This window comes from Seriola lalandi, unplaced genomic scaffold (assembly GCF_002814215.2).
Source record: "Seriola lalandi dorsalis isolate HSWRI2012SDOR001 ecotype SW California unplaced genomic scaffold, Sedor1 jcf7180002054581, whole genome shotgun sequence".
Lineage (NCBI taxonomy): Eukaryota > Metazoa > Chordata > Actinopteri > Carangiformes > Carangidae > Seriola > Seriola lalandi.
This window is the reverse complement of record NW_019525134.1, coordinates 508,751-563,817: the sequence shown is the minus strand read 5'-3', so window position 1 is coordinate 563,817 and position 55,067 is coordinate 508,751. Positions and strand designations below refer to the sequence as shown.

Genomic DNA, 55,067 nt, shown 5'->3' with positions numbered 1-55,067 from the left:
TTTTGGGGGGGGGGGGGTCAGGACTTAGAATACATGCAGATATATTCCCATTCTCCCTTAATATGATTATCGTTGCAATATACGACTCTTTTCACGTGTTAGGTTCATAACTGCAGAGTAAACGCCATCTTTACTGTTGGGGAGTTATCTCATGGTATTAACAACCTTTGGCAACACATGGGGTGATTTTCAGAAGCTGAGCTGAAGCAGATTTTCTGTTTCACCCTGAAAGCGATGAACCCCCCCCCCAGCTGCTGCTTCACTGTCGTCATAACTGCACGTTAACGAGGTCTTGTAGTTAAATATCGTGAGAGCTAATGAATGTGTTCAATTGCCTTCGGGCACGCGATACTAGCCAATCAGGACAACAACACACCTGACGCTCTGAAACGTTTTTTTTCTTCCAAAACAAGTGAAGCATCGAGCCGCTCCAGTCATCAGCTTCGTTCCGCTGCACAGAGAAACATGCAACACGTGTGAAGAAGGACCACCTCTTCCGGGACCCGCCCCTCCGATAACCCTTCTAAACCCGCCCACAGAAATCTCACAGGAATCTGATTGGTCCGCTGAGAGTGAGCCCGTCCCAGAGCTAGGTAAAATAGATCGAGAGCATTTACTGTACACTGAATATTTACAGGCAGTAACAAAGATTTAACCTTTTCGTTTTCTGCTGCCATTAAAGCATTAACATTATTGGAAGTTAGATTAGGTTAAACGTTTTCTGTGCCATTGAGATTACTACATATTAACTGGAAATTCTCACTGCAACCGAGTCACTAAAACAAACATAAATAAATGAATAAATAAAATAAGTAAAAATAAAACATAGAAACAAAAAGCTTGAACACACTCACGGAGGTTAAACGGAATATTTATTTATGATGTTTACAACGAATTTAATTTAAAACCACAACAAGAATGCTAGAGATATGTGAACACTTGGAATTGTAATTTTGTATAATATAATGTAATATAATATAATATAATATACACTAATATCTATCTTTGGTGTAGCATCTTGAGCGTATGTACGTTGTACTCGTATATGAAGTCTTTTCTATCTAGACTGTTTCTATAGCGGAAGCTGAGGTCAGAGTTCAATGTCCAAGAGTAACCTGCCTGCGCATCGTCACATCACCCCACTCTCTGCTGTTGAAGCGTCCAACGGATCACTGTGACCTCATCATGATGTGATTTTTTCATCATCAGTGAGATGTCTGATAGACTCAATTAACTTATCGATCTTTTGGACTGTATTTCGTCAGGATTACTTGTCGGTTCATCTCCACCGGTGAGTCGCTCGCCTAGATGTCTGTCTCAGATTACGTTAACGGCTGTTTACCGGTAGTTGCGCTCAGAAGATTTGAGGCACGCTGCAGTACAGTACACCGGCGGCAGTACAGTCAGCAAGACTGTATTAGTGCCGCTACTCTGGCTTTGTAATAGTCTTAGCCGCTGCCAGTAAGCTAGCTAACTTCTACGTTATTAGCATCTGCGCCTCGGTTTATCGGCTGCTGTTTAGCGAGCTAGCTTTGAATTGACAGGTAACGTTAGGTGCCTTGACGCTTGCTAGCAGTCAGTCCTCCAGCGCTGTCATTCACCAACATGGTTTGCGTTGTTTCGGGTTGTTAACGAGTTAAATGTAGCCGTCGGTATTAGTGTGTGATGCTCCCCTGGCTCACGTTTGCAGTGTGTCTGGCGGCGGTGCTCAGCTTGTTTTTCTGGTCCCGCGAGCAGCTATCGATAGGTAAGGTGTGCCTCACCTGAGAGTCTGCCCTGCACCTACACGGACAGGCTGAAACAAATGTAGTTGTAGCAACGTGAAGGAACAGAGGCGGGCAGTTAGATAATATCATTTTGATTACACAGACTGATGTTAATGAACTAATTTGGTAATATTGCTATTGAACCAGAAAGGGAGAGAGGTCCATGCAGCTTACAGTTGTAGTGATAGTCTTGACTCTAAAATCAAGTGTTTTGTTTACATTGTTTTTAATTGACTGACACACTCAAAGTGTATGTCACGTGGCAGCAGGACTTCTCATTGTGTACAGATGTTTATATATTTGTTTTATGGAGTGTAATTCATTGAATATATGTTTTTCTAATCGGCTGTGTTGTTATTTCTGGTTGAAACAATGCTCCAGATCTTTCTGGCTGTGTGGGACCTGCTAACAGTATGACCAAGGATTACAGGCATATTTCATTATTTCATCCTTCTTTAATTCTGATTATGAATCTGCTTTGATATGTTCAATAATGGTGATTGTGTTCAGAATCTGCCCGTCAATGTACTGATGCTCCCAGACAGTGTTGGTGTTAGTGATGCAATATCAGTTGCATGATCAAGATACTTAGTTTATGTAAACCACTTTTGCAATATGACAAACAGCATAACTTGCCAGCCGGGTGGATCTTGTGTCACTGTACCCTGCAATTTGGACCCTGTCTCTCCTTTATAACCGTCACTGTTCCGTGTCTTGTCAGTATTCGCAGCCTGTTCGTGTCGCCCAGCCATGGCACAACAGGACGGTGCTGCCAAGAAGAACCCTGCTATAGCGGCGTTGCACTCTCACTTCATTGTGGGATCAGTATCGGAGGAGAACTCAGAGGATGAAATCCAAGGGAAGCTAGACATGCAGCTGGAGGAGAAGGAGACGCGCTCTTTGTCACCATCCTCCGGTAGCTCAGACAGCACCTATGAGATGGGCTTCGACCATATTGACGGCCCCATGCACAATCTAAGGTTAGAATCCAGACCCAGTTGGTCTGCATCACCTTTAGTCTGTCAGGGTTGGTTTACAATTCTTCCACACACTACTGGCTAAAATATATCTTGCTGATTTGTGATTTTTTTAATATGTGGTTTTTCTGTAATAATTTGTTCAGGGATCCTAAAGGGAAAACCTGCTCAGACAAGCAGATCAGTTTGTATCAAGACTGTACCATGTTTAGCAAGCTGCTTCAAACAAACATCAATCTGGGAAATATTACAGGTTCTTTAGGGTTTTTGTCTCTGCTGTAGTTACTTTTACATATAAGCAAGACATTACCTTTAACACCCTACAATTGCATAATGATGAATGGAAATGTAAGATAGACTAGATACATTAGATACAGATTGGCAACCTGCATCTTCAAATGCTTTCTTATTAGACCTGGAGTACACTCCTCCTTCACTGGGGAACCCCTTTTTTTTTTGTTTTACAGTGCATGTGAAAAATGTGGCTTCACCAGCAGCACACTGCTTAAGGGTTTCTTTGTGTCCTCAGCCTGCAGATTGGGCAGAGACCTCAGTACGTTGGTTTGGGAAAGTTGGAAAATGTTCACACACAGAAATGTGCCAGTCTAAAGGAGCCATTCAGTGCTGACAGAGCAGCAGAGTCACTGCCAGCCACAGGTCTTTCACTGGGCTCGGCAGACCTCTCACTTCACCTTCACTTTCACAGCTTTGGCCTGTAAATCACATTTTCCTCAAAAGCCTCGTACAAGATTCGTGTTTGAAGATTTGAGATTCAGTGAGGAAGTCATGCTGATGTAGGAAACTGCCTACAGAAAATCTTTCCAATAACTACACATTTTTCCGTCTCCTGTCGGCTGGTGTTCTCCTGTGTGTTCTGATATGCAGCCAGCCTTGTGTACAGTGGTGTGCTTTTGCCCCCTGACTCTGTATGTGTGATTGTCAGGAAAGCTTCATTTTCTTTGCAATTTCAGAATCACATCATCTGTAAAGGACATCAGGATCTCATAGAGCTCAGCAATTTCTCCGTCCAGTCAGGTGTTGTGTGATTAGTTTCACAAGGACAAAGAGGGTCAGAGAAGTGGGGTTTAACAGAAAAAAGCTGGGATGCCAGTTTAAAAACCGGAAATACTGGATGGGGGTGTCTGTCTCCTCCACCCCCATGATTTCCTCTCTGACAGGACAGAACAAAGTCTCGCAGTTTCACAGCTGGACTGAAATCAGAGCCTCCATTCAGTAGAAAGATCATTTGTGCCTCGTGCCGGTAACCCCTTCAGTGATGCAATAATGCAGTATCAGGCCACAGACAGCCAGCCAGCCAAACGAGCCCAGTGGCGCTGCCACACCCTCCTGCCAATAGTAATATTCCTCCCCCTGCACTACCCACTCCCCTCCTATGGCTCCCTTTGGGGTGGAGCTTGATTTATAGTGCTGTGCAGATCCTGCTTGAGGCACTTTGCCAAGTATGTAAACATGTTCAGCAGAGTGACTCGTACTTATACTACTCATCAGACCTTTCTGCTTAGATATATCATACTTCTGCTGTTCTAAAACTTCATCTCAAATGATTACATCATTCATAACATAAATAAGTCTTCAGCCTTTTTTTAAAAAAGATTCATTGCTACTGTTACAGACTGTAACTCGCCCACAAGCTAGGAAGTGTAAGATAAGAGACAGTGGTCAAATCACCTGCTCCTGAGACAAGTTGGTCTCTTATCAATATGATGTGATATCAGTGTGTTTTTATCTCTGGTCTGTAAACTGATTTTAAAGCACAGTAGCTACTGAAAGTTGTGATAGTTTCCTTCTGGCACTTCAGTTTCTAAGTCCATTGTATGGCTTCTTTGTATTTCCTAAAACAGGCCGAGCATGTCAGGGCTGCACCTGGTGAAGCAAGGCAGAGATCGGCGGCGTATTGATCTGCAGAGGGACTTCACTGTGGCTTCTCCTGCTGAGTTTGTCACCCGCTTCGGTGGCAACAAGGTCATCGAGAAGGTGATTATTTATATGCAGCACTGTCTTGAAGGACTGTCGTGTGCTAATCATGAACCAATCATGCCACATTCAGAGATTAATCTGAGATAATATGTGGAAACTCAAAACAAATAGTGTGACTTGTTTAAACTGCAAAGCTAAATGTGTGCAGCAGAATATAGTTTAAAGTCACTGTACATATAGACACAACAATATCTTGCAGTTGTCTTGAAGGCATGAAGGGAATAATTTACTAATCCAGTTCAATGGCTCTCCATGTCTCACAGCTGTAGTGAACATTATTAGTAATGTAGCCACAGCTTGTGCTGGCAATCAAAAGAAAAATGATCAGTTTCATGAAACAAGGAGAGAATTCTTTAAATATGTTTATGTTCAGGACTTTGATTAACAAAGTTTTTAGCATGTGAGCAACATAACATTGATAAGCACTGCTGACGCAGCTATCTTGCTTCTCCAGGTGCTCATCGCCAACAATGGTATTGCAGCCGTCAAATGTATGCGCTCTATCCGCCGCTGGGCCTACGAGATGTTTCGTAATGAAAGGGCAATCCGTTTTGTTGTCATGGTGACCCCAGAGGACCTGAAGGCCAATGCAGGTGAGATTCAGCACCATTTATCTAAACACGTAACACACCTGAATACAATACGCTGATTCTGCTGTAGATGAATATTAAACCCTAACCACCTGGTAGAAAACTGGCTGCACCATTGATCATGTATTTTAATATAATTTTACAAATGAGTTTTCTGTGTTTGTGTGTCTCACAGAGTACATCAAAATGGCAGATCATTACGTGCCTGTGCCAGGAGGGACTAACAACAACAACTATGCCAACGTCGAGCTCATTCTGGACATCGCTAAACGCATACCTGTTCAGGTACCACTGCAGTCTTAGTGTATCTATAATTTTGGCACAGTAATCAATAACTGTATCAAAGGTTGAGTGAATGTTGCCGTTGTGTTGTTCCTTACAGGCAGTGTGGGCCGGGTGGGGTCACGCCTCAGAGAACCCCAAACTCCCGGAGCTGCTTCACAAGCATGGCATTGCTTTCATGGGTCAGAGAACCTTTTTTATCACTTTGTTGACCCGTTAGTTTACATACGCATAATCAGTCCAATTAACTAAATGCTTTTTTGTTTTTACTTCCTCAGGGCCCCCGAGTCAGGCCATGTGGGCTTTGGGAGACAAGATCGCCTCCTCCATCGTCGCTCAGACGGCTGGTATTCCGACTCTGCCATGGAGCGGAGCAGGTGGGTCAAAGTGGTTGTGGGGTCTCCTGATCAAGCTGTTTAGGATTAGATTTGATAAAGTAAATCTAAATGTTTTGTTTCTGTGTTCGAAATCAAAAAATCAGTCAATGTTTTCTGCATTCCCCAACTTTCATCAGTGTACAGTCTTAGCAATATTGCAAATTCAGAAAAGGAAAATAATAAATGTCACACGGTGTCATGGTGATGTCTGTACGTATGTTGAATACGCCGCTGTCTGCCATTCTCAGGCCTGACAGTGGAATGGGCAGAGAACAAGAGGATCATCAGCGTTCCTCATGACGTGTACGAGCTTGGCTGCATCCAGGATGTAGAGGACGGCCTGAAAGTGAGCATGTCATCTACCTGACAGTTCATAATGCATGAACGTTACATATACATATGTATGCTGAACAGCTGTGTTCTTCCATTGCCAGGCTGCGGAGAAGGTCGGTTACCCTCTAATGGTGAAGGCCTCAGAGGGAGGTGGAGGGAAAGGAATCCGTAAAGTCAACTCTGCTGATGATTTGCCCAACCTCTTCAGACAGGTAGGTGGAAACCCAAGTGTGTAATTTGAAACATCATGCAGGATAGTAACACGTTGTAGAATATGCTTTGAACTTGTAGTTAGAGGATTTCGTGTGAAAGATTTAGAAAAGGTTTTTGTGCATTTCTTGACTACATGATTTACTTTCTCTTCGGCTCTCCAGGTCCAGGCAGAAGTTCCAGGATCGCCCATTTTCGTCATGCAGCTAGCCAAGCATGCCCGCCACTTGGAGGTCCAGATTTTAGCCGATCAGTATGGCAATGCCATTTCCCTGTTTGGTAGAGACTGTTCTGTGCAGCGACGACACCAGAAAATTATAGAAGAGGCTCCTGCTACCATCGCCACTTCTGATGTGTTTGAGGATATGGAGAAGGTATAACCCATCCGACATAACAAATATAGAAATAGATAGGTGATAATGGAGATCTAACCCTAAGACCAACAAATTTCAACCAAGATATGAACAGAGCTTCTTAACTCCCTCAGTGTGCAGTGAAGCTGGCTAAGATGGTGGGGTACGTCAGTGCGGGTACAGTAGAGTACCTCTACAGCCAGGACGGCAGCTTCTACTTCCTGGAGCTCAACCCTCGTCTGCAGGTGGAACACCCCTGCACTGAGATGGTGGCCGATGTCAACCTGCCTGCTGCTCAGCTGCAGGTCAGTCTCACACACACACACACACACACACACACACACACACACACACACACACACACACACTCCCGTGCTGCTAGAAAAAGCACACTCTGTCTTATGTCACATACAACGCTGTCCAGGAGCGGGCAGAGTTAGCACGCTTCACTGCTCCACACTGGACGGGCCCCCTGTCTCCATGGAAACCGACTGCAAAAGAAGGAGACAGTGCACAGACACAGTGTAGTAGGATCCAGTGGTTGTAGCGACAGCGGATCACGTGGTCCGTTCTGCAGTGTTTAGGATTGTGTGTAAATAGGTCACTGGCAGTCTAGCTGAAGGGCAGAGCTGCTGGGAAAGCTGTGCAGTCAAGCTGATTGGGTGTTGCTGTGGGAGTGTCACATTCTGGCACAGAGGGCTGTGCTGTCTTTTTCCAGGCAACAATAGGACGACTCACTATCTGTCAGCAAGATGTTGTTTATGGGTTGTCTAGAAAACACAGTATTGACAACAGGTCATATGAGGATGCCAGAGAAAATCTATGCCGTTCATTCAAAGCAAATACATGTATCATCCATATATGAGCCTGTACTGAGTTTTTCCTCTCAGTGACCGGCTCCTTAATGTTCTATATAAAAACTCATGTTGTGCTAATGCTGCTGTCTTCTGTCAGATCGCTATGGGTATTCCTCTTCACCGCATCAAAGACATCAGGATGCTTTATGGGGTCCAGCCCTGGGGAGACTCTCCCATTGACTTTGAGGGTCTGTCAACTGCCCCCTCCCCGCGGGGTCACGTCATTGCAGCACGTATCACCAGTGAAAATCCTGATGAGGTACGCTTCACTCCCTCCTGGTATACAAAATACTCGGAGCTAAAGGTCACATGAAGACTGTGATTTCTGTTGTGCCTCCGTTATTTTGTCAATTTTACTCTTCTTGATTCAGTGGTACCATAAATAAAAGCCATTGTTTTTACTTTGAAATGTTCCCCTTGTGTAAATTTCACACCAACAGTTTTTGGTTCAGCTCATCAGAAGATGAAATGCGGTGTTCGTGTCTGATTGCAGGGTTTCAAGCCGAGCTCAGGAACGGTGCAAGAGCTGAACTTCCGCAGCAATAAGAACGTGTGGGGCTACTTCAGTGTTGCAGCAGCTGGAGGTCTGCACGAGTTTGCCGACTCCCAGTTTGGACACTGTTTCTCTTGGGGAGAGAATCGTGAAGAAGCCATCTCGTGAGTGCATTCAGAATTTTGAAAGCAGCTCACACATGTTAATACATATTTACTGTAGGAGATATCTTCTACTCGTTTGTCTAATCAGAGGTTTTTTATATTTGTCTCATATGGTTGTGTCTTTTTCTAGCAACATGGTGGTGGCTCTGAAGGAGTTGTCCATCAGAGGAGACTTCAGGACCACAGTGGAATACCTCATTAAGCTGCTGGAGACTGAAAGCTTTCAGCACAACAGCATTGACACAGGCTGGCTGGACAGGCTCATCTCAGAGAAGATGCAGGTGTGCAGAGATGCATCAGATGTGGCCACTGGATGCTCTTTGAGAAAACTATAATGATCTAATCCATATGATGATATCAGTGCTGAAACCACACAACACTCAATGTTGAGATAATTATAAAAGCCTTGAGGTTTATGTTCCTGGCACCGTGCAGTTTGAATCTTAGATGATTTGTGTTTGCTGTGTGCAGGCGGAGCGTCCCGACACCATGCTGGGGATTGTGAGTGGGGCTCTTCATGTGGCAGATGTAAATCTAAGGAACAGTGTGTCCAATTTCCTGCACTCTCTGGAAAGGTAATAAATATGGCATCTTGTAGTGATCAGTGTGAAGCAGGAAAAAAACAAATTCAGTTTTTGAATAGAAAACATGAGACACTCTTCTCTCCACCCAGGGGCCAGGTGCTGCCAGCACACACACTACTCAATACTGTGGATGTGGAGCTGATCTATGAAGGTACCAAGTACGTCCTGACAGTGACACGCCAGTCTCCCAACTCCTACGTGGTCATCATGAACAACTCCTCAGCTGAGGTGGACGTCCATCGGCTCAGTGACGGAGGTCTTCTGCTGTCCTATGATGGCAGCAGCTACACCACCTACATGAAGGAGGAAGTGGACAGGTAAGAGAGAACTGAAATCATAATGACTAATTTAGGTCTAACTCCTCCTCAGGATAGAATGAAAATAAATTAAAAGACAAACAAATTTCACATCTGGATTTCTGCAAGGTTATAAATCGAATTTGTAAAATAAAGTCTCTTTTTTTACCTTTCAGGTATCGCATCACAATTGGGAACAAGACGTGCGTCTTTGAAAAGGAGAATGATCCTTCTCTGCTGCGTTCTCCATCAGCAGGAAAAATCATTCAGTACACAGTGGAGGACGGCGGACATGTGTTTTCTGGCCAGTGCTACGCTGAGATAGAGGTACAGTATGTCCACAGGAAAGATGGAGTCAGTTTAAACTCACTTTGTTTTTGTTGGGGGGGTTGTATAGATAAACTGATGCTTTTAAATTGCAGGTGATGAAGATGGTGATGACCCTTACAGCTGCAGAGTCTGGTTGTATCCACTACGTGAAGAGGTCCGGAGCAGCGTTGGAGCCTGGCTGCGTCATTGCCAAGCTGCAGCTGGATGATCCAAGCAGAGTGCAACAGGTGCGTCATGATGTCACTTCATGTAGTGACTTTACTTTGATAGATATATCTGTTGCTTGTGTGAGTTCATTTACATTCAAGACAAGTGAATTCATGAAGTCAAAACTTCAAGAGGCAGGCTCAATAATCTGTGTCACAGCTGATGTCAGGAGGCAGACTTATAGAAGGAGTCACTGCTGGTGAATGTGTCACTACTCATTAGGTAACTGCCCTCAGAGGATCAAACAGTTTGGACTTCTTCCTTGTATGATGAATCAGTAACTGCAGGTTTCTTCAGCTTACATTGAGAGGTGCTAGTTCGTGTGTTTCACAGTATGGCCACTACTTCCTACTGTACCACATCATTTACAGCGTCTGTGAAACAATGGCATATGTGCAACATGATGGACTGTATTATAAGTATTTGCATTGGTCTTGTAGGCAGAGCTGCACACAGGGGCCCTGCCTTCTATCCAGGCAGTAGCTCTGAGAGGAGAGAAGCTACACAGAGTCTTCCACAACACACTCGACCACCTCGTTCACATCATGAACGGCTACTGTCTTCCTGAGCCTTTCTTCAGTGCTAAGGTGAGAATTCATACACTCTGGGTGCATGCTGACACCAACACCAACACCCCCCCCAACTTGAAGCTGTGTCTTTAAACAAACCGTGTGCCTCTTGTGTCTTGGCTAGTTGAAGGAATGGGTGGAACGGCTGATGAAAACCATGCGCGACCCCTCTTTACCACTGTTGGAGCTACAAGACATCATGACTAGCGTGTCGGGCCGCATCCCCCCCGCTGTGGAGAAGGCAATCAAGAAGGAGATGGCTCAGTATGCCAGCAACATCACGTCTGTGCTCTGCCAGTTCCCCAGCCAGCAGGTGACCCATAACTCATGCACACACCAGGCTAACACACTCACACAGAATACCTCGTCAGCTACACTCAAAGTAACTCTCTGTTCTTTTCTGTGCCAGCAATAACAACATTTGGTTTTCATTATAACCCTGGTGACTGGTCATGTGTAAATATATAGTACATTTCTGATGATGCCACTTTTCTACAGTAAAGTAGAAATATTTTCCATCGGTTTCTTTCTTTTAAAAGAAGTTAGCTGTTACTTTGACAGTATGATCCCCACAGTGTTGCCCAGTTACACTGTGAGTTTCAGTCAGCAGAAAAATACTGTGTCGACCTGCTTGACTTTTGTTTCTTGTGCAAACAAATGATTTCAAAATACTTGTCTTAGTAAAAGGGTGAAAGGCAAGTCTCACTGTGTGTGTGTGTGTGTGTGTGATGAATTGTGTAATATTTATTCAGTATAAATCTGTAATGAGAAAAGATGTCTGGATTTGATTTGCTATTACTTGTGAAACATTTTGGACTCTGATATTTGTGCATATTTTATGAAGGTGATTTTCCTGCATAACTCATAAAAAGCAAAAACAGTTCAGCACAATAATGTGAGTCGTAGTGAAAAGGTGCCGTCACACACCTCTAATGATATTTTACTAATTTTTATGACGAATCTCACGCCCAGTTAGTATCTGACGTTCTCTGTTGGATCCTGTGCACAGTTTGGACGTATCGAGAACCAGCTAACACAGAGGTCCGCGGTGCTACAGGGATTATAATGTATTTATGAGTCTGCACTGTTGCTGGGATTAAATGCTTATATGGTTTATCTCCTGTGTTTCCAGATTGCAAACATCCTGGACAGCCATGCTGCTACTCTTAACAAGAAGTCAGAGAGAGAAGTCTTCTTCATGAACACACAGAGCATTGTTCAGCTGGTGCAGAAGTGAGTTTCATACTCTACATCTCAACATGATGAGAAGTTTGACACAGTGATCACTGAGTGTGACCGAAAGTGACAGATTGCACCGACACTGTAACAGAGATGTACTGTGTTTGCTGTATACTGGTTGTTTTCCTTGTCACTGGATCTCCTGATCCACAGACACTTTGTAGTTCGTTCAGTTCTTCATTCTTCTTCTGTTCTTCCTCTCCAACAGGTATCGCAGTGGCATCCGAGGTCACATGAAGGCAGTGGTGATGGACCTGCTCAGACAGTACCTGAAAGTAGAGATCCAGTTTCAGAACGGTGAGGAACGGGGGCAACACTCTGCCTTACTGGTTTCGAGGTTTCATAATGGTGACATGTTTCAACATGCAGGAGTAACTAGCCTTGGTTTGAACTTTTGCGGAGATTTTTAGAACAGTTGCATTTACTCACTCTCTCCCTTTGGTGGCGCTCTTTCACAATAAACTCCTCAGCATGTGTGACTGCACTTCACAGCTCATACTGTATGTGTTGGCTTGTCAACAGGACACTACGACAAATGTGTGTTTGCACTGCGTGAGGAAAACAAAGGCGACATGGCCAACGTGCTCAACTACATCTTCTCCCACGCTCAAGTCACCAAGAAGAACCTGCTGGTTACAATGCTGATCGTAAGTGTCCTCTCTGACTGACTGATGGAGACAGACTTCCCTGTCAAGACTTTTCCTTCTGTAACATTTTAATGATGGTTATGATGATTGTCTTTTTTATGTATAATATGTTTAAGCATTAGCAATGTGTGATACGAAGTGTTGGATAAAACAAAAAATTAAATTATTAAATTCTTATGATGCTGTTATGATGACATTCCTTTGTTACTCAGTAAATATAATGTCACTTTTGCATATATATATATATATATATATATAGAGAGAGAGAGAACATTCATGTGTGTATATATTATTAAAGTGTCAAACCAAACATGTAATCTCTTGTGTCTAGGACCAGCTGTGTGGCCGTGACCCAACACTGACAGATGAGCTGATGGCCATCTTGACTGAACTGACTCAGCTCAGCAAGACGACCAACGCCAAGGTGGCCCTGCGTGCTCGGCAGGTCAGATGTTCACTCATCGTTGTGGTTGATGAATGTATTTGAAATTCCACTGAAAAGGCTCAATATCCAACATTTAGTAACAGCTAAAAAGTACATATATGATAATGTATTGTCAGCAGGAAGAATATTAATGTGTGCCTGCTTAAATTAGAAAGCAGATAATATTTGTATATATATAAATTATAGATTCTTTTGGTTAAAGCGTCTTTTGTTCAGGTAGTAAAAATGTTGATAGGCTTAACTCACTGAGTATGCAGAGGTGGATCAGATAGGGAAGTTACTGAACATCTACTCTTCTCCATGATCCATGGTGAGATTTTTACCACCAGATGTCACTGTCCACCCTCCACTGTGGCAGGGAGGTGACACTGATATTCACTGTTATTGGCAAAATGAGATCTAAAGGTCTGTCATGTTCGTAAAGATTTTAAAGGTGGAACTGAAACTGCACAGAGAGTATGTCACAAAATGTAACTGGATGTGTAAAGAAGAACTGTTTGCATCACCCAGGTGTTGATAGCTTCCCACCTTCCCTCCTATGAGCTACGACACAACCAGGTGGAGTCCATCTTCCTCTCTGCCATTGACATGTATGGACACCAGTTCTGCATCGAGAACCTGCAGGTAGATACTAAAGGACATGACCAGAAGTCGTCAGCTTTATCTAATGTTCTGAAAAGTGGCTAATTCTCCTTTTTGTTTTTCTAGAAATTGATCCTTTCAGAGACATCCATCTTTGATGTTCTGCCCAACTTCTTCTACCACAGCAATCAGGTGGTCAGGATGGCGGCTCTAGAGGTGAGACCAACAATGACGTCAGTCGACAAATCAATCTGCCCTTAATTCATTTTAATGAAAACTGCAGTCGCCTCACGTCTAACTGATATTTTCTGTGGTTTCTGCTCCAACACCTGCAGGTTTACGTGCGCAGGGCGTACATCGCCTATGAGCTCAACAGCGTTCAACATCGACAGCTGAAGGACAACACGTGCATAGTAGAGTTCCAGTTCATGCTCCCCACCTCGCATCCCAACAGGTATCACACACACACAAAATGGCCACAATGCTCACGTGCTGTGCATCACCTGTCATGCTCCACCCACCCCTCCCACCCCCAAAATGGCACTGTGGACAGGAATCAATATTTACAATATGTAGAATTTTCCCTTGGTGGAAGTGATGCTGGCCTCACAGTATATTTTGGTCACAGCTTTATGTTAATTGATCTTAGCAGCTGTCTTCACTGCCGTGTTCCTCAGAATTAGCAGCATCGATTGGTGGCTCCCTCTATTCTTGTATCTGTCTATTTCCATAGACAACTGCATTATTCCATTGTGTAGGTGTTTGTAGCATTGGTGGCTACACAAAACATATCACTCCAACTCCTAGAAACCTCCATGGTGCCACGGTTCCTCTCCCACCCTCACGGCTCTGTCGTTGTTCATCGTTGCTCTCCATGTAAAATGCTCCTCATGTGCAAAAGAAGGTATTTTGCAAGACTGAAAATACTTCTTCTTGGTTTGTGAAAAGTGTGAGTGCCATGAGCAGCAACGCTCCCAGCCTCAAGAGTCTCATGTCAGTTACTCTTCCTCGTAAGTCCAGGAAAAGAAAAATTCATCTTTTTTTCATATTAAACTTGAGAATCAGAGAGAAACCAGAGACAGACTCTGGATTTGTGTTGTACATGCTTAGCATTTGAAAAAAAGCCTGTGACTGACACAGTGCTGTGGCATTTCTGTTGCACCCATATTCTGCATCCGACCTGTGTGATTGTGTTTGGTTTTTCTGTGAGTGAATGTTTGTATGTTTCTGTGTAATGTGCCTGATGTTGCTTCGCAGTGCTTGTATTATCATCTTTTCTGCTCCGTTGGGTTCGGCTTGTTCATGCAGTTAGTGGTAGAAGTCCTGTGGATGCCATTACACACTCATTTCATTGCATGCTTGTGATTTAATGTGTCTGATTTAACCTTCATGTTGGGAGTGATGATCCTGGGTCTTTGTTCAGAGTGTAACTCCGGACAAGAGGCCGCAGGATCTCATGACGCATGTTGTAAAGGGAGCAGATAGGAAGTGAAATGTGTGTTTGTCGCTAGAAAGATATTCTCAATATCCTCACACGCACACACACACACACACACACACATTGCTACACCTTGACTGTCTTCTTCTCTGATGCCTGCCACTAACCACTTAGTAATCAATGTTGTTTGATTGCAGAGGGAACATCCCCACTCTAAACAGGTATTGTAAACATTCTTTTTATTGCATAGACTACTAGTGACTGTAGACTAGCTAGCCGCATGGTCAAAGCAGTAATTCATTAAAAATATTAATTCATCTGATGATTTAAGTCAACAAGTTGTTTGGTTATCTAACTGTTCGGTGCTTTTTAAATTTCCCGAAATGAAGCTGGACAGTCGTCTGGTTGATGAGCACAATGTTTCTTAATGTCACTGACAACAGCATGGCCTTTGGCATTCAGCCTCTGTGTCAAACATTTCAGTCTGTGTGTGTGTTTCTGTGTGTTTGTGTGTGTTTGTGCCTCATAGATTTTGAATAATTTGGGATGTAATGTGGGGGTAAGGTAATTTAATGTACGTGAGTCCAAATCTCCTGAACTGAAACCTGTGACCGTCCTGCCAGGAAAATGTCTGCTCCAATCCTGGACCTTGTAAAAGTCGTGGACACTAGATTTCAGGAAACTAAACCCCAGGACCTTAAAGCTCAAGAGAGTAAATCTAAGGATGATAATGCAGAGAAGAAAAATGTCTCAGAGTCGGAAACTGTGGACAGGTTTGACACAAAACCTCTCGAGTGTTTTTGGTGGGTGTGTCTTCTGGGACGACTTCCTACAATCCAAAGGACTAACAACCAACAAAATGAAACCTGTGAATCTTTTAAAGGGTCTTCCTGGTGGATTTAAGTTTCCTTGTTCCTGTGACAGGAATATTTTCTTTGTTTTAATTCAACTAACGTGGTCTATCAAAAACTGCACTGCTTCACTGTGTTCACTTGTCATGGTGGAACTTTGTTACTATTTGCTTTTATAATTCGAACCTCACTCAGTTTTTATACTTAAATGTTTTCATACACATTATTATCCATCTGCAAAAAAGCAGAGGGATTAAAACTGCAGTGAGGTTCTCAAAGGTGGATGGGGGACATCTTTACATTGTCAGTCTAGTGTTATGGCAGATTCCCATAATCACACTCTCTCTGTCAACACCTCAGGATGTCATTCTCATCCAACCTGAACCACTACGGCATGGTGCATGTAGCCAGCGTGAGTGATGTTCTGCTTGACACATCTTTTACACCTCCTTGTCAGCGCATGGGAGCCATGGTCTCCTTCCGCTCCTTCCAGGAGTTCACCAGGTCAGTCTCTAACCCTCAACTTACATTCATCTTGTTTGTAGGTGAAGAAAATATCACAAGTGTGATTAATGGGATTTGTGATTTTCCTCATTTACAGGAACATTACAGACGTGTTGAGCTGCTTCTCCGACTCTCCACCCCCGAGTCCGACCTTCCCAGAGGGAGGTAATCCCGTCCTGTACGGTGAAGAGGACAACAAGGTGATGAGAGCAGACCTGTGATGGTCACAGTCTGGTCAGGACCTGTGTGACTGTTTATGTTGGAATGAAACGTCTATTTGCTTTGTCACCCAGAGTATTCTGGAGGAGCCCATCCACATCCTGAACGTGGCTATAAAGACGGACAGCGACATCGATGACGACGGCCTGGCGGCCATGTTCCGGGAGTTCACTCAGTCAAAGGTGGGAGCCGTCCACAGCAACAGCAGAGAAATTTAAATGTTTGAGACGATTCAGAAAGATTTTCACATTCTGACATTTGACTTTCTTATCAATCCCAGAAATCCCTGCTGTTTGAACACGGCATCCGAAGGCTAACTTTCCTCGTGGCTCAGAAGGTGAGCATCCTTTACCTCCGTCACTAAATCAGCTACCTGTCTTCACAATTTGCTGCCGTGCATGTCACCTATTCAGTAGTTCTGAATAGCACATGTCAAAGTGTTACAAATGAACCAATGTCCATCTTTCTTATTGTAATTACTAATACTTCATGAGCATGTTTACATGGAATGACATTACTGTGGTAATTGTAATAATTTGCATTTGAAATTTAGCTTATTCTCCTGTTTGTCTCTGTATCTCTTCCTGCATGCCTTGCTTTTGCTGCATTTATGATGACAGGATTTCAGGAAGCAAGTCAACTGTGAGGTGGACCAAAGGTTTCATGTAAGTAAAGGAAGACAAAGGAAATGAGGACAGGTGCCTCTTTGATTTGATTTACTGGAGAAGTGTCGATAGATTTGCTTTTTGTAAAAACAGTTGAAACAGGCCCACCAGTGTAGAGCTGGGCAGCTCCTCGATTTAAACGAAGCTTATTGTCCCCAATCAATAAATGTTTGGTTAAGCGACAGATTAATTTATTTATGAGCCGCAGTTTAAATATGTCATTAAAGCCATGTAGGAACTGAACCCCCGGCCATGGCAGCTGATTGTGTTTTACCAAACCAGAAAGTATTTATCCAGGTTTACCCAGGTTTGACCCAGTATAAACAGAACACACACTAAAATGTGGGTGAAAGCCGTAATGATAGGGATTTAGGACAGGATTTGGTTTTGATAAGTTCTCTGCTGTCATTTTAACAATAGGCTTTGATTTCTCTTTGGATGGTAACAGCCTGTGATGAGAGCAAATCATGCTAACTGGTGTCACTGTCATTATGTGGCCCTTGTTACATGCAGGTTTTTTTGTAGTAGCTTGTGCACCCACCCTAAAATGTTTTTTTTTTTTCTCAGTTCACATATTGTGGAGAGTGAATATGATGTGTAATCACAGTGTCAAATCACAGCTGTGGAGGTGTCCAGTGTGTGTGTGCTGTTGCAGTTCTCTCATCATCACGTAGGCTGTGAGTTGATGAGAGCATCTCCAATCGGTCTGCCATTGTTTTGGCAAGTGGGACACTTCACCTGATAACGTCAAACAGGGCTGCCGGCCGTTATTCAGAGGATCACACGTCTCTGCAAAAAAAGGAAATGTTTTATTCATTAGCAAAGTGAGGGGTGCTTTATATATGTAGCCTATTAGCATTATTATGTGAGTGAATACACAGTGATTCCAGCAGTCAAGGCGATTAGGGCCCACTGAACGTAGAGCAAGGTCCTGATCATCACTGCTTAATACTCCAGACTTAGTCATGTAGCAATTTAAGCAAAGCCCAGAAGAGCTTATTTCCACCTGCTGTGTGTTCTAACTGATTTGGTTTTGTTAACATATTTACAGTCGAGGTTTCTGTTACAGAAACGTTGTTGATTTCTTTCTGTTTTCTGTCTCACTCTTTTCCACACAGAGAGAATTCCCCAAATTTTTCACATTCCGTGCCAGAGACAAGGTGAGTGTCGGACTGGGTGTCACATCACCTTTACTCAAAAGATTTGTTTTGACGGCCACAGTGGCGTTGGGTCGCGCAGAAGTTAACACTTTGTATTAAAGAGATGAAGGGATATATATACAGACCTTTATGTCGACAGATGTTCAACAGATTGATGGATTTTTCTGGGAAACAGCTTGAAAACGTGCCGCGGTTATCACAAACAACTTTCCATCCCCTTTGGCAGTGTTGAATTTGACTCTGTCGCAATCAGTGGTGTCTCTTCCTCTCTGTTACCCCGATAGTTTCACTACAATGACACCACCAAAACTCATTAAAGTAATGAACTCTAATTATTTCTCCCATTTAAGAGAAATGACAGCCATTAGCAGCTTTCACAGACCGAGATTGCCCGTGATTTCATTTACTTAATACAGTGTGTGGCTCACAGGCATCTTCATGCTTGTGTATCAACCCAGTGCTCCTGAAATTGCCAATTTGAGCTACTTCTGTTAATGGAAAAGATGATGGCAGGGAAATCTAACTTCAAAAAAACAATCAGCAGGAAAGTCTGTGAACAAACTCATTTCAAAATGTTGTGGTGTTGCTGTTTGAGATTGTGTCCTGCCTTCGTCTCTGTAGTTTGAGGAGGACAGGATCTATCGTCATTTGGAGCCGGCACTAGCTTTCCAGTTGGAGCTCAACCGCATGCGCAACTTCGCCCTGACCGCCATCCCGTGTGCCAACCACAAGATGCACCTGTACCTGGGTGCAGCCCGTGTGGAGGTGGGCACAGAGGTCACGGACTACCGCTTCTTTGTGAGAGCCATTATCCGCCACTCTGATCTGGTGACAAAGGTGAGAATTCAAAAGACCAACTAACAGACATTTTGTTTTATATGGATGATTTTTCAGTATATTGTTCGAGCTTTGGGATTCACCCCTGACCCCTGTCTTTACTCTGTTCCCTCTCCAGGAAGCTTCTTTTGAGTACCTTCACAATGAGGCAGAGCGTCTGCTGCTGGAAGCCATGGATGAACTGGAGGTGGCTTTCAACAACACAACTGTACGAACTGACTGTAACCATATCTTCCTGAACTTTGTCCCGACAGTCATCATGGACCCGTCAAAGGTTTGTGAGATAATCATACACATACACGTGTCTAACACTGACCACAGCTCACATCTTACTCATGACTTGATTCCTCTACAAACCTCAGATTGAGGAGTCGGTGCGCTCCATGGTGATGCGTTACGGCAGCCGTCTGTGGAAGCTGCGCGTCCTGCAGGCTGAACTGAAAATTAACATCCGCCTGACTCCGACAGGAAAGCAAATCCCCATCCGCCTCTTTCTTACCAATGAATCAGGCTACTACCTGGACATCAGCCTGTACAAGGAGGTCACTGATTCCCGAACGGGACAGGTGGGGCCCAAAGACCGACAGGTGGGGCACTCATACATCTTCCATCTCATCTACGTATTGTCCAGTCGCAGGCAAAGGGCTTCAGCTCCATCGTGGAACCCTCAGCTTACAGAGTTCACCTCTCTTAAAGTTAAAGATGGAGTTTTTTTACTCAGTAGAATATTAAAGTGTCTTTAAGGTTTACTGATGTGAAGTAGAGATCCAGTATGGAGTCTTGCCCTTTGCCTGGTGGACAATTCCTCCAGTAATATGTTTCTTCTCACAGCTGATCAGGTAAGTTCACTTTATCCGTCATCCCTCCATCATCACTATCATCCATTCACTAGTAAGTGAATGTTGAACAGGAAGTACCAACATGGAGCATTAAAGGCTCATTATTCTGGTCCACATTTCACATATTATTTTTCACTTTGCTGGTGGTGACTTTATCAGATCCACAACAGTGAATGTGAAGATTGAAGAACGAGCTGCATCTCCTGCAGTAATAACAGTGTGGAGTGTTTCTGCTGTTGAGCTTTATTAAGATGTTCAACTTCAACATGTGATTGGAAATGCTTTCTAGAAACATACTGACAGTTAAATCACTGCAGCTCTCAGAATCTGATGGTCATGTCTGTCTGATGTTCACCACTTCCTGTTATTCTTTAACACCTGACTATGTCTGTGTGATTGTGTATGGAACAAGGGATTGTTACATCATATGCTTTGTATGACTTAATGTCGTATCAGTGGAAATGAGAAATGCTCATCACGATCATTCTCATCATCACCATCATCATCATAATCACCATCATCCCCATCCTGCTCTAAATCCTGATTTTTGTTTACGTTAATCCCGAGGTTGTTACAGAATCAGATTATGTAGAAAGTGACTCTCTCTCTTCTTTGTTCAGATCATGTTCCAGGCATATGGAGACAAACAGGGACCACTGCATGGGATGCTCATCAACACACCATATGTCACCAAGGACCTGCTGCAGTCGAAGCGCTTCCAGGCGCAGTCTCTGGGCACCACCTACGTCTATGACTTTCCAGAGATGTTCAGACAGGTGCAGTCTTCACCATTGTGCTTAGCTTCTGCTTACAAATACTGAATCATTTATAACTTTATTCTGACTCATTCATTTCTTTTCCCAGGCTCTGAAAAAGCTGTGGCACTCAAGCCAGGCCTTTGCCCACCTGCCCAAATGCCCTCTTCCCTCTGAGCTGCTCACCTTCACAGAGCTGGTTCTGGATGCCCAGGGTCAGCTGGTGCAGATGAACCGACTGCCAGGGGGCAACGAGGTCAGTTTTCTTAGTCGGACACATGAATATAGATAAAAAAAATAGATAGTTTAAATAATATCCATTTACTTTGACATGACCCGTTTCTTTATGTCCACCTCCTTTTCCAACGTGTAGTTTCCTTTTCACTCTGTAGGTGTCTCTGTGTCTCTTTGTCTGTGTTGTTGAGTGCTTGTTCAAGACTTTATTGTTGAGTGGGAAAACTTGATGCATCATTGAAAGTGCACTGATACCTGTGTCTAGTGATCTTATTAAAATCAGTGCTGAGAGCATGACATATGGAACATTTCATTCTCAGCTGCTCATTCATCCTCAAAACTATAAAATCTAAATAGAGTTATTACAGTATATTCATGATACAACAGATATAGATCATCAGCATTTCTCATGTAAACGTGCCGCTGCTCTGTCTGTCAAGATTGGTATGGTGGCTTGGCGGATGACCCTGCGAACTCCAGAGTATCCAGCGGGACGCGAGATCATCGTCATAAGTAACGACATCACACACAAGATCGGTTCATTCGGGCCCCAGGAGGACGTGTTGTTCCTGCGAGCCTCAGAGATGGCACGAGAGAGCGGCATCCCGCGAATCTACATCGCAGCCAACAGTGGCGCCCGCATTGGGCTGGCAGAGGAAATCAGACACATGTTCCATGTGGCCTGGCAAGATCCAGCAGACCCTTACAAGGTCAGCCAGCAGAACTCAATCACATAACACAGTCATTAAGGGCTCCCCTACAAAATGTTATAAATAGTTTTAAATGTTGTGACCTAAAATTCACTAACTCAATATTTCAAAAACACAATACTTTTATTTTACTTATAATCAATGGTGGATGTCACTACTTCAGACATCCACCTGGTGGCTTTGGTTCATGTGTCTGTGTATTTCTTTATTATGGTATTTGATTTCTTTTCTTTTTTCTGTTGATTTTTTCCTGCAGGGTTTCAAGTATCTTTACCTCACACCTCAGGATTACAAAAAGGTTTCAGCCCTGAACTCTGTGCATTGTGAACATGTGGAGGATGAGGGAGAATCCAGGTAGATCATTTCTTTTATTGCATATTAAGATACTTAACTTTGTAGGTGAGGAAATGAATCTTGCAGCTGCTCCAGTACCAGTGAGTGTGCGTGACTCTGCAGATTAAAGAGTGCAGTAGAGGTCACCGCAGACACGAAAGCTGCTGGAGGGTCATGTCTGGCTCTGAGTGAACGTATGTGTTGTCATGCAGGTACAAGATCACTGACATCATTGGGAAGGATGAAGGGCTGGGTGTGGAGAATCTGAAGGGGTCTGGGATGATCGCTGGAGAATCCTCTCTGGCTTATGAGGAAATCATCACCATGAACCTGGTGAGACTGAAGTGGGCCGACGTGTGGACAAAAACACACATGTAGTCCCATCCTCAGCTTTGAGCTGTTCACACGTCTGATCTTTAGAGACCAAAGACTGACATCTGGTTACGTAGAATCAAATGTGATTGTCTCATAGGTCACATGTCGAGCCATAGGAATTGGGGCCTATCTGGTGCGGCTTGGACAGCGAACCATCCAGGTGGACAACTCTCACATTATTCTTACTGGAGCTGGAGCACTCAACAAGGTAAAATCATCTGTAAATTTCTAGTGTTTTAAATTGCTGTTGTGTTTGTGTGCACCGTGCAGCTGCTGTAACACTGACTGAGCACCAAATGAATCGTCCCGAAATTCACACAATTGATGCGTCTGCATTTTAATGAGGAATCCACGATAAATATTCATTAGCTGGCTATTAAAATATTGCAGCTAATATGAGACGAAGGGCAAACAGATCTGGAAAGGAGCTGTGTGTGTGTGTGTGTGTGTGTGTGTGTGTGTGTGTGTGTGTGTGTGTGTAAAACTTTTTGTAGCTGGTACTGTACAGTCTTGTTTTTTTATAGATTAACACAAACTCCAGTTTGACAGGGAAGAAATGTGTGTTTATGTATCAAAGAGAAGAAATTAGAAAAGTGTAGTATGATTTCGCTGCTTGTTCCAACTCGGCGATCAGGCCTCCTCCTGCCCCCTCCTGCCTCGCTCCCTCCTCTGCTAGGATTGCCTCTCCGATCCCAGCGACAGACCCGCCTGCCACTCATAGCAGAATAATTGAAAGCAAACCATGAAGTTGTATTTGCATAGAAATAGAGTGACACGCCGGAGGCTGCAATGCAGGACACCCATATCATTTGTTTTTAATCAAAATGAAGTTTTGCTGAGGTAAATTGTTTTCTGAATGCAGTTGGTGTGTGTGTGTGTGTGTGTGTGTGTGTGTGTGTCTCTGTCTCTACATGCTTCACTACCTCCTGTTGTCCTGCTTTCCATTCTCTGTCCTTGTCAGTGAATTAAGATGACTCCATTTCAAATTACATGATGGATTGCAACATGACAAATCATGTCAATGGCCCAATAATGACTTACCTATTCAGCGGAGGCTCAATTGTTTTTAGATGCCCCGTTGTTCAGCTGTATTTGTGCGATTCGACTCGTGGTAACGGTCTGTGACAAGTGTCTACATTGTGTAGGCCATGTATTGCAGTCGACTGTTTCCTGTGTGTATATGAAATTCGTAGTGATTTCAGCAGCACAGGGAAGAAGTGGGCTGTTTTTTTTTCTCTGCTCGTTTATCATGTGGTTTCCTGGCTATTAACTGAAACTTAATGGAGAGCAGGAGGCTGCCACCCAGAGATCGTCATTTCATTAGCTGCCAGAAAGCTCTTATATTTTCATGGGGACTGGGTAGTAACTACTAGCACAAATACCCCAGTGAGCTGTTACATCCAGTTAGCCCTTCGTTTTCATCCTCCCAGTCATCTCCCTCTGTTCCTCCTCCTACGTCCCATCCTCTTCTCTCTGCTGTGGAATCTTAATGAAGCCGGCAACGGCCGCGGGCGCCGGGGTTTTGTGTATGTCAAGGTGATTGCAATGTTTCTTGGGGCCGCAGGCTTTCCTGACAGCTTTAGGAGAGTGCCCTAGATTTGTAGCCAGATACATAACCAGTAATGGTAATAAAGAAAGTAAATGATGGCTGAAAAGGTGAGAGTGGAGGGTAGGATTGAGCTCCTCTCTGATTTTTATGGAATAATGTCAGGGCCCTGCCACCTGTTCTAAGCTGCTTATGAAAATAGGGTGGGCTGGGTGTGAGCTTTTATGGCTTCAGGTTGGTGCAGAGTCAGTTTTGAGGGCAGACATTGTTCTGCACCTTCCATGTCAGAGTATTCAGAATAAAGCACGCGACGGGGAGTGTGAGCCAGTACAGAGGCGGCCGCTGCATGAGCATGAAGTGAGGATTTAAGTGTTAATTCACAGCCAGGAAGAGCGGCAGGTACTGCCACCCACCTGTGACCGCTGCGATAGAGAGATGTGTGGCTGCTGATCACCTGTATTGACAGCGCAGTGGGGGAATGTAAAGCAGGGTCTGTGCTGTTGCCTGACATGTCTGCGTCTGTGTGCGAGCTCATTGATCCACGGCTCCACACAGCAGAAACCTGGTGCCGACACCTTCTGTTTGCACAACACAAACAGTAGATTAACTCTGTTGGCGCCGTTGGAGGCCAGAGAGAGGAAGCTTGTACAGGGAAAATCTTCCCACGATTCAACTGGGCAGAAAACTGCTGCTCTCATTTTGAAGAAAGTTTCAAGACCAACACGGCAACAGTTTACTGCTGTTTGTGACTCTGTGTGTTTGAAACATGGAGGCCTTTTTTTTTTATAATGAGCTGAATGTTGAAACTATTCATCAAAGTACTATTAATATTATGATGTTCTTTTTTATGTAAAATCCACACCTTTGTCTTTGTCCATCTCCAGGTGCTGGGCAGAGAAGTGTACACATCGAACAACCAGCTTGGTGGAATTCAGATCATGCACAACAACGGCGTGACCCACTGCACTGTGTGTGATGACTTTGAGGGAGTCTTCACTCTTCTGCAGTGGCTGTCCTTCATGCCCAAGGTAATCCAGCAGTTGTTTTGTACTAAGAAGCTGCATCCTGAATTCATTCAAGTGAACTCACCTTCATGTTTTTTTTTTTATGAAAAAATGTTCTTTCCTCAGTGTAAATTTAGTCCAGTGCCCATCCTCAGTGCCAAGGATCCCATAGATCGATCAGTGGAGTTTGTTCCAACCAAGGCTCCGTATGACCCTCGCTGGATGTTAGCAGGACGTCCCAGCCAGAGTCAGTGGCTACTCTTTCATCTTTATATCACTTTTCAAACACTTTTCTCTCTTTTTATGCTATTATGAATTAAATATCTTTGTGTTTTGGACTTTTGCTTCGAGAACGATGGTTCTCACTTTTTAGACAGTTTGACTTGTTTAATATTAATCAATATTAATATTAAAATTAATGTTAATTGATAATGAAAACAGCTGTTATTTGCATCCTTAAGTCTTTCTTTATTCCAAAAATGAACAATAGGGAAGCAGCATCATATCATGAGTTGTGCTAAAATACATTGTTTGGCCTTATGTAATATCATGTATGTAACTATGATGATGATTTATACACAGACTATATTTGCTCTGCTGATCATTTACATACAGAATGCTTCATCAGCAGTTGTACAGTCCATTTTTTTCTCCTTGTGTGATATTGTAGAGTGAAATGTGAAATGCAGAGATTTTCTGTTTCGGCCTGATATCCGCTGGGTTAAATGTTGAAACAGCTCATTACTAGAGAGAGGCTGTTAAGAAACCAGGAGAGAAACAGTGAAGCCTAACATCACAGAGCTGAAGGTAACATGACGATTAGCACCACAATGGATGCGGCGTGTTTTACAGTGCAGGTTAGGACGGAGCAGGTTCCACATCAGTGTAATTACAGCAGCCTGGGACAGCACGGAGATTGGTGGACCGTGTGGGAAGCCAGTCAACGTCTCTGGTAGTGATGAGTGGCAAGGCTTAATTGAATGGTAACCTCATAGACTGGGCTTGTTTCTCAGGGTGTGCAGGCAGTAAAAGAGCTGAGCAAGCCTCCTCATACAGTCATCCATCATGGTTGCTGCCAAGATTACAGATTCAAAGTTAAAAAAAAAAAAAACACACAACCTCGGGCTGCATGCAGCTTTAAAAAGTAGAAAGCTTGTTTTCTGTTGCAGTTCCATTTGGCAGTAATTAACTCCACCTTCTCTCCTGATTCACCTCTCTACTCTCTGTCTCACTGCTCTCACTCCTCTCTGAATATAAAGCTCCAAAAGGTTCCTGGCAGAACGGATTCTTCGACCACGGCTCCTTCATGGAGATCATGCAGCCGTGGGCTCAGAGTGTGGTGGTGGGCAGAGCCAGGTAAGAGACCCGCCTGTGACCCTGTTTACAACATAGATCATTATCCTGCCATTATAAGATGGAGAGGATGTCAGTGCTGATGAAAGGCCTCTCTCCACAGACTGGGTGGGATACCAACTGGAGTGGTTGCTGTGGAAACCAGGTCAGTGGAGCTGTCAATCCCAGCTGATCCGGCCAATTTGGACTCGGAGGCGAAGGTAAGGGCTCGGCCGGTGGTTGAACTCTCAGGTATTCAGACGTTTACAGACACTGATGCAGATTGTCTGATGTGTATGTCCAGATTATCCAGCAGGCGGGACAGGTGTGGTTCCCAGATTCTGCTTTCAAAACCGCTCAGGCCATTAAGGACCTGAACCGAGAAGGCCTCCCTCTCATCGTGTTTGCCAACTGGAGGGGCTTCTCTGGAGGAATGAAAGGTACTTCTGCTTCCACAGCAATGAGTCAATCTGGGTTATTTTCAGCATCTCATTTGAGAATGTTTCCTTCTTAGACATGTACGACCAGGTGTTGAAGTTCGGGGCCTACATTGTGGATGGACTGAGGGAATACAAGCAGCCGGTGCTGGTTTATATTCCCCCGCAGGCTGAGCTGAGGGGAGGCTCCTGGGTGGTTATCGATCCCACCATCAACCCTCGTCACATGGAGATGTACGCAGACAAGGACAGCCGGTGAGTGGGACAGAAAAAAAAAGGACAGATTAAGAATTGTCTTTATCAAAGCAGCTCAGTTCAGTGGAATGATTGTGGTCTCCAGAGGTGGAGTGTTGGAGCCTGAAGGAACTGTGGAGATCAAGTTTAGGAGGAAGGACCTGGTGAAGACTATGAGGAGAGTCGATCCGGTCTACACGGGCTTGGCTGAACGACTGGGTGAGTCTTCCAGTTCAATTCAAATTAAAGGTGTTTCTGGGTGATTGTCCCCCTCAGCTTTGTTCTCACTTGTAGGTTTGATGTAGTAAGGAGCAATATATCAGGCGGGAGCATGTGTGTGCTTTCACTGTTGTTCTTTATTCGGTGCTGATTGTATCATCTTCGCTGCAGCCCCCAGGGAGATGTGTCAATCACAGGCTGCTCAGATCAATCACCAGCGCTCTGTCACTCCTGAGCAGGCTATTGATTTCACTCAGGGCTCAGAGGAACTATGGTCCGATGCCATGTGGGGCTCGCTGCTTTGGGCGAACTGGTGGAATGGAGGTTTACTGGGGGGGGGGGCTTACAGATTGGAATTGACAGAAATCAGTCTTTAGTGACAGCAGCCAGGGGTTTGGGGGGGTGCTCTAGAACAAAAAGCTAAATGAGTTAACTCACAGCTGCATGTGGAACGTGGAACTATAAGGGAACGCCAAAAAAATATTCTTTCCCTGTAGTTAAACATGCAGATATATGACCGATGATGTTTTATTGTATTATTTTGAAACTCCCAACAGGAACTCCAGAGCTGAGCCCCCCTGATCGTAAAGAGCTGGAGACCAAGCTGAAGGAGCGGGAGGAGTTTCTCCTGCCCATCTACCACCAGGTGGCTGTGCAGTTTGCAGACCTCCATGACACCCCAGGTCGCATGCAAGAGAAGGGCGTTATCACGGTGAGAACTATTTTTCTTTCTCTCTCTTCTTTTAATCTTTTTTAAAGCTGTCTTGTGCATGTATTTCTGCAGTGTGAACGTAATGTGTAAGTGAATCACCTGAAAAGCCAAGAGGGGAGTATCAGTCTCGCTGCTGCTGCACCTGCCCGGTGAATAATGTTTGGTCTCACCAGGCTGTGAGATTCGTCCTCATAATTATCTTCTGATGACCCTGGTCAATCACCTTAGCAACCACAGAGCAGCCTCGGGCGGGCCCCATCTCATTCTGTGCCTCCCCAGCCCCATCTTTCTCTCTCTCACACACACACACACACACACACACACTTTCCTCACATGACCAGAAGGGTGTTTCACGGATGGATGGCAGTCAGGGAGTTTTTACACACAGTAAGGACTGGAGAGACTTACAGATCAGCACTAACTGATGTGTACGTTCATCTCCGGTTCATCAGCAGAGAAACCCACTGAGAAATACACAACAAAATGAACAGATTCATCTTCATCATTAGTCCTTTACATTGAGTGTATTTGTTTTAAAGCAGAGTCTCTCATCTTGTGTGAGTTGCTTTTGAACCTGAGAGTGTGTGAGAAAATAAACAGCTACATGTAAAGCAGATCTTCCAGCTAGTACAGTTCATTTCCTCAGTGAGCTCTGCCTCAGTGTGACATCCCAGGTATGGGTTGGCACAGGAAGGAAATGATCCATATTCCACCTTAAATTAACAATATGAAATACATGTACATATATATGTACATGTATCTAATAGCATTTCAAACATGGGCGAAGGCAGTTCTTCATTCTCGTCTTTTGTCTTCCTCAGGATGTCCTGGAATGGCAAACATCCCGTCAGTTCTTCTACTGGCGTCTGCGGCGTCTGCTGCTGGAGGACACGGTGAAGAGGAAGATCCAAGCGGCCAACAGCGAGCTGACGGACGGCCAGATCCAGGCCATGCTGCGCCGCTGGTTCGTGGAGGCCGAGGGAGCTGTCAAGGTAAAAGTCATGTATCTGATCGAATTTACCAGCCTGTGAATTTGAGGTTTGAGGACTTCAGAGTTTAAAGCAACACACAGAATTAGAATTAGAAATATCATTGCTCTTATAGTTTATTCATCTTGCATCTATTTTAAATCTACAGTACACTTACTCTGCTGTTTCACCTCCCGTCAGTCGACAAACAGAAGTCAGTTAGTGCAGCTTCTCCAGCACAGCTGAAGTGGCCGTTTGCACTGAAGAGTTTCACAAAGTCAAACGACCATAAAATGACTCCAGACATCTTGCGTTATAAAATGTTGATAAGCCGAGAGATTGAATGTGAACCTTTCATCATTATACCCAGTCGTTTGTGGTGAGTACTTGAGTGAGGCTTAATAACTGTGTTCTCTCAGGCCAGTATTAAATGTCTCATTGTGAACTCAAATCTGACGTGTGCTCGTTCTCAGTTTACACTTTCTCAGCCCCAGGAATGATCAGAGGCTGTTTCTTTATCCTCACACTCCGTCTCTTATCCACCAGTTAAAGAAGAAGAAGAAGAAATCTTCTCCGTTAAATCATCGTGATTAAACAAAGATGAACTGATGACCGGCAGTTAATGAAAACAAACGCCGCTCAGAGATACATAAAAACGGTTCGTCGCGGCCCGGTTCAGCCTCAGGGGACCAGCAGCAGGGGTGACATGAAGCGGCCCTGCGCTGGAGATCTCCTAAGATGTGGCCCTCTTGTTAGCTAATATATTATCCCAATCAGGACTGGCTGTCTTAAGCCACAATTAATCACAGCCCTGGCACGTGCAGATAGGAGAGCAACACACTGTTTCTTAATTAAAAGCAAACAGATTAAAAATGATTAATAAGGGCATTAAATGTTCTTGCGGACCTCAAGCAGGACTGTTCATAAAAAAGGCAAGAGCCCATTAAACCCCTCCACCCCCAAATCTTAGCTAAGCCCTCCAGCCTGGCTTTGTTTGGGATCAGAGATGCCAGCCCTCATGAATACTAATTTTCCTATCAGGTCCAGTCAACAGATCAGCTCCACTTTACGCCTGTCCATCTCCTCTGTTGACATATATTTATTATCTGTTTTATGAAATACTTAAAATGCAACTTTTCATTGTTTCCTAGTTTTTTATTATTACATTTTTTCACACACACCATAAGAAGTACTAGAGTCTGGCTCACAGAGACTCTTCCTCCCCCTCCCTGCATTTTTCAGGCCTATCTGTGGGACAACAACGAAGAGGTGGTGGGATGGCTGGAGAGGCAGTTAGCTGAAGAGGAGGGCGCGCGGTCCGTCATCGACGAGAACATCAAGTACATCCGCCGCGATCACATCCTCAAGCAGATTCGCAGGTGAAGAGTCTTTACCTCCGTCTGTCAGCTGACAAACAGACGTGAAGTCCAGCTTTTCCCTGCGTCACGCTGACGTTGTTTTCTCTTTGTTTTCAGCCTCGTTCAAGCCAATCCAGAGGTGGCCATGGATTCCATCGTGCACATGACCCAGCACATCTCTCCCACACAGAGAACCGAGGTGGTCCGTATTCTGTCCACTATGGAGACGGCCTCCTCCTAATGCGAGCCTGGCCTCTCCCCCCTCCCTGCCTCCCTGGCTGAATCACAGTCCAGGCCAGAACCACAGCCAAAGGAGCCTGGCTCAGCCTTCCTGCTCCGACCGGAGCCTGCGCTCGAGACTGAGGGTGGAGGAGCCGACGTGATGGTTACTGATGAACCGTTGGCAATGATTCTCACTAAGCAAGAGTTCAGATGACTGACATCATTTATAACATTTTGTAGATTGTCTTACGTGTGTGTTAGTGTTTAGATAAGTCCATGTATTTTTACTCAAGTGCAATTGAAAGATGACTAAAGAAACATCTAGTGATTAATATGTAATAACATGTTTATACAGTTGGCTCAAACGGATATGATGTTTCCATGATAATCAGTGACCTCCATTCTTTTGAACTGGAGTTTGCACAGTAAATGTAGAACGTTGTCATTTTAAAATGCACCTTGGTTCGTGACATATGCTTGTTAAGATTTGCAAGCGTTTTGTTGACCAGCTCCATAATGACAACACATCGCGAGGGGCATTAGCAAGAAAAAGGGGGTTTTAAACTCCTGAGTGGGGAGCACTTAGTTACTGAACAAAGACGGGGAACACTATAACAGATTTGGACAGGACAGCCCAGCAGGGAGCAGGGACAAGGTCCCTTTTAGACCCCGACTGTTTCACAGTTACCCTGCAGTGAGCAACGGGCAGCTCGCCTCACAACAAAACCACAGCTGTCCCTTCTGTTCTCACTCTCTCAGCACACACATGCTGCTTTACGTGCACTTTACTGCAAACTGTTCACACACACACACACACACACACACACACACACACACACACACACACAGGTAACACAGACAGTAATACAGTTAATAATAGTTTAAATGGGAATTGATAATTGAACTATACAGAGTGGATAATAGCATGATGGTTTAAACAGCCTTGGGTTATTACTTTTATTTTGACAACTATTGTGTTGCTTCTGAATTATTATTATGATGAGGGTTTTTTTCTTTTTTTTAACTAAAGAAATATTTTTGAATTTACAACAGTTGGATGATTAATGATTAAATCTGTGAATAAACAAAGGCTACTGTTCACTGGACTTACTGTATGTTACATGTCAGACGTGTCTAATTTTACTGTAATCCACATTAACTGTTCTATTTAAAGTTTGTACCTTTGTGTATATGAAATGTTACTTATTTTTTAATATTCATTTTTGAAAACAATGCTTGAATCACTTATTCTCCACTTTGAGTTTGTTACCAATGAGCAGGCAACTGTATCATAAAAGGATTTTTTTTTTAACAATAGCGAACATAATCATAGCAAAACGGCACCATCATGTTAAATGCAATCCTATAGGTCACTGTGTCATGTGTTAGCGATGTGAAATGGCTTCATGGTCAATGCTGTGCCTTTGATGTGCCTATGTTGACATGTAGTCCAGTTGCTTTATAAGTAACTGGTTGTTTCCTGTACAACAATGGAGAAGAATTTACAGTGATGAGCTCTAAATGTGTCTGCAAATTTAATAAAGCTTACCCAACTTAGTTTGAATCTGCTTGTGCAAAAACTTTGAAACCTCTGTTTTTGTTACATGGAAAAAAAAAACTAAGAAAGTGTTTTTAACAAAAACTCAAGTTTCCAAGAATTTGCTGTAATTTAATTTGTCAATTATTTTTCATATATTGACGATCCTCAGGACAGATAATCACATCAATGGAAGCCTCATTAATTTCAGCAGTCAGAGCAAAGACTATTACTCTGGGGAGACATTTTCTGATTACTCGAAAATGATAGTCTTCCCATTCCTCAATCCACAAATGATTAAAGTGGCATTTTCTTCCTGGCTGTTAAACTTCAACAGTCTTAAGGAGGATGAAACAGATCAAACAAATATTGAGGGATCTATCTCATCCCTCTTTTTTTTTTTTATTTTGTCTCATTCATTCATATCATCCCCTTGGCTCTGTCAACTCTATTACCGTCCTACCAACAAATATGTAAGACAAATTGAGTTGCATGCACCCAATACCCACCACAATTATAGGAGGCCCAATAAGAAAATGAGTCATTTGGCAGTATAATTGGAAATGTGCCTTGCTTGGTCTCTCTGGTCTCCCAGAGGGTTTTGCTCATTTGTGGTGGCATGCTAGGCGGCTAATTCTTCTTTTAATCACTGACAAACTGCAGATTCAGGTTGCTGCTCAACTCCTCCACTCAAGTGGAGGGAAGAGGTTTGTAGGTGAAACTTGCAGGAAACTGATTACTGTCCTTTCTCTAGTTTACAGTGTGGGCCGGTGCTGATTTACATGAACAATGATAATAATAATAATAAAAATTAAGTCGCGTCAACAGTCTTGAAACAGTCGTTGGCTTCAACAGAAATACTTGAAATGTGACAATAAAACCAAGCTGATGTTGGATCTACTTTGTTCCTGGTCAAAGTGAAGGAAAGAACAGCAAGAAATGTTAATGTAAAAACAGGGACAACATCAGTCCTGGTGTAGAGAGACTCAATCATGCATCTGAGGCGACCATAATACCACATTCATGCGTCTCAATGACTTGACAGCACTTGAGAGACAATGCCTGTGACCCAGTTGCAGGATTCCAATTAGCGGGGTGTATGCAACAGTTGAGAGGAAAAGCGAACAGGGTCTTTACAGAGCCCCAGGGCTGTCTGATTACTGCCTGAAAACAAGAGTCTTTTGGCCGTGACAAAGAGTGGAGCGACACAGAGGGAGTGCCAGGCCCCAGCTGTCCTCCTCCTCTCCAGGCTGAAGACTCTGAAGAGCTCATCTCATCTCGGCCTGCCGGCTCGCCTCCTCACTCTTCTACCACACTGTAAAGTGTGAGCAGCACTGTCGCACAAAGACACTTTTCAGATGAGTTGAGTCTGGGACAGAGACTGATGAACTCTGGGTCATAACGCTGCTTCCATCACCTCAAGGAAACTTCATATAGAATTCCTGTCCTTTCACATGAGACCATCTGTGGCCGTATAACTAAAGCTCCTCCAAAATATATTTATTCTCCAAATAAAGAAAACTGATGAACTGTTCAATATACTGTGTAGTAAAAAAAGGAGTTTACATTTACAGTATATGAAAAGAATATAAAGTGAGTTGAATATGTGAGTAAGTTATTTTTATTTACCAGTTATCGAATGATGTGAATCTATCTGTGAATCTATTTTACCACTAGTACATTAGTTCATTACAACAGCAATATAACTCAAGTTGTACATGAAGTCAAAGTACACTATTTTGTGGGCTGAAGTATATTTTCCATAAATGTAATAAAGCTTGTACAATGGTGAAGTTTAATTTAAGTAATTAATGTATTATGTGTCATTTTACAACCTTTTATTTTTATTGCATTCAACGTAAGATATACGTGTATATGTACAAGTGTACTTGTAGTATTCTAAAAGTGTAATGTTTTGGGAAGCAGAAGCAAAACATACACGGTAAAGCCCTTCACTGGCACCATTCATATCAACAACATTTATTTTATTTATATGTGTTTATTTATTTATTATTCATTCAGTACTTTTATTTGTGTTTATTTAAGTCATGAATAATTAAAACTGTCAAAACTTCAACAGCTCATTATTTCCTTTATTGAAATTGATTTAATAAAACATTTACAGAACTGTGAAAGCTCATAATTCAGCAGTTTGTACATCATGAATAAAGTAGTTGAGTTGATAAACAGACATTTATGCATCAGAGGAAAACTTTTGATTCAAAAAAGAACAAAACTAAACTAACACACACACACACACACACACACACACACACACACACACACACACACACAAACACAAACAACAGTCCATAAGTCAACATGTCCAGTACCTTTGCATCACTAGCATCCCACTTCACATGATTTTGACCGCAACCTGTTTCCTTTTCATTCAGTGCCCAGAACAATGTGATAGAGTTTAATCAAACGTTCCCAGACTCAGACCAGGGTCTGAGCTGAACCTGTGGCAGGAAGTAAAACACTGATGTCAAACTGGTGGCTTTGTTTGCATATAGTTTTATGGAGTGAGATTTCCCACGTACGTCAGTCTTTCATGATTTATTCTGTCTGATTGGCCTAAATTTTAAAGGGCAAAACAAACTTCTGAAAAGCAATTTTCATCAATAGATGAAACTGAAAGTAAATGATGTGTTGTATCTTGGATCTGTATTTGAGTTATAGTCAGGCAGTGAATCTCTCCAGGGGCACGAAGGCAGCCTGTCAGCCAGCTGCATGAGAGGCTTAATCTCCCATCCACGTTTGAAATGTGCCACAAGGGTCAAAGATTACTGCACCCTGTGATTATCGCCACATAATGCACACATTTCCATTCTGCCAGAGCTTGGTAAACACTGCTGAGGACTAACCGAACACCAGAGAGGAGGGATAAATCACAGGAAGAGAAACCTGCTGCAGACAGGAGACAAAGACTGCATCAGAACAAGACGGAGGTCTGACGTTACAAGCTCATCGCCCACAAAATGTTTTCATCTTCACAAACAAAAACATTGGTTTTATGGTTTGAACAAAGAGATCCGTGGAGCTCCTCATCATTGTGCCGTCTGTTGTTCATCTCCAAGACTAAATCAATATGATGCTGGAGCTGAGAGCAGAGTAACTAGCTCACTATTTGTCCTAATCCTGCTGCTCATGCACTCCACTGTAAATTAGTGTCAGATATTAACACAAGGGAAACATAGCTCAGCTACCATGAATAATAATGTACACAAAGCTCCTTGTAGCTGTGCATTGCAGACCAGGTGAATGTGCTCCCTGCATCACACAGCCACTCCTCCCTCCCCTCTCATCCCTCCCCCCGTCCCCACATTAACATTCATAGAGCCACTGGAGTGTGGCGAGCCACGTACATCAAGCCAACGACAAGATGCAAGAACGAGGGGGACGAGGGAGGATGGAGGCCCCATAAATAGAGCTGGTGGAGGAAGGGGAGAGGTGGGGCCTGGTGGGGAAGGTTGCTCAGTGTGGGATTGTGGGAAAGGTCAGCAACCAAGGTGTCACATCTCTGGTCATACATCACAGTTATCACTATAGGTCATTGACTGGTATGGAAATTATAGGAGCAGGTCCACATGGCGTTCTGGAGGAGCGGGCCGGTCCGGCCAGCAAGGAGTCGCTGTGTCTTTGAGTACAGTGTGAGTTAGGTCAGTCGTTTGCCCAACACTTTGGTCCGGATTGACAGTTATGGTCTTTTTCTTCATCTCAACAACGTTGGATGATTGATGTGAAGCATGGTCCCCAGATGAAGCATCATAACTTTGACCTTTAATCTTACATCACGATCAGGTCAAAGTTTCGTACCTGAAAACGAACAACATTCACTGCCTGAGCTGCACTTGTGTTTACTGCTAATTAGTAAGTGTTAGCATACTAGCAGGGAGGGCTGTGTGTTGTAGCATCGTGACTGACTGACTGATGACTTCAAGACTACACTGAAACACAGTCTGCTGCATACACACAGTGTACTCACTGTGAGTTATGGCTCGCACAGAGTTGCTGACTGAAAGAGTTTAGCTGAATGCAAACATCAGTCCAGCAGTGGCCCACATTAAAATGCATGCATTACAGGGACAGCAGTGGAGCGTTTAAAGCCAACTCCCTCTGGAACTGTTGGTTTACTGCTTCTCGTGGAGCCTGTGGATCGGCTGGATTCGTGACCAGTGTCCTCTGGTTGTGAAGGACAAAGGCAACCGACTAGGGGAATCGCTGTGCTATAACAGCATAGTGTCATCGAACAGCGTCGGTGTCCAACATTTAGGACTGATGAGCATGTTTACGAGAAGCATCAGCCTTCAGCGTGACGTTTCTTTGTCTTGTTGCTCTGACTAAAATTACCACATGTGATTTGGAGGAATTCAGTGTGGAAAATGTGAAGGAGTATTTGTGTAAAACAAATCAAGGACAGAAAATCTCTTCATGACAAAATATGACGTGATATTTCTGAAGATTTCTGTTTTGCATGTTGTCTTTTTGGGTCCTTTTGTTATTTGAAGCAAAATGATGTTTTGTCATAAGAAAGAGCATTAATAGTTGATTCCATGGATCGGGAGTGATGCTGCTAGAATCATAATCACTTATCAGGTCATCATGATCAAAACTGGCAGCTGTTATCTTCCAGCTGTGGACCGATACTGTCTCCTGGATTACAAACAGAGCTTTGCCAAGGTACATGTAGATCCTAGAATAACTCCAGTGTACTCATCACACTCACTAAGAATTAACAGCAAATGAAACCAGATTAAAATCTTAACAAGCATATCTGCCTCGGCTTTTGTGCGAGAACGACGTGTCAATATCTATAACATGCTGAAATCTCCGCAGCACTTGGCCTCACAGATTAAGCTCTGCAGGAGAAGAAAGTAGGTGGGGAACTCTTATGATTCTGTCCTCTTCAACTTTAATCAAAAGTACACAGACATGCTGCAGCCCCACCCCCACCCCCCCTTTCATAATAATGGGCCGCTAAAAATTCAGGAGGCAGGCTCCACATCAATCACTCGCCAGATTTGAGTCCAATGCAATAAATATGTAAATGAGGAGAAGCCAATGTCTCGTAGCTTTGAGATCAGCGCGAGGAGAAAAAAAAAAAAGGGAAAAACTGTATTAATTGCCCATGGCCAGAGGAATCCTATTACTGTGGGCATTGATTATAAAATTGTATGTGTGAATGATTTTCATGCAGAAAGTGGACTTACCAAGCCTCCAGCAAAGAGTGAAGAAAGACTCAAATTAGCGAATTGGGCCAGACTGTGAATAAAAGGAGAAAGCAGCCAGAACATGTCAAATACCAAATCTGAGTTCCAACAAGATTTAGATTCATTAGATTTAGATTTCACTGAGATTATGAAGGAATTCAACCTCAAATTACAATAAAGTATTTTCCAGTGTGGACTGTTTAACTCATCATCATTTTTTCATTCAACTGCAAAGTCCATAAGTGTTTTTCTCCTTGTGGCGACTCTACCTGAGAACAGTGCTTCATTTTGAGAGGAACAACAAAGAGAAGCTGCTGCAGGGATCGAACCAGCTGTGAACCAGCTGTGAACCAGCTCCAGTGTCAGGCTGTTACACTGTGTGTCCATCTGTAACCCTAACCCTGACACTGTCTCTTCGTTTGTTTGACCAAACTGTATATTTCCTGGAATTTCCTGGACACTGATCTCCACCAACACGTGGGTTGAGCCTCAGAGAGAATATTTCTGCGTACATACTTAAGGAAACAGTTCAATTATTTTTAGTAAAACTAAGTGCACACGTCATTCCTCACAGCAAAAATAACCTTTATTGCACATGGTTTATCCAACACTCGCCATAATCACTGTCAGGTAGATTTCAATTGATTTGCTCTCTTCCTGTTTGACTTGCAAATCTCTCTCTTAATCAAGGCATTTTGTTCAGATAAACAGGGATTAAGCTGATTAACAGCATGACATTATCTCCCAACAGAGAAGGAACATTTAAACAAAGAGGCTTCATAGACTCTGAGAATGTGGCAAAGTGTAAAACATTAATATTTATATTAATATCCTGTTTAAAATTCAATTGTGTAGCTCTGCATCTTTATCTTTGATGTTGTTTAAATAATATGTGTAATATTGCTGTATGTGATATATCTAATCCCCATTCCTGTACCATCACACTTCCATGCACCTTTAACACAACTAGGTGGACAGGTAAGTGACGACTAAAAATTTTAATAAGTGAAATCACATTGACTCTTTATCACACTGACCAACAGCGACAGAAAAACAATGTGCAGATACAGTAGATTAGATATTATAATACTATTAAATTAGATAGTAGCAGCAATAGTGAAAACAGGTTCTAGTCAGAGAGAGAGTCCTTCTCTGAAATATGGAAAATAAATGTTTCAACATTAAGAACAATTTGAAATGTTAACAGACCAAGTTTTATAATGACAGAATATAAAGATGTAATTGATGAATACAGTTCTATCTCTGCTTCTTCTTCTCTGTGAGAAGTTGAGTCCCTCTTCTGTCATTTTCACTTCACAGTGAAACGATTAGCTTTGTGCAGTTGTACCTCGTGTTGTTTGGTCTGACAGAAATCAAGACTCAAATTGTCGTGGGAACTTTAGTTGTGCAATAAAACAGTCGTTGTTCATATGTGTTTTATATAGTTTAGTAAATAAACAAGATGCCGTATACGTATTAGCAGGCAGTAGATACCAATGTTGTGTTATTATATGTATTATTATATTATTATTACCAATGTAGCTTTGAAAGTGTAACGGGGTGTGACTTTTAATAATGCACCAGCAGAGATATTGCACACAGTACTGGGGATAGAGGAAGGGGGCCGGGACCGGGGCTGGAGATGCCGTGTTGCGGAGCATGTGAGTGGAGCGGGTTGGAGAGGCTCACACACACAGGGACGAGTTGGTGGGAAGGCAACGGTACCGTTAGGGAGCAGGCTGGAGACATGGCCGAGGATGCAAGAGGATCGGAACCAGGTGTGCAGTCAGCGGGACTGATTAACCAGGAAGGAGCAGGCAGACGGGTAATCGGAGTCAGACGAAGGATCGGGAAACCAGCAGGGAAGCACTCGCGTTGCGACGTCGGAGCTGGAGGACGCCAAACAGCCACAGGGACAGGCAGACGGGGACCAGGAAGCGCACAGGCAGAACTCGTGGTCGGGGACAGAAGGCTGAGGCGTTTACCGGGGCAGAGACGAGGCAGGATGGTCACGGACGAGCAGAGTCGATACAGGGAAGTCAGTCTGGAGATGAGCGCTGGAAAGTCTTGCATGGTACTAAGAACAATCTGGCAAAGCGCGAGTGAACCGGGGATGCATATATACTGGCCTGATTGGAGATGGAGTGCAGATGGGGGCAACAGGTGAGGACAGTGAGGAGGTGTGGCAGAGTGGAGAGTGAGACAGAGGCATAGTAGGCTGTGACAGAAAGTAAACAGAACTGTGGAAGCAAAAATAACCCCTTTTGTATAAATAATCTTCAACCACCTGCTGGTGAGGTCAGGCTTTTCACCTGACTGAACTGTAAAAAGGAAGTCCAAACTTATCTCAGGAAAAAGTGATTTTATTTAGAGAGAGCTGGGTCTGACTATGTGAAGGAAAAGTCTGATCCAAAAAACGAAAAGACCAAAACCGAGTTTTGTTCCTGTATCAATTTAGTCTGAGCCACAGTTCTCTGTCCTGTCTGAAGGCCATGATGCCTGCTCGCCACGATGTGGCAAGCAAGAATCCAGGACCTCTCCTCCGGACCATAGCCCTCCCAATCGACCAGGTACTGGAGCCCCCTTCCATGACGACGGGAACGGACCAGGCGCAGAACCGAAAAAAAAATGGTCCCCCATCGATGAGGCAAGGAGGAAGAGGAGGCGGGGCTGCTGGCGACAGAGGGCTTTTGTGGACCCGCTTCACTTTGGACACGCATGGTGCGCGGAAGCCTCTGGATGGGGAATGGGCCGATGAACCCGGGAGCCAGTTTCTTGGATTCCACCCAGAGAGGTAGGTCCCGGATGGAGAGCCACACCTTCTGGCCAACCTGGTAGACTGGAGCAGGAGATTGTCACCGGTTGGCTGAAGTAGTGTAGCGACTCAAGGAGCTTTGGAGGGCAGTGCGTGCCAGGACCCAGGTTCGGCGCCAGTGGCAGATGAAGGCTTAGACAGATGGACAGGAAACCTCCTTCTCCAAGGCCAGGAAGAGCGGGGGCTGGTAGCCGTAGGCACCCTAGAAGGGGGAGAGGCCCGTAGTGGAGCTGGTGAGGAAGTTGTGGGCGTGCTCCACCCATAGAAACTGCTGTGACCAGGAGGACGGATTCTGGGCGACCATGCAGCAAAAGGCCGTCTCCATCTCCTGGTTCTTCCTCTCAGTCTGCCCGTTAGACTGGGGATGGAACCTGAAGGAGAGACTGGCAGTGGCTCCCATTGGGCTGCAAAACTCCCTCCAAAAAACCGAGGAGAACTGGTGCCCCCAGGTCAGACACCACATTTACAGGGAGACCATGCAGATGGAAGATGTGGAGCAGGACGAGCTGGGCAGTCTCTTTGGCTGACGGCAACTTGGGCAGGGGCACAAAGTGGGCCATTTTGCTGAAACGGTCGACCACAGTGAGGATGACCCGTGAAAAAGTCCAAGGAGACGTGTGACCATGGGCAATGTGGGACTGGGAGAGGCTGAAGGAGTCCTGCCGGAGCCTAATGGGAGGGTTTATGCTGGTTGCAGACAGAGCAGGCCTTGACAAAATCGCGAGTGTCCTCCTTCAGGGTGGGCCACCAGAAGCGTTGGAGGAGGACATCTTGAGTTCACTGGGAACCCAGATGGCAGGAAAGTTTGGAGGTGTGGGCCCACTGCAGCACCTCCGACCTCAGGGCTTGCGGGACGTACAGGCAGTTAAGCGGGCAGGTGCTGGGACCAGATTGACCCTCGGTGGCGAGTCTCACTCTCTCCTCTATATCCCAGGTCGGGGTGGCAATGACACAGGGAGAAGGAAGGATGGTGGCAGACCCCTCAGCAGAATCCTTCCCCTTCTGGAACTGCCGGGACAGGGCATCAGGTTTGACGTTGCGTGACCTTGGATGGTAGGAGAGGGTGAAGTTGAACCGAGTGAAGACTAAGGACCAGCGGGCCTGGCGGGAGTTCAATCTCTTGGCTGTTTGGATGTATTCCAAGTTCTTGTGGTCAGTCCAAACCAGGAAGGGTTCCTTGGCGCCCTCCAGCCAATGCCGCCACTCCTCCAGAGCTATCTTCACCGCCAACAATTCTCTGTTCCCGATGTCGTAGTTGCTCTCGGCCGGTGACAGGTGCAGAGAGAAGGCACAGGGGTGGAGCTTCTGGTCGGTGACAGATCTGTGGGACAGAACGGCTCCCACCCCTATATTGGAGGCGTCCACCTCCACCATGAACTGGCGCTCAGAATCAGGCATCTGGACGATGGGCGCCGAGGTGAACCTGGACTTGAGGGTCTGGAAGGCCTCGTCGGCAGCAGAAGTCCACTGGAAGGGCACTTTGGAGGAAGTGTGGGCGGTGAGAGGGGCGGCCACAGAGCTGTAGTCATGGATGAAGCGGCAGTAGAAATTGGCAAACCCCAGGAAGCGCTGCAGTTTTTTACCGGAGTCAGGAATAGGCCAGGAGGTGACGGTGGAGACCTTTGCCAGTTCCATCTGCCGGTTCCATCTGCACACTGCCTTGTGCTACGAGGTACCCCAGGAAGGAGACAGATGAAGCATGGAACTCACACTTCTTGCCTTTGACAAACAGGGAGTTCTCGAGGAGACACTGGAGCACTGACTGGACATGAGGAATACGTTCCTCCCAGGTCTTGGAGAAGATTAGGATATTACCGAGGTAGACGAAGACGAAGCGGTTGAGCATGTCCCTAAGCACGTCATTCACCAGGGCTTGGAAGACGGCAGGGGTGTTGGTGAGTCTGAAAAGCATTATGAGATATTCGTAATGCCCCGTGGGAGTGTTAAACGCTGTCTTCCACTCATCCCCCTCTCTGATGCGAACAAGATGGTAGACGTTGCGAAGGTCGAGGACCCCTGAAGCAGTTCAAAAGCTGACGAGATAAGAGGCAAAGGGTACTGGTTCTTTATGGTGATGTTGTTCAAACCCCGGTAGTCGATGCACAGTCTCAGTCTTATCTTTCTTCTCAACAAAAAGGAAGCCCGCCCTGGCTAGAGATGAAGAGGGGAGGATGATGCCTGCAGCCACAGATTCATGGGTCTCCATGGCCTTCCTTTCAGGGGCGGACAGGGAGTACAGACGACCCTTGGGTGGTGATGTGCCAGGCAGGACATCGATGGCGCAGTCATAGGGCCGATGTGGAGGCAGAGACGTTGCCTTGGCTTTGCTGAACACCTGGCGGAAGTCGTGGTATTCCGGGGGCACCCCGGAGATGTCAGGTGGGGCCCTGGAGCTGGGAGTATAAAGCGGCAAGGAAGCTTGCTTCAGGCAGGACAGGTGACAGGAGGTGCCCCACTCTCGGATGGTCCCTGTCTCCCAGCCAATGTGGGGGTTGTGCCGATGGAGCCAAGGTTGTGAGTCCAGAATGTGAAACTGAACGTTCTCATGGTGGTTGTCGGACAGGATCATGGGAATCTGGATGGTCTGGTATGTGACTATGCCCAAATGGTGGCCGTCGAGGGTCCAAGCGGGAGCCGGGCCATTATCCCCCATTACTGGTGAGCTTTGGCTTTTACTTGGCACTTGGAGACAAAGTGACCTGCCTGCCCGCAGTACATGCAGCCAATGCCCGGCTGCATTGGCTCGGACCCTCCCTTCTGTTGCCCTGGTGAGGATGAGGGATTGATGGAGCCCCCTTGGGAACGGACCCGCGACGGGCGAAGAGGAACCCCCTGATGCTTCTCTCGTCTGCAGGCCTGGATACGGAGATCGATCTGGATGGCCAGCTCGATCACCCCGGCCAATGTGGAATGAATGTCATGGGAAACCAGCCCGTCCTTAATGTCGTCAGCCAGGTTGTGGAGGAAGGCTTCACGGAGGGCTGCCAAATTCCAGTTGCTCTGGCTGGCCTTGGTGGCCTTAAGTTGATAGAGAAGTCGGCCACCGTCCGGTCTCCTTGCTGCATACCCATAAGCCCCCGTGCAGTCTCTGAGCTGAAAGCCCCCAGTCCGAACACCTTGCACAGCTCTCCGGTGAACAACTGGAAAGAAGCGCAGGCTGGACATTGTCTCTCCCACTCAGCAGTGCCCCACATACGAGCCCTGCCCGTCAGGTGATTGATAGTGAAGGCCACCCTCGCCTCTTCAGTAGCAAAGCCGCGGGGCTGAAGGGAGAACAGCAAGGAACAGTTTGTTAGGAAAGGGCCACAAGTGTCTGGGTCTCCATCATAGTGCTCTGGGATTCCTACCCGGCATCTCTGGGCAAAGGGGAACTTGGAGCTGGTTCTGGTGCCATTTGAGCTGGTGATGGCATGGGAGCAGCGGGCTGTCTCAGGAAGGTCGTTAGTTGCTGCATTTGCCCTACTAACGCTGCTAGCACCTGTCCATTAGCCTCAGCCGGCTGTCTAGCTTCTGAGGTGGCAGCGGACATCATGGCCTAGTGTTGCTGGCGAACGCCCTCAATTCTCTCGAGGCGTATCAGGGGTGTGGGAAGGTCAGAAATGGACCCAGCGTGGGTCCATTTCTGGCCAGACTGTACTGTAATGGGAAAAAAACAGCCACAGGGACAGGCAGACGGGGACCAGGAAGCGCACACGCAGAACTCATGGACGGGGACAGAAGGCTGAGGCGTTTACCGGGGCAGAGACGAGGCAGGATGGTCAGGGACGAGCAGAGTCGATACAGGGAAGTCAGTCTGGAGATGAACGCTGGAAAGTCTTGCATGGTACTAAGAACAATCTGGCAAAGCGCGAGTGAACCGGGGATGCATATATACTGGCCTAATTGGAGATGGAGTGCAGACGGGGGCAACAGGTGAGGACAGTGAGGCTGATAAGGAGGTGTGGCAGAGTGGAGAGTGAGACAGAGGCATAGCAGGCTGTGACAGAAAGTAAACAGAACTGTGGAAGCAGAAATAACCTCTTTTGTATAAATAAATAATCTTCAACCACCTGCTGGTGAGGTCAGGCTTTTCACCTGACTGAACTGTAAAAAGGAAGTCCAAACTTATCTCAGGAAAAAGTGATTTTATTTAGAGAGAGCTGGGTCTGACTATGTGAAGGAAAAGTCTGATCTAAAAAATGAAAAGACCAAAACCAACAATGGATCGATTTGACAAACAAGTTTTGTTTCTGTATCAATTTAGTCTGAGCCACAGTTCTCTGTTCTGTCTGAAGGCCATTAAAACACATTAGTCATCATCATAGCTGCATTATAACACCTGTTTCTTAATGACCATCAACATTGTTTTGAGGCTGTCTTCTGTCCATAAATACTCATGTGACTTGTTCATTATAGAGATGAAGTCTTCAGGAAGAATCAATGGGCTTGAGACTGAGAGTCTTTTCCTGTAATGTCAGGTCTTATGTGTGTCAGTATGTGGTGTCTTACAGGAACTGTGGAGCATGTTGTCTTCACTGAAAAGTGTCTCAGCCATGATAGTTGCTGCCCCTGTCTGCCCTGCCCCTCCCCCAAACACGTCTGATTTGCTCCTCAGTGGTTTGATATTCATTGTTTGTCCTGTTGCTCCTCTCACCTTTCCCTGACTATAAAATATATTCACTCTGTCATCAGCTGCTTCTCTTCCATTACCAGAGACGCCTTAACATGTGACTGTCATCTTAGACAAGCAGATTATTTGAGTCCCTGCAGCCGTGCTTCCTCAATGATCCAGAAGACACCCAGTGGGTGGACGATTCTCCAAAAGACCAAAACTATTTGAACGAATAAACACACACACACACACACACTCATACAGTAAATTATGTGCATTGATGAGTTTACACAACTTTATACAGCTGTCTCTGAAACGTCTCTTGTGCTAATAGAATTTGTGTGTTATTGTTTGCTCTTGGAGAAAATTATTGTGAATTAATTTCAATGAGAAAAGAAGGAAACAGGAAGAAATTTCAAGCTACATGGTACAAATGACTTTTGGGTCCAAGCTTTTCGTAGCACAGCGTGTTCCTTCCTCACAGTACAGAGCAGACATCAGACACTTTATAAACTCAACAGCTCACAAATATTTGCAAAGTGATCCGAAGAAAGCCGATCAATTGCTCCTGGATGCAAAAGTTTATTGATTGGTGGAGAGATGTCTCATCTAGATTAGCCAGCGCTGCCAGTAACAAGCAGCTCGAGCTGAAGATGCTGCTGCAGAAAGAGGACAAGTCAGCTCCACGTCCAGATGTTTACAGCTGTAGAGTTCTGGAGAAAAGGCTCATTCATCAGACTGTAACAACAGAAAATACTTAATGCTGCAAAAAATTTAGCATCATTGAAAAAAAGTGTGATGTTGTCTGTCGGTTGTGTCGAGTGAAGATCTGAAGAGTTTAACTTCGTCCATACAAGAATAACATGACAGCAACCGATGATGGAGATTCTCAGGTATGAAATTCTCAGGTATCTTCAGTGAGACAGCCAATCGCAATCCACTAAATCCAACAACAACAAGTTGTCGTTGTAATGGTATGTAATCAGAGCCCCACCATTAGGTTTGTTTAGAGCTGCAATTACTGATTATTTTCATTAGGAATAATCATATGTATCAATCTGTTGATTATTTTCTCTATTAATCAATCAACTATTTGGTCAATAAACGTCCATAAAACATCACAGTTTCCTAAAGCCCAAGGTGATTTCTTCAAATTAGTTGTTTTTTAAATTTAGTTTATTATGATATAAAAACAACAACTTCACATGTGAAAAGCTACAGAACCAAAGAAAGTTTGATATTATTGTCAGAAAAAGCCTCAATGTTCAACGATCAATCAGATGGCAAAATATTTGATGATTCATTTTCTGTTGATCAAGTAATCAATTAACTGTTAATTGTTTCAGTGTGTGTGTGTGTGTGTGTGTGTCAGACAGCATGTTCTCATGGACACACAAATACAGGGATAATGATAAAAATGATAAATGATCAAATGTTTTCTGTGAAACTCCATGAATGAAGGAAGATGAACTTCAACCACTGACAAGCTGCTGCAGCTCACAGCTGATGAAAGTGAAGCAGATATCTATTGGTGTGTTTTAATAATCTATAATAATAATCTACAGCAGAGAAAATAATCTCAAATCATCGTACATGGCGGTCGTTGTTCACAATCATTGTGATGCAGTTATGTAGGTGTGTTTAATTATAAACATGTCTCTGTATATTTCTGAGTTTTGCCATTTGAAGTTGCTGACACTGTTTTTTTCAGCTTTGAGATCAAAGTGTTTATGAAACCTTCAACCCTGTTGAACAGAGAGCAGCTCTGCAAATACATACATGTGTCCTGCAGGAGATCCTCACATTATCATTGAACTCTGTCAGAGGATGCTTTCATAAATCACTGTCCATATACATTTACAGGATATATACACATCCCAAAACCATTAACAAATAACAATGTTGAATATGTGTTTTATTATACAGTGAATGGTCTAAACATAAACTGAAACAGTCTTGTATTATCTCGGGGAAAACATGCTACTGCTGCTGCTGCTGCTGACAGCATGTGAGCCCATCAGTGTCAAATCATTTGACATTTTGATACATAAAGAATAAAGAAAAACAAACTCTTTCAGTCTTGGGTGTTTGGAGAACTGACCTCAGAAACATCCTCAGAGAATTAAGAAGTGAACACTTAAGAAACAGATGCTTCTCACAACTAAAGGTGCAGCATTCATGCTGTGCTTTTCATTTGGCAACAGTTTATTGGTATTTTTTTTCTTTTTTAATGAGGACATGATACAAACGAGCACAGTGAGCCACATAAAGAAAACAGCTATAAAAGTTTGGTCTGTTTGCATTAAATGTGAACCAAGAGGTTTTATACAGCTGACATTTGAAGCCCTGAATACTGGAGCTTTGAGTAAACAACTGACTGTTCTGTACAAGTGTCCATTATTCTCTATATAAGGTTGGACTCGTGTCATGTTAAAGTCAAATCATTTTCTGTTACATATAAAATTTTCAGATTTATAAAGATATCCTTTTGAAGGCAAACACGTGTTGACAATCAAATAATTAAAGGACTGGCAAATAAAAACAGACCAAAACGATGCTTCCACGGTCCTGAGAGGTTTTTGGTCAAACGTCTTAAACATCACAATCATAACCTGTTATCGACTGATAAAATCTTTTATTACATGTGAACTCATAGGTGGAGGGAGGGGCTGTTTGTGTGTGTGTGTGTGTGTGCGTGTGTGTGTGTGTGTGTGTGTGTGTGTAAAACACTGAAATGTGATGAAAATGCCGTCAAACATCTTCACATTAAAATTTCATGTCAAATACTGAATGTTGCAGAAAAAAACACTTTCTGCAGCCTATAAATGTGTTTGTTTATTGCTTGATCAGTGTGGTCCAGCAGTATCAATCTATTAATGAGTCAAATTCACACGGATTTCTTTTTAACACAATCTATTGATTAGCTAATCAATAAACAATTATACTGACATACAAATATAGAGATTTATAAATCGTTAAATAGAGCTTAACAGAAATGCAAGCAAATAAATAAATAAATAGATAGATAGATAAATAAATTAGTTAATAAATAAATAAATAAATAAATGTCCATTTAAAAACAAATAACAAGCACTGATTTGCCTTCAAAATCCCAGTGTGCCTTGTGGTTCAGTTTCAGCTGGATTACCAGACCGTGCCTTCGCTCAGTTCGGAGGACGGCTGTGACAGCTGGTTGGTGTATCCATTGTCACTGAGGGACACAGTGGTGTAGGGTGTGCTGGGGCCACACAGCTCACTGGAGATGCTGTGCATTGAGCCCGGTCCACTGGGCTCAGGACTGGGCGAGTCCACGGGATGATGAGACACTGTGTCAGAGAAGCACTGCACGTCTCCAGAACAGTGGTGGCCCGGGTGGTGGGGGTCTATGGCTCCTAATGGGGTGCCAGCAGGGACAGAGGAGGGCACAAAGCCCAGGTCTGCTGGAGTCTGGGCCTGGGACGATGGTGGGCCTTGGAAATACTCGTAATTCCCTCCTGAGCTGTAGTATTCACCAGGATAATCTGTGTTCATGGAAGAGTCTGGATTAGTGTGAGGTCTATGTCTGAATTTAATTTAAAGAGAAAAAAAACAACATGAACAGAATTTAATTTTTTTTTAATATGTAGTCAAATCAACAGAAACAGAAAACACCTCAATACAAGAAGACTCTATCAATTCTAGTGAAAACACCTGAAGATGCACATTTCACTCTAACATCAAATCACCATCAACAGACTGAGGAACCTCGTCAATCCTTTATCCCCTGAACGCAGCTCACCTCCATAGTAAGAGAAGTGTCCGAGCTCTCCTGGTTCCAGCCTCTCCCCCAGCGCCCTCATCCTCCTCGGGCTGCGGAAGAACACGTGTCTTCGCGCGCTCAGCGCGCTCAGCTGCTTCATGCGTCTCTCTTTAGACCTGCGGTTCTGGAACCACACCTGCAGGACAAAGAGAGGACAGGCCGGTGTGAGACAGGACGAGCAGGTGTCCTCCAGCGCCGTTCAAGTTTCACTGCAACATTTCTGAGCTGCATGAATATTTACACTGAATTGTTTCCGACTATTTGATGACAACAGACACTTTAAATATTATACAATAGAATATAGAATATTATACAGAATAAACTGAAGTTTGTAATTTATAATATCTAAGTGAGAAATCCTGTTGAACTGGAAAAAGATTTAGTTTGTTACATTGAAGCTAATTTTGGGAACATGAACTGATGTGTAACACACTCTAAAACACTCTTCACTTTTAAAGCATTTCGATGTAGAAAATGATTAATTAGTCCGTGAGTGGGTTTCATGAAGGGAGCTTTTTAAAAACGTCCATGCACCTCAGTGCTGAGTGAGTCCTGCTTTTAAGAGCTGGAGGAGCGCGAGGGGAGTAAAGATTAGGCGGAAAACAGTTTGCTTTAAAAAGCCATTTGAAAAGTAAGAAAGAGCATTAAGGATGAATTCCCTCAGGGTGGCTGAAAGACGTGGAGTCTAAAAACGCCGAAAGCCACTGGTGATTATTGGTGTCCATAAAAGCTTCTTCTGGTGTTCTGTGCTTCACTTCAGCTGCTGACTTTATTATATAAATATAAATATAAATATAAATACAAACACACACATATATGTGTGTGTGTTGTTTTGTTTGTGTCGTTGTTTCCTGTTTAGTCGCAGCTGACTGTCCGATAATGGATGCAGAGGGGGGTCATAGTAAATACATTCGTTTTCTCTGTCGCTTGTTACCTGGATGACTCTCATGTTGAGGCCGGTTTCCCGCGACAGCTGCTCCCTGATGTGTCTGGTGGGTTTCGGTGTGGCCGCGAAAGCCGCTTTCAGGGTCTCCAGCTGCTTGGCCTTTATCGTGGTCCGAGGCCCGCGCCGCTTCCCGACGGCGCCCTGCTCCTCATTCTCGTTGTTGCAAACGTCTTTATCAGATAAATGTCCCGTCTCCGAGTCCTTCCCGTCGTCCTGCGGGTCCTGGGAGTCCGGGGACAGACTTGGGTCGCTGCACGTCGTGACTGTCGTGACAATAACACGCGCTGTGTATTAGTAATTATAGGATCCATATTTACAGGATGTCAGTCTGCCACTCAGACGTTTTAATGTAACTCATTAACACAGAAGCACATTTATGTCAGGAACACTGTCACTGAAGATAATGAAATAAAAATAAAAATAAAAATAAAAATAAAAATAAAAATAAAAATAAAAATAAAAATAGAAATAAAAATAGAATTAGAAATAAAAATAAAATAAAATAAAATAAAATAAAACAATGCCCACCTTACATGTCATTTATCAATAATTTGATTTAGAAAAATAACCTTTTTTTAAGAAAAAAAAAACATTTAAAGACTGCAGTGATGGCTGATAATCACCCGAGAGGAGGATCGTGTCTTTGCCGTTGTTGTTCTGATAATCATCTTTACAGACAAACTTGAACTCGTCCAGGATGTACAGCTCCTCTCCCGTGGACAGCTGCTTGTTACACATCACACAGGTGAAACAGTTCAGGTGAAACACTTTACTCTTGGCTCTGCGGACCAGATCACTGGGTAAAATCCCCTCAGCGCAGCCGCCACACTTGGTCCCAAATCTCCTGTTCAAGAGGCAGAGCAACAGTCAGAGGGAAGTTTCACTGTAGGTGTTACATAATGTAATGTTACTGTTTTACACTTGTTGTTAGCAAAGTTAATTTCTGATGGTTTTATAATTCTAAACAAAAAGACTAGTCATCACTGACTTCAGGTCTCCTCAGGCTAATGGCCCACAAAGACACCGGGGACAGTTGTTAACTGTGCAGCTCATCTCACATATCAAATTACAATTATATTAAGTCAAATGTAAACGCATAGAACGTGATAAAATAATGTAATATACATTAGTGTCTTTATGAATGGAAATAATGTATTTTCACATTTTTTTCTTTTTGTGTTTCTAGAGGAAAAATAAAAAGAGTCACATGGCCTCAGATGTGTCAGCGCGCGGAGTAAAGCTCCATCAGTGTTTAAGGATCCAGCGTCAGGGAGCGATTCTTTTTTTATTGACAATAAAAATATAATTTTGGCACAGTTGCATTTTCTTCTGTTAATAAAATATAAATACTAAACGGTGGGCGCCTCGGGTTCTTACCTAAAGAAGTCATTCTTACAATAGAGCCTCCCCTCCCGTGAAAAACACTTCTCTGTCAAACTGCATTTGCACTCGCAGCACTGGACACATTTGATGTGCCACGGTCTGTCCAGAACTTTGAGCAAGAACCTATCCAGAATAGGCTTCTCGCAGCTGGCACACTGCAGCATCGTCTGGAGTCTCCCTGCCCACGCTCTGCGTCTCTCTCCAACGTGTCCGTCTTCACTTGCTTGGGTATGATCCAGGAAATCCACTGTATCCAAACTAATGTCAGTAATTACATCACCGTCCGTGAGGTCACACGCAGCTCTTCTGTTCCACGGGACAACAATCCACATGTGGACAACAGCTCCACACTAAAGCTCAGATGTGGAGAGAAAGTGTCAGGCAGCATTTCTGAAACAGGATGAAAACGACTGGAGATCAGAGGCCATCAAGACGATTCGAGGTTTAAAGGTGAGGTAGCTACCCGTGAGATTACAACTCAGTGTTGTTCAGTATATCCTGAGTGGTGTCTAAAAGCCCTGCCATGAGTCCGCTCAGCTCTCTGAGCTCAGTCTGAGGGAAACGTTGGAAATGAGCGCACCTCTTAAAGCTCAGCCTATTGCCTGTGAAGAAAGCTGTGACGTCAGATTCAGTAAAAACCTATAAGACCACGGTTCCTTTCACTCACTGCATGAAGGCTATTATGTAAAATAAAATAAGATAAAAATAAAAATATTTAGTAGTAAATTAGTGTCATGATGCAAAATTAATTTGGACTCATAATCTGTATTTTACAACGTCTAAACTTTTGATTCAGAAGAATTTGTTTTTCCTTTTCCAAAAACAGCTTATTCAAAAGAGATATCTCAACCAATCAGAAATAAAAAAAAATTCAATTAATTTTATAAAATTGAAATAAAAGGCTCAAGATATCAGAAGGTTTCTTCCAAACCTCGCCAACTTTATTCTCACAAACTGTATTAAACATAACAACCAACATTCTCATTCTAATAATAACTTCTTAGTGGGATCATCAGTGAACTGACCGAGGGTCAGTGATGACATCATGTGAATAAATCCAGTATTCCTGTGGACCGCATCAGTGCAGATGATAAATCATCATCAGTGTGAAGAGGACGGATGAACACAAGGCTTTTATTATTAATGTTGTGCTTCAGTATTATTCTTCATCCCGTCCTAAAGGACCAGGATCACTGATGGTTATAATCTCCGCTGATTGGCTGTTTCTTCTAGATGGTATCGCTCCGTGTTGGTGCACTGGGGACGGAGATAGCGCGTTTCCCACACTGGCTCCCAGCTCTGTCTGTCCCTGATACAACACCCGGGAAAATCTAAGCTCCATTGAATTAAACTTCAGTGGAGGAGATTTGATTGTTTCTTTGTGTTTTTTATCAGCTTAAAAAAAAATCAAAACTAACATCTTCACCCAGCGCTCGCAACCTCATTTGACCACGAAGTTATTCCAAATCAAAAACAGATCTCTCTGTTCTGTATTTATTAAAAAAACATTAACGGTTAACAATAAAAAAATCAATATAATAATCGATCAAATGAGCAAAATATGGAGGGAGGATAAGGGGTTATTGACTCATTGAACCTCCTATGTCCTAAATATTTTCCTAAACCTCAGAAATATGTTATTTAATGTGTCAGAGAAATAACCACAATTAATTCACCTCATGAACAGGAACATCTTTCCCCCAAATTTATGACATTACATGGTTTTTATTACAAAACAGCATTTACCAGTTTACAAACTCATTTTATTCAGAGGTGGAAAAAGTACAAAAATATTGTACTCAAGTAAAAGTACCAATACTTTGATGAAATCTTACTCAAGTAGAAGTAAAAGTACTCATCTGAAAATGTACTCAAGTAAAAGTAAAAAGTAGTTCATTTCAAATGTACTTTAAGTAAAAGTTACTTAGTTACTTTCTTTGTGTGGGGTGTGAGGGTAGACTAAAGACTTCGTGCCCACTAACCTAGCTTGTCCGCGCGCACCCTCTATGTTCACAGTGCTAATCACGTCATCATTTGTCACTGTTGGTTCTGGCCATTGGTTTACTGTCTATGGTTCTGGTGCATATTTTTCCCCTGTTGGTTGAATTGTTATTTTTACTCAGTAACGGATAGGATTTATAAAGTAACTAAGTACAAAACTACTGTAAACTACAATAATACTGTCAAAACGTACTCAAGTAAAATACAAAATACCGATTTTAAATTGTACTTAAAAAATACAAAATACACAAAAAAAGTATTCAATACAGTAATGTGAGTAAATGTATTTCGTTACTTTCCACCTCTGATTTTATTGGATACAGCTCATATTAGCAGTGGGCTCATAGCGGGTCTACTTTCTGTGCTGGACAGGATTCTTCCATCATGCTCCATGGACAACACTCCAACACTCATGCTTTTTAAAATGAATTAAACGACATGAAATCATGAGCAGAAACCTTCCAGTGAACAATTGAAGCTTCTTTTAGTTTTTTGTCTCCTGTCAGTCACATCCAGCTGTCAGAGCTTCTCTTCATGTGAACTATGAACAATGACAATGTATAAATGTGATGCTCTCAGACACAATTAGAGTGAATGCTGAAGACGTCTCATACATCCTCTCACTTTCTTAAATCTGGTCTCAGGCGTCTAAACGTAACAGTGGGTGACACTGAGCAGAGCAGAGGGGAAAGTAATTATCTCTGTGGTGCACTAAGTGTGAATTGTGTGGATAAGTGTCTCCTTCTGGGTTTGTGTTTCTCCATGAGAGGTGTTGATTAGAGCCTGGCCCAGTGCGCTGGCCCCCAGCACCACTCCAACACACAAGAGGTCTCAGTGCAGCACTGGAATCTGGCAGGAGCCACACTGTTTGTTTTGGAATGAAAAAAGCATGTCATTAGTATTTGTTAATTGTAGCTAATTGGCCCTAACGAGATGAGCGAGGCCACCCACTGGGGAATATTCATACAAATAATTTGTGGAAAACAAAATTAATTACTTGATGCTAATTAAAGTCAATTAAAACTGATTAGGCAGCGGTGGAAAGGGAAAGTTATAGACGACACGAAAACACCTCAACACACAATCTGACATGATTAATACATGTGGCGGCTCAAAGAGCTCCCTGCTGCAAAACACAGGGTCTCACCATCCAATCAGAACCTCACATAACGCCAGTGATAGTAGTAATAACTGCCTTGAGACCAGGAGGAGGATTATACTTGGCAAACAATCAGCCATGAAGCATCATTATTATCTCTCTTATTTCAAATTAAAGATGCAGTTTTCTCCCAGTTTGACTTCCTTTAACCGCTTGGTAGAACACATGTGACCTGTGTTGACCTCGTTTCACCTCACTGAGTGTCTGCAGCGCTCAGTTAAAGTAGAACTTTTCAAATAGCTTCTTCTTCTAATTACAATTATAATTATAATAATTATACATAATACATGTATTCAATGTAAGTCTAGTGTAAAACTGATAATGAGCCAACAAAGCCGAATTTAAGCACAATTAACTGTGTGTATTGACAAATCTCAGTCTGATCAGAGGTGATGCATCTTCTGCCCAACGGTTCACACTGAAATTTTGAACACAGTCATTTGTAACAATAACTTCATAATGGTAGGATTTATGTATTACTCTGCTTTAGTTTGTAGTTCAGTGGTCAGATTGTAACATGGTATGTGGTAAAAACACAAACATCTGTAAGCAGTGTTAAAGCAGTTTCCACCTGTAGCGTCTTCACTCGTCTGAGACGTGGAGCAGCTCAGTGGGACATGTTCAGTGTTTGGACAGTGTGTGCCTGACTCAACGAGCGTAATGCAGGTAGCACGGAAGAATTCAGAGGGACTGTCAGATTCTTCCCATCACATTTAATTACCTCCCATCTGACACTAGGAAACAAAATGTCACATCAGGGATGTGGTCTCATGCAGATGTGCAGCTTCATCAGTCCAACACCTATGGACTGACATTACTGATGGTTTGCTCTGGCCCTGTCAGAGGGGCACAGAGGGAGTGGAGATGGAACAGCTCAGTGTGAAATTATCCTAGAGCCTCCCAGAGAGAGTGGGCCATATTAAGTTAATGTAAAAACTCCCGTGTGTATAATCAAACAGCGATTGTGAAAAGAGAGAAATCAGTCCTGCTGAACATCATCAGAAACTATTGTGGATTAGTCAGAGCCGCGCTGCAGCGGGGAGACGCTCATTTCATGCACCACACCTGATTATCCAGAGCTGGTGAAATGATAGCAGCGAGTGGTGGAGTTCAAGCAGTGTCACATTGTCTGCATGAGTGAAGAAGAGGAGAGGGAAACCTACCCCACAGCAGGGAAGAGAGAGTGATCTGCCTGAGGGGTCGTTCAGTGAGAGGCCCCCAAGGGACGGAGGGCCCCCAGCCCCGGTGATGATGGTGATTGATGCGGGCACAATTCAGACACCCCAGACGCTGCAGCAAATTAAAAGGCTATTTTGTAAAGTTGTAAAGGAGCTGAATGGCAGAGGGGAGCCCGATCCCCGCCCCCACCCCT

General features: G+C 43.8%; 2 protein-coding genes across 7 annotated transcripts; one reads left to right on the top strand and one right to left on the bottom strand.

The window, feature by feature from the left end:
- Positions 1-1,136: 1,136 nt before the first annotated feature.
- acaca (acetyl-CoA carboxylase alpha) lies at positions 1,137-31,808 on the top strand. 6 transcript variants are annotated; one of them, XM_023418223.2, is made up of 55 exons: positions 1,137-1,291; positions 2,488-2,746; positions 4,606-4,738; positions 5,196-5,334; positions 5,507-5,616; positions 5,714-5,795; positions 5,892-5,990; positions 6,239-6,336; positions 6,425-6,535; positions 6,698-6,907; positions 7,021-7,191; positions 7,841-8,002; positions 8,237-8,400; positions 8,531-8,681; positions 8,872-8,975; positions 9,074-9,301; positions 9,457-9,607; positions 9,703-9,837; positions 10,258-10,404; positions 10,511-10,699; positions 11,519-11,619; positions 11,834-11,922; positions 12,148-12,272; positions 12,604-12,717; positions 13,228-13,341; positions 13,426-13,515; positions 13,635-13,753; positions 14,935-14,958; positions 15,361-15,510; positions 15,949-16,092; positions 16,190-16,292; positions 16,386-16,493; positions 16,592-16,648; positions 16,932-16,976; positions 18,095-18,136; positions 18,758-18,973; positions 19,092-19,247; positions 19,336-19,560; positions 20,433-20,588; positions 20,677-20,823; positions 21,242-21,511; positions 21,768-21,865; positions 22,057-22,177; positions 22,317-22,427; positions 24,650-24,793; positions 24,896-25,016; positions 26,029-26,125; positions 26,226-26,322; positions 26,406-26,541; positions 26,616-26,793; positions 26,879-26,991; positions 27,549-27,703; positions 28,525-28,695; positions 29,914-30,050; positions 30,147-31,808. In XM_023418223.2, the coding sequence occupies exons 2-55, from the start codon at positions 2,517-2,519 to the stop codon at positions 30,268-30,270; spliced, it is 7,212 nt and encodes a 2,403-aa protein (XP_023273991.1). In that variant the 5' UTR covers positions 1,137-1,291; positions 2,488-2,516; the 3' UTR covers positions 30,271-31,808. The 6 variants fall into 6 exon arrangements, with proteins under 6 accessions (XP_023273991.1, XP_023273997.1, XP_023273987.1 ...); XM_023418219.2 differs by lacking the exon at positions 1,137-1,291 and adding an exon at positions 1,362-1,747; XM_023418229.2 differs by lacking the exon at positions 2,488-2,746 and having other exon boundaries at positions 1,152-1,291.
- A 14,076-nt stretch (positions 31,809-45,884) lies between these two features.
- LOC111663944 (LIM/homeobox protein Lhx1-like) lies at positions 45,885-51,086 on the bottom strand. The gene is made up of 5 exons (XM_023418356.2): positions 50,530-51,086; positions 49,776-49,996; positions 49,141-49,415; positions 48,186-48,342; positions 45,885-47,928 (listed from the first exon to the last, which is right to left on the bottom strand). The coding sequence occupies exons 1-5, from the start codon at positions 50,865-50,867 to the stop codon at positions 47,552-47,554; spliced, it is 1,368 nt and encodes a 455-aa protein (XP_023274124.1). The 5' UTR covers positions 50,868-51,086; the 3' UTR covers positions 45,885-47,551.
- Positions 51,087-55,067: the final 3,981 nt, after the last annotated feature.

Bases quoted from the DNA above. Each gene is read 5' to 3' on its own strand.
- acaca (XM_023418219.2), top strand. From the start codon at position 1,666: ATGCTCCCCTGGCTCACGTTTGCAGTGTGTCTGGCGGCGGTGCTCAGC. The intron at 5,991-6,238 runs GTGGGTCAAAGT...TGCCATTCTCAG, and splicing joins TCTGCCATGGAGCGGAGCAG to GCCTGACAGTGGAATGGGCA. The intron at 19,248-19,335 runs GTTTGTGAGATA...TACAAACCTCAG, and splicing joins TCATCATGGACCCGTCAAAG to ATTGAGGAGTCGGTGCGCTC.
- LOC111663944 (XM_023418356.2), bottom strand. From the start codon at position 50,867: ATGTGGATTGTTGTCCCGTGGAACAGAAGAGCTGCGTGTGACCTCACG. The intron at 49,416-49,775 runs GTGATTATCAGC...TTGTCACGACAG, and splicing joins AGACACGATCCTCCTCTCGG to TCACGACGTGCAGCGACCCA. The intron at 47,929-48,185 runs GTGAGCTGCGTT...CCATGAACACAG, and splicing joins ACACTTCTCTTACTATGGAG to ATTATCCTGGTGAATACTAC.